Consider the following 59,284-nt stretch of genomic DNA (forward strand, 5'->3'; position numbering starts at 1 on the left):
TTCATCCTTTCAGCACTTTCCCCTTAAAGGTAAATTGCCCCTTTGTCTAGCATAGTGAATATAGGCATGAAGTTGCCATTCACGTACAAATAAAATCTGCATTTCATCTTCACTTGCAGTTCCGATCATTCTGACTGCCGAACTGAACGAATGGAACGATACAAAGGTGGCCATGCTACAGTGACGAGAATCATCTTGTACAGTATCAGTGCATTAGGCCCACGGGCTGTTAAAGGAACAGTTCAGTGTAAAAATAAAAACTGGGTAAATATAGGCTGTGCAAAATAAAAAATGTTTCTAATATAGTAAGTCAGCCAAAATGTAATGTAAAAAGGCTGGAGTGATTGGATGTCTAACAGAACAGAACCCAACTTCCTGCTTTTCAGCTCTCTAACTATAAGTCAGTGACTTGAAGGGGGGCCACATGGGACATAACTGTTCAGTGAGTTTGCAATTAATCCTCGGCATTCAGCTCAGATTCAAAAGCAAGGAGTTGTGGCCCCCTCAAGTCACTGATTGTTTTCTGTCTGGAAACCAATCAGTGGAAACCAAGAGAGCTGCAAAGCAGGAAGTAGTGTTTTGGCTTTTATATTAAACATCCAGTCAGTCCAGCCTTTATACATTACATTTTTGGCTAACTAGCTATACTAGACACATGTTTTATTTTGCACAGGCTATCTGTTTACCCAGTTTTTATTTTTACACTGAATAATTCCAATATTGTACATGATAGACTGGTATACATCAACCTTAGGTATCCACTGTGTCTTCCTTGTTTCCTTTCATAGCCCTTCTTTAATTTTATTGTCGTAGCTTGTATGGCCACCCCAAAACAGACAGTAATAGAATATACGCAGCTCAGCAAAAGGACAAATAACCCCACATGCCTGCTTGTAAAAAAAAGAGATGTAAAAAAAAAAAGCAGAAATGGTATTCCCAGATACCCAGTTCAGCTGTAAAGCCTAGACTACAGTACACTGGTCCTTTAAGCAAGTTTGTTAGTAAAATACCACAAGTCATTTTAGTCAAGTCTCCCAGTTTAGCCTAGTACAGTCTACCCAATTTGTCATGTCTATTTCAATGTATATTTCACTGGGAATGTTTTGAAGATAGCATGCAGCTTTCACTAGCCCTGCATTGGCATGTTAGTGTGCATGAGCTACCATGGTCTGGTGCACGTGCCCCAACTGTCACTGTGCAGCCATTCTGACTTGGAGAGTGAGAGAGGAGCAGTCAGTATGGAGAGAGCGAGATTCACTTTGGCAAGTTTTCGGCTTACGCCTTCAAAAACTGGAAGAAGAAGAAGACAGAGAAGCAATGAAGATGAAGAGAAGAAGAAAAGAAGATTGGACGTTGAGGTGAAGGAGATTGGAGGGAGATTTTTGGAGAAGAGGAGGAGGAGCGCAGCAGGTAAGATGCTAATTCAAAATATTTTCTTTCAAGCTTATTTTTTCATCTCTATCCATACTTGATATGAATATTGAGTTAAATTAACTTGGTTTTGATGATTTATGTCTTTTTGTGGAGGAAATTTGCTTCATTACTTGGACTGAATGTTAAGTTGGGATAAACCGTTGGTCCATGAATTGTAGACAGCTTTGCTAAATAAAAACGTCCTGATATGAGATATAATACATGTGAAGGCATGTGAAAATCTTAGACACCCTTACACTTTACAGACAGGCACATCCCTAGTAATATGGACACCTCAGTGGGTCCTTATGGGGACCTTGTGCTTATGTAACCCCTGTAGTTCACACAGTGTACACCAGATGGCACTGTGCTAGAGTATAAAAGGTTTAGGAACCATGAGTTCTGGGTCCATTGCTTTTGCCCAACCAAGCATGCTGGAAGGGAATGGGTAGTGTCGACCCTAGGCGCCTTGGCCCTAGTAATTAGACAGCTATACTCTTTTATAGATCACTCTAGGGGTGATAGAGAGGCTAGTTAATTGATCAGCTGGGGTATAACAGCTTTGCTAAATAAAAAAATGCTGCTATAAGATATAATACATAGATAGTTGGTTATTGGTTCAGTAATGTGGTGCTAATGGGCAATAAAAAGGGCAAATATTTTTGCAAATGAGGTAAGACTTGAATTCAGTTAATTTGGAGAAGTGGATGTATAGTTATAGGTGTCTGATGACTTCCCATCTTGTGATATAAAGTTACATTTTTTTCTGCTGTGAATTAATTTGTAACTTTCTATCTCAAATATTCATATTTGCTATCAGTTTATTTCTGTAGATTGCTGTATTCTGGTGCAAATCTTTTTGACATACCTATCTACATTTCTGATTTGATTCCCTTAGCTATAACATTTCAGAATTAAGAGAGCTCATTAATGAACATAGTACAACTGCAAAGTGCTAAAATGGATTCAAAGCTGTCATTGACGCTGTTCACAATGTATGGATATATGTTGCTTATTTTGGTGCACAGCTTGTGTCTGTAGCCATTTACTGACATGCACCAAGTGAATTTGATGCTAATGCTGTTACAATTAACACATGCTGTAGAATCTGTTTACACACAAATACAGTATGAAAATCATGCACAGTGGCAAAAGGGACACTAATTTGTATCCATTCTTTAGTGTACTATACAGGCACACAGCAATATGCTGTAAAAATGCTGCATTTAGGCATAAGAATATATATAAATAATTTCCATGTTTGAAATAAATAAATTCGTACTCAATACAGGCGTACCCACATTATCTACAATGTGTAGGGGGATATGTGCTATTTAGTGCCATTGAAATGTATACACATAGCAAAGCAGCTGCTGGGGTTCAGCAACTACTGACTTATAAACATTTTCAAGATATATCTTAAAAGCATATCACCTTCACAAATGCTTTGGGGTAGGAGATCCTAAAGATGTTCTTACCAGGCTGAGGGGCTCCTATACCACTGGAACTATTGGTTGGAAAAACAGGTGGCAAAAATTAAAATCAGGGAAAAAAACTAAAAAACTAAATTTAGTTTGATTCCGGTATAAATCAATATTGCCATGTAGTCCAATGTAAATTTGATTATGGCTTAAATATTCTAGTGTCACGATATATATAATGATCATTTACTTCATGAACTGTAAATAAAATCTCTTTCCCCCCCCCCCCGCTAGGAGCAAGTGGTCAGAAGAGACCCTGCTGTGAAGAAAGGCACCCCGACGAGTTTAACATCAGGGACTACAATTTCTATGGAGTGATTGGAGCAGGTAGCTATGGCAAGGTGAGCAATGAACTTACCAATATACTGTATATATACTGATTATACCTAGAAGTGGTATCACACTGGTAAATTTGGAGATCTGTATTTTTTCTGAGACAGTATTAGCAATTGAACTGTGAAAACATACAAAAGAACAGTGCAACCATAGTGCAAATCTCCATTCAGAAATAACAGCGCCTAAACAACAACCCTGAATTCTATATTTTTCCCTTTACCTGTATCTAACCATTATTTTTCAAAGTTATCAAATTTTGAGTTCCAATTTGATATCAATTTACCTTTCTTAGACCAATACAGTTCGTTTAGAGTAATGCTGCCATGGGGGGGGGGTGACAGAAGAAAATCACGTCGGGCACCATGTAGAAGTAGAAAACCTGGCCTAGTCTGATTCACAGATGATAAATGAGGGATTTGCCAAGGTATGGGCAGCATTTGGATGGCTTGTGGGCATTTTTAGTTGAAATAAAATGTGGCCTAGGTAGTTTTGGGGCATATTTAAACATGGTGTGTACATGAGCAGTTTTTAAACCGTGGCCTATTTTAATTTGTTGGCAGTAGCCACCATCCAGGGGGTCCAAGTTGCTCAGGTAGAAAGTGGGCTAGTAGTGCAGGACTCCTGGGGCCCCTGATTCATAATACTGATTCTTTAATCCACCAATCACATCCACTGTGATTCACTTGTAAGTGATATTACTTTTTGTTGTTGCCTCTTTCAGGTTTTGCTGGCTAGACTACAGGGCCAAAAGAAGTTTGTGGCTATGAAAGTCACAAAGATACCACCTGGGAAAAAGAAGATCGCCAACTTCACGACAGAGGCACGTGTACTGAGGGCAGCCAGAGAAAACCCATTTTCCATCTACACAACTGCAGCTTTTAAAACACAGGTACAAAGCAGGGTTAATATTGATGTTCAGTTTTTGACCTATTTTTTAAAAAACATTTATAATGGCACTTTTATGCGTTTCCCACTTAAGTGAACAGGAGGCAGTCAGAGGTGGTTTGGGACATACTAAACCAAGTCAAACACTTGGTACACAACACCTTAGCGTAGGGGCAACTTAGATATATAAAAAATCAGCCAGATGATAAACCCCAAATAGATGACAGATGCAAGATTAGAAATATTCCTTTGAATGTGTTTCCAGTGTGTTAGAAAACTACAGATTTTTAACCCTCTCCATATCACATCCGGGCACATTGTATTTGTTGGTTCTGCTCTAGCCCATTCCCTTCCCTCTGGCAGTCAACACAAAGAGGGGTTTAGCTGAAAGTCTCTGGCAGCGGGTTGGTGAAAACTTTTTCCTATATAGGTATCCAAGGGTCTGTACAAGCTAATTTACCAAAGTTGAGCTAGGGAAAATCAGCAAGAGTTATTAGTTGGAATAGTTGTAAATAATAATACACAATTTTTAATCTTATCATATTTCTTTTTTATCTTTGTATTTGGCATACCTAGAGCCATGTCTTCTTTTCCATGGAAGTAGCCCTCGGTGGAAGCCTTCAAGAAGAAATAGATCAAAGAGGAAAACTGGAGATGACAAGAGTAATGTAAGTACCACATGGGGGTATTTTAGGTATCCAGCATATTACAACAGTACATTGGTTCACAAAATTGCTAGAGCGTCCCTCCAAAAAGTCTACATAATTTATACTGATATTAGTAATATGTATAATTCTAGTTTAGTAAGTATATCTTTCCACTTGGGCTCACAGTGCTGTATATTGATATTGTAATAGGTGAATAGCAAATATATATATATATATATATATATATATATATATATATATATATATATATATATATATATATATATATATATATAAAATTGTAGAAAGGACCAGCACTCCGTTTTCCAAAAAAAATTCAATGGTTTATTCAAAACTCACAGTGTCTCCAACGTTTCGGCCCTCTTTGGGGCCTTTGTCAAGGATAAAGTGCTGTGTGTTACAAATCTTTAAATACCCACAAACCCTCCAAAAGAGACGCCTTAAGATGACATCATTACCAATCAAATTATTCAATTAAACAATTATATCATAGGTGTGAAAATTTTTTAAAATCGAGTGAAAGACATCCGTCATTGAGAAGCATATAAATACATAAATATATAGATATATAAATATATAAAAAATATATATATATATAAAAAAACCACCACTGGGTGTCACCTCGATGCCAAGACTGAAAAATCCATGTGTCCAATCCATATAAAATCACTTTAAAAGTTCCAATATTGCTCACTACATTTCCAGATACAGCAAATACATTGTAACATCATCTGCAAATAAAAAATCGTTGTCATGTATCTCTTACTCATGTTTCAATTTTCTGTATCAATAAACATTTGTACTTGCCATTTGCTGTGAATACATAATAACCATCTGGTTGGGAAAAGATTTCACCACAAGTTAGAAAACATTGAGACAAAAATTTACCTCAAGTTAAGAAACAGCTGAACACTTGTTGCCCATTTAACCCCTTGGGCGTTACACAGTCCAACTCGTGTATCCAAAAAGCCTCTCGTTTTAGAAGTATGTTATTATAATCACCCCCTCTCACTCTCTTAGGCACCTGTTCTATCGGCATACACCTAAATGCTGCCGGACTGTGCTTGGCCTCGGCCCAGTGTTTTGCCACTGGCTGTTGGGCAATGTCCTGTTTCTTGTTTTTAACCACCTCTTTTTTTTTTTTTACTCACCCTCATACAGGGAAGCGTTATGCGGTTAGACAGAGAATGACATGTAATACCACTATGGTGGTTTACATTATTAAATGTCCCTGCGGCCTCATTTATTGTGGCAAAACCACTAGACAACTGAAGGAAAGGATGGCGATGCACAGGTCTAGCATACGGGCTGCATTGGACCCAGATAAAAAAAAGGTGGTTAAAAACAAGAAACCGGACATTGCCCAACAGCCAGTGGCAAAACACTGGCTGTTGGGCAGCAAATGGCAAGTACAAATGTTTATTGATACAGAAAATTGAAACATGAGTAAGAGATACATGACAACGATTTTTTATTTGCAGATGATGTTACAATGTATTTGCTGTATCTGGAAATGTAGTGAGCAATATTGGAACTTTTAAAGTGATTTTATATGGATTGGACACATGGATTTTTCACTCTTGGCATCGAGGTGACACCCAGTGGTGTTTTTTTATATATATATATATATATATTTTTTATATATTTATATATCTATATATTTATGTATTTATATGCTTCTCAATGACGGATGTCTTTCACTCGATTTTAAAAAATTTTCACACCTATGATATAATTGTTTAATTGAATAATTTGATTGGTAATGATGTCATCTTAAGGCGTCTCTTTTGGAGGGTTTGTGGGTATTTAAAGATTTGTAACACACAGCACTTTATCCTTGACAAAGGCCCCAAAGAGGGCCGAAACGTTGGAGATACTGTGAGTTTTGAATAAACCATTGAATTTTTTTTGGAAAACGGAGTGCTGGTCCTTTCTACAATTTTATATACCTAATTTTGACCAAGCACCCGGCAAAAATGAGATGTGAAGGAGTGCGGGTATCATCTACGATTTTGTTATATATATATATATATATATATATATATATATATATATATATATATATATATATATATATATATATATATAAATATATATATATACACACACACACATGTTTGGGATCTATTATCCGGAAACCCGTTATCAAGAAAGTTTAGAATTACAGAATGGCCATCTCCCATAGACTCTAGTTTAACCAAATAATCCACATTTTTAAAAATGATTTCCTTTTTCTCTGTAATAATACAACAGTTATAATACAAACTAAGATATAATTAATCCTTATTGGAAGAAAAAACAGTCTTTTGGGTTTATTTAATGTTTATGTGATTTTCTAGTAGACTTAAGGAAAACTCCAGCATTCTGGATAACAGGTCGCATACCTGTATATGGGACCGACATATATAATAAAAAGGTTTTTATTTTAACAGGAAAAAAAACTAACGTTTCGGCTAGGTCCCTAGCCTTTCTCACTTTGATAAAGACTAGGGACCTAGCCGAAACGTTCGTTTTTTTTTTGTTAAAATAAAAACCTTATTTTCTCCATAAGTCCTGTGTGAGCTAGCTTCTTTTGAGCCAATATATTCAGATTTAGGGGAATAGCTAGTCAAGGATATTTCTTAGGTGGGTAGCCAATTGGTTGGAGTGCTCTTGGTATTTTGTTGCTAGAGGAGGCAGGAACAGGGGAGAGATTGCCACTATAGAGAGAGTTTTTGCCATCTGAGGTAAGTTCTCATATTACCACAGGGTTATAATATGTTTATGATTTAAATAAATGTAATAGATATAAGTTTAATCCATAACTGACAAATAGGGTTGAAAGAGAAGTTAATCATTAATATCTAAATGTTTAAAATTCAATAGAGGTATCTTATAAGACTGGATAATTTGATAAATAAAATGTTTTTTTCCCCTAAAAAGACAAATTGGAGACTGGTACTGGTGGGGTTTTTTCTACTTCTGGTTTAACTAGTAGCTAGGTGAATTTTTTGAGTAGTATAAAATAGATACATAACACAAGGTGAAAGGTAATGGGATAGAGAGTTTACGGGAATAGAGAGAGCTAGATGCTAAAGAGAAGGCAAATTAATGATGAGAGGGAAAAATAAAATATTAATATGGAGAGATGAGGCAACTACAGTTGCATTAAATAGGCAATCATAAATACATTGAATACTATTAAATTATAAATAAGGTGATTATTTAAGATATCTATTAATGTTTGAAATAATAAATTACATTTAAAACTATTCCAGTTATCTATTAATGTTTGAAAAATAATAAATTACATTTTAAACTATGCCAGATGTCTGTGTTTTTATTTATATTGTGCATTCATTCAATAATTATTGATATGGCTGCTTGCTAAATTGTGTGCTTCCAACACCACTCGTTTTTATAACTACAGTTAAGGAGGTGGAATAAATGGTGTATGTTTGTGTGACAGAAAGAGACACAGGGCCTGTGTGAGTTGACAGGCAGGACCCAGGTCTGTGTGGTGACACCCAATTCACCAAACTTCTTGTGACCGTGTCCCATTAACTAGCCAACCTTTTCCAATGTGTGGAAAGGGTAGTTTGTTCTTAATTCCAAAACATATTTCAGCAGCACTCCGATACAGTGAAAATATAATATATTTGTGCAACAGGTGAAGCAACGTTTTGGGCATAACCAGACCTTTATCAAGCTTGATAAAGGGCAGGTTATCACTAAAGAAGTAAGGCCATTGCTTTGAGGTGATGCCATAGCTATATCTGCCTTTAAGATAACTTCTTGAGTGCTTTGAAGCATACCTCCCAACTGTCCCTTTTTCGGAGGGACAGTCCCTCTTTTGACAGCTCAACCCGCAGTCCCTCATTTGTACTGGAAAGTCCCTCTTTTCTCTGCACTGAACAGCCAGAAAAAGAAACAAAGTTTCTCACTTAATTGGCTTTTAGCAGAGAGCCCAGAACAGCTAACAGGTGCAAAAAGATACTTTGTAACAATTTTGAGACACAAAAACAACACAGTTTAGATAAGGAGAAATATTTTCAAACTTTCATAACCTGCCAAATTTTGTAAAACAAACAATTAGGGGGTGTGGCCACAGAAAGGGGTGTGGCCAAAAACTGCTGCGCTACGTGCGGAAAAAAATTTTTGTCCCTCTTTTTACTTCCAAAATGTTGGGAGGTATGTTTGAAGTCATAAGTGGAACACAGAACAAAAGCTAGATAGTGAGGTATACAGAACGCAAACAGAATCCAGACAAAAGGGTCACAGAGTTAGGAGCATTAAAGTTAACATATTAATGTTCTAAAGGCCAATAAAAACATCTAGCAAAGCATACGTGTTAAGAGCCTTATACTGTGCTCAAGAATTAGTAATTATTTAAAGTTATAGTTGCCTGCCAGGGATCAGTGCAACCAGCTTATAGAGTAGGTATATCGTAAACAAGAAACCACATAACAAGAACTGACAACACAAATGATCAGAGAGTAGAATGTCTATGTTGTGACTATGAATGGTTGTAACAACCATAATATAATTTCGATTTTGTCATCTGTTATTTAAAAATGTCAAACATTTTATGATAGTGGAAAAAACGGATACAAAACACATAGGCAGGGAGATAGTGACATCTATTGCCCTAAATTGATATTGCAGAATACACTGAACAGTTAAAATCGATGGATCTGGGCCCACCGGGGCTGTCACAACAAGGGCCTGCACACATCCGCCCCAGGCCCTCAACCCCCCCACTCCCATCCTTCAACTCTATAGGCCCCTGCCCCTCCAGCGAGTACCTGCTTTTCTTCTGAGAGCTCAGGGAGCAATATTTTCAGGCTGGTGGGGGGAGCGGGTTTGGGCCAGCAGGGCCCACAAGTCCAACCCTGGAAACACCTTGCCTGTGGTGAAGCCTCAAAGCACAGACTATCAAACTGCCCCTGATGTGGTCCTTTCTCCAGGGAGAGATAATAGTATAGCTAGATAAATCAATAGACAGACAGACAATAGAGAGAGAGAGAGAGAGAGAGAGAGATGATAAGCAGACGGATGATAGATATGGATGATAGAGAGATGATAGATAGATAGATGATAGATAGAGAGACAGATAGAGACATAAATTCATTCCAATAAATATGACCATTTTCTCACTAGCGATGAGTGAATCTGACCAGTTTTTTTCTCACTCCAAATGCATTAAAGTCAATGGGCGTTTTTTTCTCTCAATCCAGTTGTATTAAAGTCAGTGGGAGTTTTTGTGCTTTATTTGTGCTGTGTTTGACTGCAGGGAAGAACACCAACCCCCCCCCCCCTTTTCTTTTAAACTTGAATTTCCCAAATAAAGAACTCGGAGCCTAACTTGTGGATGAAGGTCGGACACAGCTTTTATTAATCATGTTTTATATAAAGATCCTTGCACCTTTATAAACACATATTTCTTAAACCGACTTAACCCTTTATACAACTCAAAGAAACACCGATGCCGGCCAAGAGCAATGGGCATGTGAGAACAATTATTTTTTTTTCATAAAGTACAAAGGCAAGGATCAAAACTTTTTTCCGCCACAAGGAGTTCATGTACCCCTACACTGAACTCCGACCTCCACCCAACAAGAATAGCGCCCTTTCAACCCCATCTTGTATACCTGAGAGGAAAATATCCAGGCCAATGTCGGTCAAATGAACACCATCTGGACTCATCAAATCCGAATTATCGCCCTCAAGTTGCTGGTGGCGGATGGCCACCCAGCCCCGTGCGCATGCAAAACTTGAGACTCTCATGTTTACCAATATCCTGACGCGTTCAATTGCGGAAACGTCCCGTGCGCCACGCCACACAAGCCTGGGGACAATCTCTGACCAGACTATGATCACTTTTGGAAAAAATGCTGGTAAGCGATCAAAATCAAATTTTATAATGGATATTAACTCAGCTATCCTAACGTAACATAAATCGTTTCCACCAGCGTGTACTACAAGCACCAATGGGCCGGTGTAGTTCTTGCTGAAGCTAACAACCTCAGGGAGGACACGAAGCCACCGCAATCCGGGTATACCATTCCAGTGCACATGCACCCCTTTGAAGCCGAGATTGAGCCCTCCAGGGCGGGACTCTGCACGCCGCCTGGCCCGATGTATATAAGAATGACCCACCAAGAGGACAACAGGCGGAAAGGTACCATAACCTCTCCAAGTGGCCGGTGAAACAGATGTCCTTACCATGTTCATAAGCTGTTCTCCACCAGGTAGAATAAGAATATTGGGCAAGTTGACCCCTCCTTGTCCACTCCAGGAACTAGCTGCCAGAACTTTAGCCACATGAACTTGTGTAGCCGTAGAGGAACCTGGTAATGGTGCGGCAGCACTGGCGAAGAGGCCCCTAGTTGGGCATCTGTAGTCCTGCCCCGTGAAGTTCTTTTCTTGGAACGCCTGGAGTGACAATGGTGATGTGTAGAACTGCCAGAAGAGGAAGCAGTCTGTGACGAGTTAGAGCCTGAAACTGTCGACTCTGCCCATGAAGAATCAGAAATGCTGTGTCTGCGGCTGGTGGCACCTCTATGCCGTACAGCCTTGCGGGACTTTTTTCCGGCAGTCTGGTGGCAGCTGCGCCAACCAGAGCTCCGGGTATCAGAATCCCTGTGAAAAGAGTGGGATCTCCTCTTATGCGCCCGTCTGTGACCCCTGCTAGACAGAGAAGGTGGAGCAGGAACTGGACAAATCTGCCCCTGTAAGACAGGGAAATGCTGCCCTTGCACTCTCTGTAGGCACAGCAGTAGAGGGTTGAACAGAAATGTGAATCCCGGAATTGGCTGGAGGCGGATCAAAAAGGGGAAGTTCACCCTCTTCTGAGCTGGATGAAAAAACTGCAATATCCAACTCAGAATCCCGATAAACAGGACCAGATGAACGTCCTTTAAGTGGCACATGTCTAGTGGGGGTTTTATTTTGAGTGGGTGGAATGACATTAGGTGAATGAGTACCCCTTGCATCGGTACAAACCTGATGTTTGATATTGGAAACTGTGTGGCTCCCAGCTTGAGCTGCGGTATCACTGGTTACTGTGGAAAGGGGAGGGGGTGCAGCTTTGATTGCAGAGGTAGAAAGGGGCCCTCTCCTAGTCCGGGGTGGACTGGGACTTAATCTAGTAGGTGGGCGGGATCGGCGGGCTGGCCGAGTGTTAACCACTTTAAACCCCTTTCTCCCTGATCTTATAGGTGGCTGCTGCCCACCCCCTCAGCTGCCACTTTGGCCTGCAGTTGTTGTAAAAAGGTATCAGCCATTATGGTGTTTAATTGTCCACAAAAAGGAGTGACAGGGCCAGAGGGTGGGCAGAGTGAAAAAGGAAAAAATTTTAATGAAGGGGAAACAGCTTGATGCTGCTGACCCCCTAATCTTACCCAGAAAACGCTCATTGCATAGGGGAGGGAGCAGGCCAAAGAGAGTTGTGCACTTTTGGGCAGTACTATTTAATGTTTACGGCGCCGAGTGATGACGTCATCGCTGCGACGCACAGGGGGCAGGTAAGCGCTCCCCTCTCCCTAGCAGTCACGGCGAGCCTCGCTAGGCGCTACACCGCACTAGATTCTCAGCAAATTTTTGCTGCAAAGTTTTGCCACAGTTTATGAAGCATGGAATTTTACCGCAAATCCATGTCTGGCAAAAAAAAATGTGCTCATCATTAATTAACATAGTAAATAAGTAAAGTCATGCATAAAAGACACTGAACATGTAGGGGCAAATTTACTTAAGGTCGAATATCGAGGGTTAATTAACCCTTGATATTCCACTGTCGAAGTTAAATCCTTCGAATATCGAAGTCGAAGGATTTAACGCTATTCGTTCGGTCGAACAGAAAATCGTTCGATTCGAAGGATTTTAATCCAGGAGAGGGAACAAAGGAAACATACATACTGTACATCTTGCTATCAATTCAGTAACGATTCGAAGTCGTAGTTGAAATCAAAGTAGCCCATTCGATGGTCGAAGTAGCCAAAAAAAACATTTGAAATTTGACGTTTTTTTCCTCTATTTCTTCACTCGAGCTATGTAAATGGGCCCCGTAGTGTATCAGATACCCATTGAATGTATCACATGCCCATTCCTTAGCATCATGTTTCTGGGCCAATGGAGGCAATGTGTTAAGGAATCTCCTTCTGTCTAATTTATAAAGATACCAATGTTCCTTATCCCCCCTGACAGAATTAAAAAGAAAAAAGTCTATGAATGAATACCTTCTATTCTTGTTCCACACTTTCACTCCCCTCCCTGTTGTGAAGACATTTTGACACTCTTGGATTCAGTACAATTATTCCTTTGTACTTGCACAAGGCATTTTCTATGACTAATAAAGATTAGCCTCTGTTGTAAAATACCTTGGTTTAACTCAGCTTATCTGAGAAGTGTAATTCTATCTGACTCAGCCCTCTATCTAATGAAGCTGATAAGAGTGAAGAATAAAAATGAAAAGTCTTGTGAATTGTAAAACCCTAAATGATCATTTACACTGTATGAAGGGAGATACTGAATTCTTATCATTACTGTTTTTTTTGTTATAATAAAGCGATGTACGATTTTGCTGATGGTATTAATTGGCGGGGGGGTGCTTTGTGCCATGCTCCTTCTGTTTCTTGCAAAATCAAATTAGATCCTTGTTAACATAAATAGAGTAACTGAAACATTCTTTCCCTAGTGGCACATGCAAAAGCACTCTATCAGAGGGTGTGAATGGTGCATATTATGGAAGTCTTTAAGCCCTGCTCCCTCAAATTAACATTTCAGAAATGCTTACAAAAGCTGTTAGAAATGGCTTGATTGCTCCAGTGTAGCATAACTTTCACTAATGGCATATTCATTGTGCGGTGCTATGCTGAAATCTGTGCAGCCTCATGGTAGGTAGAATTCAGTAGTCACCCAAAGACTTTAGCACAGTTCTTACCAGAACATGATTAATAGAGAATGTTGCTACAGGCAGAATATGTTTATTGCATACAAAGAGCAAAGTACTCTCCACAACATTAGGATTTCATAGGATATCTTAATATTTTATTGTTCGTCTTCCCTACATAGAAATCCAGTACTTTGGGCAACATGGGAACCCAAATGCACAGTAAGGCATTGTAGTAACTGCTCATATTCATCCATAAGAACCAACTCAGTAACATGTGTAACACATTCAAGTTTGCCAGTTATTATAGTGCCTTATTGAGCAGTTGGGTTCCCAGGATGCCCAAGTACTGGACCAAAGATGCTAGTCGTCTTATCCCATGCCAATGCAATAAAGCTGAAACAGCTTCATTTTATACCAACTTGAAATCAAATACTTTGTACTGTTGAGCCCTTTATAAGCGAGCTGGATGAGAACTTGGTTCTTGTTACGCCTAGATAGGTTTGTTATATTAATTTTGTAGGGGCCTCCGTTGTTCTCTTCTCCAGTTTGAAAAGCCCTCTGGCTGTAATTGAAGTGGCTGTGCCCGAGGTATTTGTATAATATATATGTCTATATACTACATAAATACGCGTTATTATATACCAGACATTAAGCCCGTTAAATTAACGGGCGCTAGGAAGTTGCGCGAGAGACGGTCCGTGGGGCATATGCGCAGTAGCGCAATCCCACGGACACAGGGACTGGACGCAGAGACACTTCAACTTTATTATATAGGATAGTTATATGAAGTTAACGTAAAAACAGAGTAAGGAAAATATATAGCCTATAATTGCAGTCATATGAACCGAAAACATCAAAGAAAGCTCAGTTTCACTCCAGTTTCACAAATGTAACACTACTGTACCCCTTGGTTTGAAATTAGCATTCTGTGTGCCATTTTGGGAATTTAGGGAATTGTCTGTGGTCAGAATTATTGGTTGGGTGTTAGTAATGTCAGATTTACAAAGATTACATTAAAATGGTTGAAACCTTATTGTTGTTCCAACTTATTGATGTTAAAAATTAAAACTTGTGGGGCGTGGCTTAGCGCTGTGCAAGATGGACGCATAGCCTGAGAGCTCCGTATCGGTCTCCTTAATTAAACAGCCTAGCCCGGTCTGAACAGAGAACCAAAAAGAGGAAAGGCAAGAGACGGGCTCAAACACCATTAGAGAAATGGGCAGAGTAAAAAAAACGTTCTCCACTGAAATTAACAGCACTTAAATGCACCTCACAGGGAATGCATACAGAGCCTACACAAGATGGCGTCAAAACACCTGTTGCTTCAGCATTTACCTCACAGACTGGTGTGGCGTTCCCTAACATAACTGGAGATGCTAACCAGCCAGTCACAGAAGGTAAACTAAAAGAATTACTGAACACATTGTGTATTACTCTTCAAACTGATATCAAACAGACCCTGTCAGAACTAAAGAAGGAAATGAGGGGCCTAGGTGACAGAATTGATCAGTTAGAAAATAATAAAGCTGAGGAAACTGTTTCTGCACATAACAAAGTGGTAGATATATGTACCAACTTAGAGGAAGAAATATTCTTATTGCAGAAAAAGGTTGTCGACCTGGAGGACCGCTCACGCAGAAATAATGTGCATTTTAGAGGAATTTCTGAAGAGATTAAAGGTCAAGATTTAATAGGCTTTCTCAAAGCCATAACTATAGCTGTACTACCACAAGTTTCTGACCACTTGTCTACCTTTGACCGAGTACACAGGTTACCAAAATCTCGCAATGCTCCTACTTTGGCACCAAGAGATGTAATAGTGAGATACCATTTTTTTCATGTAAAGGATGCTTTCCTTAAAGAACTTAGAAATGTGAAAGATCTACCAGAGCAATTTAAAACAATTCGCATTTTTACAGACTTGTCAGCTACTACTTTGGCACAACGCAAAAACTTTACAGAAGTAACAAAACTTCTGAGAGCAAACAATATTATATATAAATGGGGTTTTTCAACTAAACTAATAGTTACCAGAAATAGCAACACCTTTGTCTTAAATTCACCAGAAGAAGCAAGTTCTATAATACGCGAATGGGATCTACACATTCCAGGTTCCAGCAGAGACCTTCCAGCTAAAAAGAAACCAAGGCTTAATGCAGATTGGGAAACTATCCCAATAAATTGAGTTTATCCTGTGGCAGCAAGAGAAAGCTGCTTCCATTCTCTCTATGTCAGACCTCTAAAAAGCTAAGAGACTGATGTGGACACCTTTTGGGCTAATTTTATTTAGTCTATCTCTTTATAACAAGTTATCTAACGTTTGAATAATTACACGTCTCAGTTTTACTGCTCCAATTTTTACTCTCATGATAAGGCAAAATGAGAATGTTTGTATAAATATGGATTCATTTCTTATGGAGCAAAGTTTTCTGACTTTGAATAGTCAGACATTTACTATTTTGGTTATGTTAATTCTTTATTTAAGGTTTTGTGTAACAGATTGTAATTTTTTCTTTCAGTGTAGCGTTACAAGCTTCTTATATACCTCAATGTGGGAAAGCGTACAACATACTAAAAAATATGGAATAAAATATCAAAAAGTGATAATATATATGAGATATATCTTTGTGCAACCTTCCATAGGGTCAGTAGCACCTAACAAATTTGATGAAAATGGCAATACCAATTAAAATAAAAAAAACAAAAAAAAACAACAAAAAAAAAGAAAAAATTAAAGCTTGCATAGACATTTTTGAGTGAAGATTTTGTGTTGTTAACAAACATTTTACTCATTTTGACTTTTTTCCCATGGATTCAAGCCCCAGAGTGGATTGCATCTACCAGTATGCTACACCTGTTTGTTGTCAGATGATTTTTTGATGTGTTATAGGTTGCATGCAATACCCCGAAGTTTTCGGGCAAAAAGCATACGAATTCTGAGTTTTCGGGTGAAAAATCTGAAAAAATCAGAGTTTTGATTGAAAAATACGAAAATAATCATGAAAATCTGATTTTTTTTCCCATTAAGCCAATTTTTGGGAAAATGGAATAAATAAGCGTAAAAAACCAGAGCTGATTTGATCAGAGTTTGTAGCAGAAAGTTTTGAGATAAAACAGGACTTTGATAAATAACCCCCTAAGTACAGCATTGTCATTTGACTGACCCAAAAGCTCCCTATATGTTGCACACAAGATGGAAATGGCTGAATATATCAGATTTTGTTGTACTAACAGCTGTAGTTAGTTACATAGTTACATAGTTAAATCGGGTTGAAAAAAGACAAAGTTCATCAAGTTTAACCCCTCCAAATAAAAGCCAGCATCTATACACACACCCCTCCATACTTTCACATAAATTATATATACCCATATCTATACTATCTATAGAATCACAATAGCCTTTGATATTATGTCTGTCCAAGAAATCATATAGACAAATACAAGAGTCCTCTGCACTCAACCCTTTATCAATATATTTAAGACGGAGACATTTTGTGCATACTGCTACTGAAAAATGCCTTACCCTTTAAACAAAACAGGGATTGTTTGTCCATATATTGCAATATATTTAATCTGGCCAACTATGTCAAAGTCATCCCATATCTGGCCAGTCCATCTGATTCATTAAGAATTCTATTGCTTCATTATACATTTTACAAAGGGACTAAGTTTTACCTGCAACTTACTAGCAGCTTTCAAAGTAAAACTCCCAAACTTGGCTGCCCTTTTATTAGACACCAGTGGGATCACCTGACTATAGCTGGGAAGGGTGGGAGCTACAACATGGAGCTGGTCACTGCTCCTGTATAACTATAACAAACAAGGGAAAGTTGTGCTCACCACTAATTTTTAAAACCATTAGGCGGGGGTGCAATGAGGCTGTGACAACAAAATACATATAGACAAATACAAGAGTCCTCTGCACTCTTAAATATATTTAAGACAGAGACATTTTGTCCATACTGCTACTGAAAAATGCCTGGTTTTAAAAATTTGTGGTGAGCACAACTTTTCCTTGTTTGTCCAAGAAATCATCCAAGCCACTCTTAAAGGCATTAACAGAATCAGCCATCACAACATCACCCGGCAGTGCATTCCACATCCTCACTGACCTCACTGTGAAGAATCACCAGGCCCGGATTTGTGGCGAGGTTACATAGGCCCGGGCAAAATTTTAGGGGCTGCATGCCGCCCTGCTGCTTCCAAAGGAGCGATTGGTGCTCTGATACTGAATAGTGCACTCGCATGCGCACAGGGTCCAGCGCTAGGACCACACAGCCACGAGAGGGCGTGCACTCAAAGCGTCCGGGCTCTGGCCTCAGGGCGCCGATTCCATAAATCCGGCCCTGAGAATCACCTACGTTGCTTTAAATGAAACTGAAGGGTGGTCTCTGGTACGGTGATCCACTTTATGGGTAAAAAGGTCCCCTGCTATTTGTCTATAATGTCCTCTAATGTACTTGTTCATTATTAAAGTAAATCATGGAAAAAACTGATCATTCATTAATTTGTTTTATGAAGTTGTTGAGTTGTGATGGGGGTGAATAAATGGTCAAAGGGCTCTTATCCTTCTAACAATACCTATATAGACTGCCTGTCATTGGGCCACTCCTTTGTGATGCTTAGTAGCATTAGAACAGACATTGAAGTTCCCCGTTGAGGTCACAAATTTGGTCATAGATAGTTCATAAAATTAGCTCATAACACACATTTAGAGGAGGAAATAGACTTTCTTCTCTAACTGCACTATCCTTGAGACCCGGCCCCATGTACCCTACCAGTGCAGATATGCGCAAACTTATCACTGCAAGTATATCACTAAAAGTGTGTGTGGAAATGCCACTATTTTTGCATTATTACATGTTTTAGCTGCATGCTCTGGGGGATTCAAATGAATTGCAATGAAAGAGCATTTTCTAGCATTTTGGTGCCCACAAGTTTACACGGGCAACAAAATACCCCTTGTATCTGCCCTTATACAGAGCTTCTATATAACTAATTTGTTCAAAAGAACATAGATACTTAGAAACTGCTGTTTTACAAGGTCAGTTCTGGCTCTCATGGGCATAGTTAGAGAGCCCTGTTGCAAAAAAGGTTTCAGTCCCCACTTCATATTTATTTTATATGGTTCCCCGAAATAGGTAAATTCTTGATGCCAAAGAAGAAAAATAAAGACTAGAATGCTGGTATGTGTTCTAAAAAATGTGACAACCCCATTTCCCCCCAATGCCAATATTGATTTGAATCTATTTAAAAACACTAGTTTACCCTTTCTTCTCACTTAAATTCTTCATACTATGCAGGTGGGATTCAGACTTTATTTTCTTCTATCCTATTTAGCCCCTAAAACAATTTAGTTCAAGGGCCCACAAGCACACCAATTTGCTAAACTGATCACAAGGGACAGAGACTTAGAAAAACAGGGTTTTGGATGGGAGTTTGGTCAAGTTTGTGTTATGGAAATTATGAGAAAAATTTGTTTAAGTAAATAACCCCCTTAAAGTCCAGAGAATTATCACAGCAGGAGCAGAGATAGGGTTATCATCTGTTTTTGACCCAAACAATTCAGCTTTTCTTATGCCTGTTCGGGTCCCAACTGTCTGTTCACTTTTTTTCCGCCTTCTGAAACAATAATTTGGCTAATAAATTAAAAACATCTAAATATTATGATACTCACTGTGATTTTCTTTCTATCATTATGGCTTAGTTATCATCAAGCACAAAGAAAGAAAAAGCAAATCAGTCAAAAAGAAGAAATGGCATTGCTGAATTTCAGACCTTTTAGATAACTGGTTTCTGTATAACAGATCCCATACTTTTAATTACAGCATTGTGCTAATTCATCAGGCAGAATATAGACAGCCGTAGGGTTCCACCTGCTTTTCAAAGGACTGTCCAGTTCAAAACTGAACAGAATTCCAGCCAATAAGCCTGGCATCATAAACCCATACAACATCTTTGTGCCCACCCTTGATATAATCATGCGACCCCCAGCATCACTGCCCCACCGCCAATGCCATGAGCCCCACCCCCTTTGTTTTGGTTTAGCCACCGGAAAAGTTGCCAACCCTAAGGAGAGATGAAGGGGGCAAAAAAAATACAAAACCCAGAAGTGCTCAAAATACTGCTGCAAAAATGTCTCTTTTTTTTTAATTTTTAAATTTTTATTGATTTTTGAAAACAAAATCCAAGTCGTATGCGTAATACAGTACAGTAATGCATTAATGCACAGTAACAGATAGATTACAGAAACAGTCCAAGTAACACAATATATGCATCTAAGAGATCGAACCAACCTTATCTGCAATAATAAAATGTATGTACTCTCACAGTGAAAATAGACTGCCTCATCCGCTGTCATTGATACAATTAAAAAATAAGTTCTGCAGATCAACTTGGATTGATAAAGGGAGAAAGGGAAAAGATAGAGCAAAAAAAATAAATAAATAAATAAATAAATAGAGAAAGGGGAAGTGGAATTCCAAATTTAGCAAGGCCATGTCCAATCCAATCAAACACGAGAACTAGCAATTCAGTCTGTCATAGATTCTTAGATTTTTTCACATCTTTCCATCAAGACACACAATCCACACCATGGGCAATGTCTCACTAATGTCTCACTAATGTAGAAAAGTATATTAAACAGATATCAGGTCTTCATAACCATGTCATGGTCTGGCAGAGTTCCCCAATGTAGTATTTTAGATTAAGTACCCCTCTGTGTAACCTCCATATACTGAATCCACAATCGCCAAGTTGCCCAGTGGTTCCGTTTAGCTTTATAAGAGTCAGCATGTAGGTCTTCATATTTGCGTATATCCTCCATCTCTATAATCCATTCTGTTAACGTAGGTATCTGTGGAGATTTCCATTTACGAGGAATCATAAGTTTCGCTGCATTTAGAGCATATTGGGTCAGTGATCTCTTATAGGAGGCTACTGAGTGCTCATTATGATGTAGAAGGATCACTGCATGGTCTCTGATGATCTGAAGTTGTAGCTCCTTGCGACAAATATCTAGTATTATTGTCCAGAACTTTTGTATTTCTATACATTCCCAATATATATGAAGTAGTGACCCCTGTGACAGGCCACAGCGCCAACATTTATCTGAAGTGCCAGGAAACATTCTGCTCAGTTTAAGAGGAGTATTATACCATCTTGAAATGATTTTGTAATTATTCTCCTGAACTCTACAACTTCTTTGGCCTGAAAATGACTTCAGGGTGATTCTTTCTATGTCTTGTTCTGTAAAATTTGTATTTAGGACTCTCCCCCATTTTATAAAATGAGGTAGATTTTGCATGGGGATAGATGCTGGTGATGAGAGAGTCAAAAATGTCTCTTTTATATTTTTTCCTTCACAGTAAACTCTTGTTTCTAATTCTCTATTTCAAAAATAATTTGGGAACATAACTGTTGTTCCCAGTTGGAGGAATGGTACTGCAGAATGCACTGTACCTTTAAGAGCTGTGTGGAACCCTCCCCCTGGCTCCCTGATTGTGGAACTGCTTTGAGGCTGGGGAAAGCAGCATGTAAGAAGTGCACTGGGAGTGTGTGTGTGCCAGTCTGTGCTGTGTGCAGCAAAAGGAGCAGAGTAACCATCCCAAGTACCTGGGGAACAACAAGGGGCCACATTCCAGAAGAGCTGGGGAACATCACACAAGTGAAAAGCACAACAGGCTGGCTGGCAACTGAGCAGAGCAGAATCTTTCAGGGACCTGGAGACATGGCAGGAGAAAATCAGCTACAGAACTCATGCAAGAACAGTCAGGGACAGGATCCAACAGTCCCCACACAGCACATTCCCAATGCCACCACTACAAGCCCAGAAAGCCCCACCAAGGAAAAAGTGACTCTTAAAAAAGAAATTGGACTCGTCAGTGCGTGTGCCATCATTATAGGTAAGGAAAGCCAACATGAAATCATTCATTCTCATTCATTCCCACTGCAATTGAGATGTAATGATTAAGTACATTACCAATTGACTGCGTATGAACTGAACATTCCTTCTATTTCGATTCTTAAGCATTGTTATTGGATTTAAGTTGTAAGATTTCAATATAACCGGTGAATCAGGTGATTCATTTATATATATGTGTTTAAAAGGGTATTTAAGGCAGGGACATCGAAACTGACCATCATTTCAACCCTACTGGAGTGAATAAAACCATAGTCATTTCTGATGGCATTAACTTAAATAAATTCGTCACCTTTTTAAACAGCCTTGAGCTCTGCAAAAGTTTTTTTTCTATCTGTTTCTAAGCAACCAGGCATTTATTCATTTGGCAATATATATATATATATATATACATATATATATATAAAAGATAGATAGATAAACACACACATATCTAGCATTTTTCTTACATTTTTTTCTTACCATTTTAGGTATAAGGGAAATTTCAGCATTTATGTTTAAATAATCATTTTTTTTTTTTAAATAAAACCTTTATTATGAGTGGTGAAGTGGCAAGCTTTTTTTTTAATAAACATAACAAACACTTTAATTATGAGGGATTCCACAGTGATTTTTTATGGATATTCTTGTTAGTATAATTAGAAATATTGGCACATATTTATTAAAAAAGTGAACATTTGCCAAAAACACATGCCAGGTTGGAATTAGGGCTAGGCAGCTGCGTAGGGTCCAAGAGGTAAGGGGTTCCATTCCATAGGTAATTGTGTGAGTACGCAAGTGTTGGGGGAAGATGAGTTTCAAAGGGAGTGAGAGAGAGCGGGGGTTGAGGAAGAGGACATAGTCAGTGGAGGGTGCCAGGCCAATAAGTAATGCCTTGGGCACAAGAACTACTTGGCCCAGATCTGACACATGCATAATTACTGAAAGAAAATAGAATGTCCTTCAACTTTATGTAAAATTGGCACATATTACACTATTACTGGGATTTTGTAATACTTTACTATTAATATTTACTTTACAAATGAATCACCACCTCCAAGATATCCCCCTTTTTTACTATATCACTTTGTTTTACACTGTTTGAGATGACAATTTTGAGGTCATATTCCAGGAATAATAAATTCTCTCTGAAGTTTTCAAACAGGTCAATTGTCACATGGCGTGGTTTATTCATTCACACCAAATATTAGTGTATTTATACCCACATACAAAACTATCAGCACTGCTAGCTGGGTGCATGATCGAGTTGTTAATTATGGTTTTACAAAGAAAATATTAACTGTATAGGGCAGAGAATGGCATTTGCATTTAAAGGTGTAGTTCATTTTAAAGTTATCTTTTAGCATGTTATAGAATTTTCTATATTTATTTCCCCTTCTTTCTCCTCTTTCCATGATTCCGTTGGGGGTCACTGACCCCTGCATCCAAAAAACTACCACTCTTTAAGGCTACAAATGTATTTTAATTTTATTGTTTTCTTTCTATTCAGGCCCGCTCTTATTCATATTCCAGTTACTCATTGTTAGGGGTAAATAAGATTTTCTGCCGCTGAAATTCCAAACTGTACATCTGTTGAACAAAAACAAATCTAAATATCAATCAATAAAAATAATGTAAACATCAAGACCAGTTGAGAGCTGTCTCAATATCCCTGTCTACATCATACCAAAATTCAATGTAAATGTGAAACCTTGCTAATATTTCTTGCCTTCATATGACAAATCGTCTATGTGATCTGCTTCTTACAAGTCTATATGTCTGAACCTGAGTTGTTTCTGCAGGTACAATTTCTTTTTCCTTACTTGCAAGATTTTCCTTCATTTGCAGTAAAAAGAAATAAGTACATTGCTGGCAATTTTTGCATATTTTGTTGTTCTCAAAACTTAAATAATTATTAATTTATCCAAGTTTAAAATTGTATCCAACATTTACCCAGCCCTGGGGATATCTCTCGTATCCAAGGGGGTTAATAACTCTCTCAGAGGCAAAAGGAAGTACTGAAAGGGATAGGAAATGTACCTCTGTATAAAAGAGATGACTTTTGCTCTTCTAGGTCAGTTTAATTACCTGTAAATGAATTAAAATGACTAAATGCTGAATGGGTTCTCACTGTGAGTTCTGGCCATAAATTGTTCTCATTAACAAGTCATTGCTCCTTTTGCTGGTAGAGTTCATGTACCTGCCCCCTCTGTTCACACTCGAATAAAGATGTGTGGGAAATAATTGGCGGATGTGGACTAGGACTCGGACATCACGTCCTGAAAGTGTATTCTTCCGGCGGCATCACATAAATCTGAGGCTGGTTGCCTGGCTGATTGTTCGGTGGTTCCTTTGGATTGCAATATGCCGAGGAGACTTGAGTTGTGAAAGCATTCTGTATTGAGGCTGGTGCTAGATCTAAACCATGGCTTTAATTGTGCCTGTTCCCAGCTTGTTAAGGCTGTTGCTTAGCCAAGTATCCTATATGAATGTCCATGTGCTTGTTTTATAACTTTTTTTTAGCAATGTTAACTCAACAAATTTAAACTATAATCAACGAATTGGTACTTAAAAACTAAAAGGCTCTGGCATAGGTAGGAACTTTTACATTTTAATTTAATTTTAAAACAGGGCCCCTGCCTATAATGGAGATGGCTTTTAAGTGCTTTGTAACTAGATTAGTCATGGCATACTATTCAGATGCATACCTCCCAACATTTTGGAAGTAAAAAGAGGGACAAAAATGTTTTCTGCATGTAGTGCGGCAATTTTTTTGACCACACCCATTTTTTGTGGCCACACCCCGTAATTACCATGTTCATTATAAAAATTTCAAAATATTTCTCCTTATCTAAACTGTTAAAATTACTTATTTTCTTATCTCAAAATTGTTACAAAGTATCTTAATTGCACCTGTTAGCTGTACTGGCCTCTCTGCCAAAAGCCAATTAAGTTAGAAACTTTGTTTCTTTTTCTGGCTGTTCAGTGCAGAGAAAAGAGGGAGTTTCCAGTACAAATGAGGGACCTCAGGTTGAGCTGTCAAAAGAGGGACTGTCCCTCTGAAAAAGGGACAGTTGGGAGGTATGCAGATGCTACTTCCAATACAGTATACAATCAAAGTATAGTTACCAGTAGCAACCAATAAGATATTTGCTTTGAAACAGGTGACCATTAAATGCAAGCGTTTGATTGGTAGCTACACATGATAACCTATTGCAAAGTTATTAAGGTTCTGTCAAGGTCAAGCCATTAGGTTAAAAGCAAAGTTGCGTAAGTACTAGGAGAGACTAGTGTGACTGGAGTCACCACGTGCTGCACCACACATGCTGCAAGTGGGCTCCAGGTAAGAGAGACCACATAGCACATCTTTCAGGGGGGCAGACTGGGGGGGGGGGGAGCCCAGGTAGAGCTTTTCACCAGGGCTCATGGTTTCCTAGTTACACCACTGTAAAAACACCACGTGTTTCTAAAGATGCTCTCTGTGTAAGATGTATGTGTAAATCTATATTTTAGAACACATTCTGGGGGCTTTGATCTTCATCACTATCAAATTGCATAAAGACAGCTGCTGAGTAGGCTCCCTTTAATAAAAACAGGGATTGTTTGTCTATATATTGCAATATATCCAAGGTGTCAGTCACTGGTCAGTCATTCAGTAACTATTTTCTGATTCATTAAGAATTATAGTATTTAAATAGTATGCATATTTATATGGACTAGGTTTTTCACAGTTAAAACTTAAATGGCTGCCATTTTATTGGACGGACATAACAGGATCAAGTATTTAACAGAAAGAAGTTGGGAATGATGTGAGCTTCAACATATAAAATAGCTAAAGGGAAATGTTGCTCACCACTAAAATGTTATTATTATTATGAGGGTGCAGGGGCGTAACTATAGAGGAAGCAGACCCTGCGGCTGCAGGGGGCCCAGGAGGTATAGGGGCCCCATGAGGCCCTAATTCATATACAATTTCAATAAATATTGGAGAAACAAGTCAACCTCTAAACATTTTGGGGGCCTGAAAAATAATTTGCTGTGGGGCCCAGTAATATCTAGTTACGCCACTGTGAGGGTGTGACAGAATACTACCCTGACTCATAATTTAAAAATGTTTAGTGGTTAGCATGACTTTCCCTTTTTCTATTAGCTTCATGCATAAGTCATACACTTTCCCTGAGGTTAACAACAAATAATTCAGGATCATTGCAATTTACCTTTGTGTTAGTTGCAGGCAGTGTGGAATGTTGTATCAAGGGTAACAAGGCTAAATTGCATTTGTATAATTTGCAACTAAAACTGTTATAGAAAGTTGATGCCCATTGTACTTAATATCATAGAGAATGTGTTGTTATGTATTCCCTTTAGGTACAGTAGCTGGTGCTGCTACCTGGATGCTAAAAATATCCTTGTTGCCAATGTTATGAACATAAATAAATAAATAAATAGGCCAGTATTTAAAAAAGTATCTAAAAAGGTGGCAACCCTAAAAATCTAACATAAAAGTTATCACCCCCTGAAAATTTGCCTCTACTTTTGTGTTCCTCTATGTTTAACCAACCCCTCCACTGCAATGAACTGCACCTCTGTACTAGCGCTGATCTAATAAAGATAATAACCAATGCATAGGGCAAATATGAGATATTTATATTTAACATATTCTTAACTTGCAATGAGGCTGCCAGCCAAGTCTGTAGGAAGCACTTTGTCTAACAGTTGACATTTCAGAATACAATAAACTCAATACACAACCCATCAAATATCATCTGATGATTGGATGAAAACCTACACTCGGGGGTATTTATCACAGGTCCAATTTTTCAACTGGATTTTACTAATTTATCAAAAAATTAGCTTGAAAAAGTCGGTGCAGGAAAGTCCCATGAAAATTGTGTGATAATTTGAATCGTTCCAAAACAAGAGTAGATCATGATGTCAAGAAACATCTGCAAATTTTAAAAGGGACATCTGCCATTGACTTCTACATGATCTCGACAGGTTTTAGCTGGAGTATTTTCGGATTCGAATTTTTAGCAGCTCCATCACCAAGGATTCATTGTGCATAGTCTCATTTAGGGCTGGCATACAGATCTACATGTACAACACATTTCAGTTACTGAGGAATGCTGGGAGATGTAGTTTGCAACAGCTTGGGCCACCAACAGCACTGGATTATAGGGTCCTTATATTTTTATCCACATTTAAATGCCACAGGGTGCTTGTTTTTTCACCCTTAGGTTCGTAGTAACATTCTGTTCCTTGCAGAAAGTTGCATGATGTAATACTTCCAGAGAACATTACAGCATCTCTCAGCAGTTGAGTCAAGGTAATAATAAAGGCAATGATCAAACATAAATGAAACCAGTTATTGGGGATGTCAGAAAAAAAATTTTTTTATTTACTACAAAAATGAATTATCCGGATAGACAGTAATCGGGAACAGGTTAAGAACGTGATTTTTAAATTTTTTTCTTAAATGTTAATATGGATATTAGGATTTGGAATTAGCCCTGTATACGGCCAAATCTTTTTCCAAATTCGGTATTAAACTAATTCCAAAAATGAGGAATTAGGTACATAACTAAATATAATTTATTTAATTTTGCATTTTAGCAAAAAGGCAAAACATATTAAATATAAAAATCATTATTTTGATGTACTATCTAATATAATATGTATTCGGAATGTGAACTGCTACCTTAACCCTCTGGTGGGAAACTTCAGTCCAGAGCTTTCAGTCCACTGGGATACATTTTCTATTTCTCTGGAAATACATAGGTATTTTTTAGTACCATGTAATATGTAAAGTTGCCCTTTTTTGTTTTTTGGGGTTCACTGAGAGCTTTGGATCATTATATTGGGAGGGGCACCTCTTAAAGGGTTGCTTTTAGTATGACGCAGAGAGTGATATTCTGGGACAATATGCAATTTGTTTTCATTTTTTATTATTTGTGATTTTTAAGTAATTTAGCATTATATTCAGCAGCTCTCCAGTTTGCAAGTTCAGCAATCTGGTTGCTAGGGTCCAAATTACCCGAGCAACCAATTAGAATAAGAGACTGGAATATGAATAGGAGAGGGCCTGAATGGAAAGATGAGTAATAAAAAGTAACAATGCATTGGGAGACTTACAGAGCATATGTTTTTTGGGGTCAGTGAGTTCAGAAGAAGAAGGCAAAACATTCAAAAACTATAAAAAAGAAAAAAATTTAAGCCAATTAACACATTGCTTAGAATTAGCCATTCTATAACATAATAAATGATTACTTAAATGTGAACAATTCCTTTAATACAGTTTTAAGGCCAACCTATAGCCCATAAACCTCAGGCTCCTATTTCTGACCCCTGAACATTATTTTCCTTACATTTAGTAGGAAAATAGGAATCCTTCAAAGCTTTAAAAACCAAGAGAAACATAAAAGGAGTGTTCATTTGACTTTTTCATTTATTATAGAAGATATTCTTGAAAATTTCTTGAAAATTTGCATTGAATCTAATGTATTTGTAGTGCTTGCATTATTTCACTTGTTCAGCAAATATCTCCAGTCTCCAAATAAAAATGAAATCTGGTTGTCATATACAGAATATTTTTGTTTCTATGATAGTAAAAGAAAAAAAATGGGGTCAATAAAGCAGTATACTGTCAGTATGCCAAGCTTATTTCATTCTTATTTTTAAACTGCAGAGCATTCATAGTAGCATTCATTTGGAAATCTGTTCAGTTCTGCATTAATCCGGTTATAGCTTAGTCCGCAAAAAGCCCCTTGGAATGCAGGATTTAAAACACACAATGATTTTTCATGTTGTTACTTGTTAAGAATTTTAATGTACAATTTTTAAAAAAAAAATTAGGCATGATTCGGGCCCTGCTAAATCTGCATTCTATAAATGGATAATTTGCAGTGAAAACCAAGTTAATTCATGATGGAGCTTATAGCCCCCTATGTGATTAATGCTTCAAAAAAATGCTTGAACCTTAGAATATAAAGTGGAGCAGTCAAAAGGCATAAATGCAGTGACTTGATGTAACCTTTCACCTAGAGAACATACAACCAATTCTAGCAGTGCTTAATATGCAGTTCATTGCATGTTGCATAATACAAACTAAACGTGGGAAGATATTGATGGAGTAAAGTGAGTTTTGTGCCCTACTATGGTTTGATATTTTTGACAGCCATGATAAAGGAGTGGTTCACCTTTAAAGGAGAACTAAACCCTAAAAATTATTATGGCTAAAATTGCCATATTTTATATAATGAACTTACTGCACCAGCCTAAAGTTTCAGCTTGTCAATAGCAGCAATGATCCAGGACTTCAAACTTGTCACAAGGGGTCACCATCTTGGAAAGTGTCTGTGACACTCACATGCTCAGTGGGCTCTGAGCAGCTGTTGAGAAGCTAAGCTTAGGGGACTTAACAAATTATCAAGCAGAAAATGAGGTTGGCCTGTAATAAAAGCTGATGCTACAAGACTGATGATTAGATTCTCATTCTTGTTGCACTGGTTTCTATGCTACTGTATTAATTACTAATCAGCCTTTCTGTATATTGTGACATTTATATTCTATGCGTACTGTATATTTTGAGTCGGTCCCTCTCAGTAACTGACAGCATACCTCCCAACTGTCCCTTTTTTGGCGGGACAGTACCGATTTTGACAGCTCAACCTGCAGTCCCGGATTGTTACTGAAATGTCCCGACTTGGGGGTAAATTTATCAAAGAGTGAAGTTCCGCCACTAGAGTGAAATTCCACAGCTCTCAATTCATTTCTATGGGATTTTGAAAGGCGTATTTATCAATGGGTGAAAGTGAAAGTTCACCCTTTGATACATACGCCGCGGAACTTCACTATTAACTTCACTCTTTTATAAATATACCCCTTTCTCTTTGATCTCCCGCACTGAACAGCCAGAAAAAGATTTTAAAACTTAATTGGCTTTTGGCAGAGAGCCCAGAATATGTGGCAGGTGTACTTAAATACATTTGTTACAATTTAAGATAAGCAAAGAAACAATTGTAATAATTTAAGATAAGCAGGTCTATTGGGGAAACTGTGACTTGCAGCTTAAAGACAATTCTCCTTCATTAGCAAAACTGTAATAACACATAAAAACCACAGAAATGTGTTCAAACTTTCATAACCTGCCAAATTTTGTAAAATGAACATAGTAATCTTTTTGTCCCTCTATCTTTTGCCAAAATGTTGGGAGGTATGTGACATCAGCACAGAGCATTTGCAGTGAATCAGCAGAAAAGAAGATGGGGAGCTACTGGGGCATCTTTGGAGACACAGATCTTTACTGCTAAAGGGATGTGGTTGCCTTGGGCTGGTACAGAAGCCAAAACATAATGTACAACATTTCTAGCCTACTTCTTTAGTTAAGCTTTAGTTCTACTTTAAGTTAACTTTTAGGGGCAGATTTACTAAGGGTCGAATATCGAGGGTTAATTAACCCTCGATATTCGACTAGGAACTAAAATCGTTCGACTTCGAATATCGAAGTCGAACGATTTAGCACTAATCCTACGATCGAACGATCGAAGGATTATTCGTTCGATCGAACGATTAAATCCTTCGAATCGAACGATTCGAAGGATTTTAATACAACGATCGAAGGAATATCCTTCGATCAAAAAAATTCAGGCAAGCCTATGGGGACCTTCCCCATAGGCTAACATTGACTTCGGTAGCTTTTAGCTGCCGAAGTTGGGGGTCGAAGTTTTTCTTAAAGAGACAGTACTTCGATTATCGAATGGTCGAATAGTTGAACGATTTTTAGTTCGAATCCTTCGATTCGTAGTCGTAGTCGAAGGTCGAAGTAGCCCATTCGATGGTCGAAGTAGCCCAAAAAACACTTCGAAATTCGAAGTTTTTTTAATTCGAATCCTTCACTCGAGCTTTGTAAATGTGCCCCTAAGTGTGTCAAAATAAGTTTAGTACGTTATAGATTGGCCAATTCAATTGAATTGACCTTCATTTTTTTTAAGTTTTTTGACTCTTTCCACCTTTCAATTGGATTCACTGATCCCAGCTAAAAAAAACAAATGCTATGTTAGGCTACAACTTGTTAATTGGCTTACAATTTTTCTTTTTTATAGTTTTTGAATAATTTGCCTTCTTCTTCTTCTGAACTCACTGACCCCATCTAAAAAAACATATGCTCTGTAAGTCTACCAATGCATTGCTATTGTTTTTTTTTTATTACCCATCTTTCCATTCAGGCCCTCTTCCTTTCATATTCCAGTCTCTTGTTTAAATTGGTTTGGTGCATGGTTGCTAGGGTAAATTTGGACCCTAGCAACCAGATTGCCAAACTTGCAAACTGGAGAGCTGCTGAATATAAAGCTAAATTACTTAAAAATCGCATATAATAAAAAATGAAAACCAATTGCAAATTGTCTAAGGATATCACTCTCTACGTCATATTTTTAAAGTAACTGAACAGAAATAAGTATATCCAGCTTTTGTACATGGCACTAGTGGTGTACTCATTGAGCCAGACCTGGGTTGGCATCCCTTTTTGACATGAGTTTACTCAGCCGGGCATATGTAGAAACGATGCATAAACACTATCACTAACTTCCGTAATTAAATATAATTTGTTTTTTTTAATCAGACATACCTGATTCGTCACTTTAATTGAAATGTGTGTGCCGAATGCATATAAATATGCGGTATAAAAAGTGAAATACATATAAATTAAATACATTGCAGGAGTAGCAAGAACATATGTACTTATAAATACTTCAAAATCAAATACAATAATATCCCTATGGATGCCAATAGGCTAAACCAGATGCAATATGAAAGTATAAAGATGTATATAAGTGAACTGCCAGTTACATATGCGTTACAAAATACGTGTGTTATTTCCCAAATTGCTACATGTGAAATACTTTTTGTGACAAATGGGATCCAATTAGCTTTTTGGGTTATTACATGCATCTTGTATACTTACGTATGGCATCAGGTTTAGCCTAATGGTGACCAACAGAGGGTTTTATTGCATTTAATTTTTATGGCACTTACCTTTCAGTGTCAAACACTGTAACTAACCTGCAGCATTTAGTATCCTCCTATTTGTGTCTGTACATTACACACCCACATAGATTTCGATTATAACCTCTACAGGGCATGGACCACTTTCCCTTGTCTCTTTGACACTTAGCTTATTATTTAATGTAACTGTACTTTGTATTTATTATTGCAATGGGCCCCTGTTTTTTCTATTGATATATTGTTCTGCTGTATAGTGCTGCTTACATAAGTAGCATTATATAAATAAAAATATACATACATGTTTTTAAAGCAACTCTTTCCATTTATATTACTAGTATACCTGATTCCTAAGACTGAAAGGAAGCCAAGAACCATTCCCTCTCCTTTTAGACTGGTAGTGTACTGCAACCCCTCCCACACCTTTTTACATTGTGAAGTGATGGATACTGGACCTTGAGGTTCCTTTGCTTTCCAGAGAGTATGTGATCCACTAACTATGGTAAGCAAAGGGACTCTATCTCTTTACAATTAAAAAAGTGTGAGGGAGGGGTGACATGATATTGTGAGCCAAAAATGGTGCTTGGAAATGGTTCTTTTAATCTGTGAAATCAGTTATGCCTGTGTAAAAATAAAGTACATTTATATTTATTTTTGGAAGTAAAGATAGTGTTTATGCCCCTTTTCTACATAATAAATAAGGTTATGTTAAAAATGGGGCTATAAGTTCCCTTTAACTTTCGTTTTTTGGCTGGTCATTGGGGGTGCTCCAGTCAGGGCCCTGTGATAGAGGGGTGGCAAAGAGACACAAGAGTGAGTGATAAATGGGGATAATCTTTTGGATGATGGGCAGGGGTTGAGTGGATAATGGGCAGGGTTTGAGTGGATAATGGGTAGGGTTGTGGCATAATGGGAATGGCTGAAGCAGATCAGGGGCATAACTATGTGAGCACGGGGCATGCTTTTAATTACCATCCCATACTTGTTGGCAGAGCCCGCAACCCTCCTTGAGGACAGGGCCCTGTTAAATTAGTAGTATTGGGCACTGTTATTATTGATGGCAGCCCTGTGCTTGTTGGCTTTTGTTGCCGCAAAAGATACCTCACCCCAACCCACTGCAGATTTTAGTTGCAAGTAATCAGTGGTGGGATGGGGAGGTTTGTTTGCACACATTTTATTTACCATTTAGACACCCAAAGGACGCCACTCTAAATCTGCCACCCAAGGTACAGGCTCTTTTTAGCCTATATGGTAAATATGGCCATGGGTGTTGGAAAACAACAGACAGATTGTTCCAGTGCGTGTTACTTCATGCAGGGTCTATTGTTGCTTTGCAATGTGATGTCATGTTTGACCTGTAACCTTGTGTGATTTTCTTCTTCCTCTTCCTCTGTATGCTCTCTATGAAAAGTTCCTGTTACACACATGTTATGCTGTAAGTGTTTATGCTGAGTTCTATAAAGCAACCAAGTTACTGTTCACACAGAAGTTGGCGTGTCTGTCCTCACTTACAGAGAAGCTGCACATGCAGTAAAGATCAGCTCTCTGCTAACAATGGGGAGTGCATATCTCAATTTATATGTTAGCAGAAACTGTACCAGCAGTTAGAATTGGAGCACATGGCTCACAAAGTGACAGAGATAAATGAGTGACTTGCTGCCACAAGGATTACACTGACACTTTTAATGCCAGCGACAGAATAATAAGTGTTCCTCAAAGTTTCTTTGTTTTTACAGGTAACTATACAGATTTTTGGGTGGTCCCTCACTCCAAAACGTCTCAGGGTTCTTGGCACCGTCCAAGCCACAATACATCCAAGATCAAAATAAAAATTAACTCTGGAGAACCACATCAGATTCTGTGTGTTCATTCAATCACAGGTGCTAGCACCTGATGAAGAATATGTTTATCCGAAACATGTTGTGATTGAATAAACACACAGAATCTGATGTGGTTCTCCAGAGTTCATTTTTATTTTGTTTACTTTTGCTTGGTAAGTTAACCTTATTCATCTCCCACTGTGCTACATAATATTATTACCAACTCAGCGGTGTTGCAAAGAACCTGCTATCGAATCAGAGATACAGGCAGGAAGCTAAATAAAGCTTCATAATTACCAAGGAGTATTCTCCATCCATAATGAAAAGGGAGCTAGGTTTTTTTTACCTGAGCTCTAAACCAATCATTTGCTCTATCTATGAACTCACCTTCCATGTCTTCTGTAGTTTGCATACTTGTAGGTGCTGATTTACCAGAAATTTTGCAGTTTCTTTCTCTATTGTAGTAGTGCCCATACACTGCAGAACAGAACCTTAGGTGCAAATGAGCCACGAAAAAATAGTTAATAGAGTACATGCCAATCTTTTGGCAGCGGGTTAAGGGCCCCATAGTCAAATGTGCAATGGGACAACATAAACAATGATCACACAATACCGCCATCCAGAATCCAGACACTGATCAAAGGCTATAGGTGGCTGTTACATTTGCAAAAGGAGGCTCAACTAAGTATTGATGCAATATCTCTGTTGGCGTGCCTAAATGTATGCACCTGTCTAATTTTGTTATGATGCATATTGCATATTTTCTGTTAATCCAATAAACTTTATGTCACTGCTGAAATACTACTGTTTCCATAAGACTTGTTATATATTAAAAGGAAGTTGCTACTTTGAAAGCTCAGCCAATGATAAACAAAACTCCAAAGGATTAAAAGGGGTTCCCAAACTTTTTCATATGACTGTATGTTGATAATGGGTTAAGTGCAGAGTATATGAGGATGAGGATAATTAGAGGCCCATTTATCAAAGGTCGAATTTCAAATTCATGTGAATTCAAATATACTCACAATTCGACTGGTAGGTTATTTAAGAATAAATTCAAATGGCTAATATTCGATCGAATGGTTCCGACCCAAAAATTTTAATCGTATTCGTTTCGTATTTGATTAGTAAGAAACAAGTTTTTCTCCCGCAGAAAAAACCTTGACAGTCAGGAAGGCTAGTAACATCTCAATAGCTTAATGGACCTCTGCCATTGACTTGTAAATTAACTCGACAGGTTTTAGGTGGTGAATATCTGAATTAGGACTGTTTCCATGGTCAAGATGTGATAAATCTCACATTCAAATTTACATTCAAATAGGGGGATTAAAATTTGGATGTGTGAATTTTAACACTCGAAAATTTTAATTCTAATTTACTATTCGTCCCTTGATAAATCTGCCTATTAAAGTCACCTCCGAGTCCCATGACATGTATAAAAGCTTTTATATGGTCATAAATCTCCTCAATGACGTTTAGGGGGGAATTTACTAAATCTCGATTTTATCCCATTTTTTTATTAAAACAAAGTCAACCTAACTCCCATCCACAAATTTAAATCATTTATCAAAAAATCAGCTCAAAAAAGTCACTGCAGTAAAAGTCTTGACCAAACTGTGTGACAATTCGATTTGTATGACTTTTTCGAAATTGCGCCTCGAATCGTGCGATTTTTTCAAGTTGTCATCCAAAAACCCAGATTATCAAACAAAAAAAGCACAGATGATGACATCAAGAAATTTCTTCAAATTGTAAAAGGGACATCTGCCATTGACTTCTGCATGACCTCGACAGGTTAGAGATGGTGGATTTTCGAATTTAGTAGCTTTGGGGTAAATCTCGACAAAGTTTAGGTTATTTTCCACTCGAGGCTTCATAAATAGGCCCCTTAACATTAAGAACTGGACAAATCATACTGTAGTCTGACTGTCTGACAAATTAGCATCTTTAAGTTATATTTCTTTAATCATGTGCAAGTTTTTGAAAGAGATAGTTCTGATTTTCATCAAACTCTCCCATGAAAGTAGTCCATTGCAAAATGCTTCTTCCTTCCCAGCTCACATATATTTCGTACATGAAAGGGTTAAGTGGCCGCACTTGCTTTGGCTGCCTTTTTGCACGACAATGTGTGAAAGTCTGCTTGCAGATCTGCATGCCAAGCAGGGAGCACTTAGAAAAAGGGACATCATTTCTCAGGGTGGTTGCCTGGGTAAAAATGGAGGGACTCTGAATGTGGCTGGGGTGGTAGTTTGACCTTGTGCCACTAAGCTAAAGGCTTTTGCTAGCTAATAAAGAGGTTCTGCTAAGTACAAATTAGATTTCCTTCTAGCATGAAAACTTGGAGTCGATTACACAACCGTCTTGCAAAGAAGATACCCTCTCTTTGTTCCGTGCACGGTTGTAACTGCTTGACAAATGCACGTTCAGCCTGTGTTTAAAGCTGGCCTTTCCGTGTAAGTTATTTGCATGGGTATGTTCAAGCAAGGAAATGCAACCTTTCTATGATCTCTTTTTCCAACTGTTTTTAATTTATGTTAGATCACTGGCACTTAACCAATGAAACTACTGGATAATACAAAGCATTTCCTGTATATCCAAATATCTAGAGGACAAGGAATATGGGTAGAGATGATGCGCAAGGTTATAATTCTTTATCATTACCATGTGGTTAGGTTGAAATGCCCATTCCCTCTGATTTATCACATGGAGGTAAAATGCTTAAAGCTGCGAGAAAAACTAAGCATTTTGTACTGCTTCCACAATTCATATGTGATAAATATAATTTGCCTGAAACCTTTAATCCCATTCCCAAGGGACATCTCTCATCTATTGTTCAAGCATGGGGACATAGCCATTATATGTATGTTTCTTTTAGGGGCCCATTTATTAAACCTTGATTTTTTCAGGTCAAGATTTTTAGGGGGGAAAACTAAATTTGTGCAGAGATTTATCATACCCCAAAGGTGCAAAAAATTCAAATCCAAAACTACGTCATCTCAAACCTGTCTAGGTCATGTAGAAGTCAATGGCAGATGTCCAAAGTTTTCATATGATATGGTACCTATGGATTGGAGGGAATCTCGAATATTTAAAAAGGATTACAATCTCAGTCTGGCATTATAGACCCATTTGTAATGGGCAATTTATCTGATAATTTGGTGGAAAAAAATGAATCCTTTCCTTTGAAGAGACAAATTAAATGTCATCAGGTTGCTGAACTTCTGGGCTGGTTCAATATACAGTATAATATACAGCATTTTTCGATAAATTATTTATTCAGCTTTAAATTACTTTTAAGCAAGGATAAAATATAGTGCTTTCAAGTGCTGTTCAATGGTTAAGAAGAGAATGTATTGTAAATTCTAAAAGCTGTTTTACTGAAAGGGTTTGTAAAGGAGTTCTGTTGCAGGACCTGTTGATGTTAACTTTCTGGTTTTAGACTTAGGCAGCATTTGGGCACTTTTCTTTGTCTTCTAGTTCAAGGATGGATATATTGTAGCCCTTTTGTCTTTTTGGGACCACATTTACCTTTTGCTGGAATTTGAAAGTTAGCAACAGCTGGAAAATTGTAGCTTTGACTTCCCACACCAGCTGTAAGCATGCAAGACCTAATTACACCTAAATTATTTTGCCTACAGCTCTACAGAAAGAGATTCTCTCCTTTCAGTGCTAATGTGTAAATATCAAAGAGAACTGCACACCAACTTTTTAAGATTAATTAGCTATTAAAACCGTAAAACTTGTCATTTCAGGTGGTTAATTGCACCTAGGTCATTATCCATAAGATTTGGGCCTTGTGCCATAGATTTTTTAGCTAAGCAAAGAAAAAAACATTATTGAAGATAAATGTATCTTTGTTCTTTTTTTTAATTAAAATCTCCCTGAACCTGTTCTTTTTTCCAGGCAATATTATAGGCTCAGGGATCTTCATTTCCCCTAAAGGAGTCCTTGAACACACTGGTTCTGTAGGACTGGCGTTGATTATCTGGGTTCTTGGTGGTGGAGTGGCAGCCCTTGGATCATTGTGTTATGCTGAACTTGGAGTAACTATCCCAAAATCAGGAGGTGATTATTCATATGTCACTGAGATTTTTGGTGGGCTAGCAGGGTAAGTATTAGATCACATTAACATTTGTTTACTTCATCCCTGAGAAATCCACATCCTCTATACACTAAACCGGAACTGTTTGTAATAATGAATGAAAATTCTCTCTCTCTCTCTAGGATTCTTTACCTGCACAGCAGAATAAGATAAATCTCATTGTACTCAGTCTGCATGTTACAGCCTTTCAAAAGAAGTCATTTTGAATGTGTCTGTATTGCTAATGGGTTTTAAAATGTTTTGAATTGATACAGAAATAATGTTTAGTTACTTGGAAGATTTAGATGCTCAGATCAAAAACCTACCCTCTCTCTTTAAATAAATGGCCCTTTAGCAAGTTCTCACTCAAAATAACATTACAGTCGATTCAAACAAGATGCTCCAACCGAGCTTTCAAGCTCACCAAATCATTACGGTTCAGTGTGATCCCCAAGAAATTATCATGAATATACAGCGGTATAAGTGGGTATATAATGAGTGCAGGAAAAATATATTAAAGGGACATTATACCAGCCATTGGTGGCCAGTTCCAACTTTTGTTTTTTTTAAACTGTCCATTCACCTTTCTTGGATGAATCTCTTGATCCTGGCACTAAGTTACTGTATTGTTTGTGTTGGGCACCATACTGACACTGTAAATATATATGTATACAATTACTGATGTAGAATGGGATGCATCCAGCAGTTGGACAGCCTTGTCCTAACAAATTGTGCTGTTACAAAAATGCAAAAAACAACGGATGCGGATTAAACATCCATGCACATTTTAAATTTTGGCTGACTTGAGCATTGCATCTGTGTATTCAAAGACTGCATGTTTTACAAATTTTTAAAACATTTGTTCACTTTATGCAAGTTGTCAGGACCTGTATAAAAATTGTCATCTAGAAGCTGGCTAGTTCATGTAGAAGTTGTATATTTGTATATTTCATGCTATTTTTCAGTTTAAGTTTTTGAGATTGATTAAAATATTGGCACACTCATTGAAAATGAAGGGTAGAATGTGATTCACTGCATTCCAGCTGTTATGTCAATTTTTTTTCTGTTATAGGTTTTATATTGGTCAGCACTCACCAAACATTCATGGAAGAAAATCAATAGGGTGCACACTAAATCCAATATATATCCAACATGTCCAGCATGTTGCTAGACTAGACTACAGCTAACAGCAAATTAAAAACAACATGTTTATGGTTTTTGAAGCTTCTCCTTTATCCAGGTAATGGCATATCTGTAGAAATATGTCAGATCAACTGGACTTGCTGTGTTTTTTTTACTTTTTAAGGAAAAAAACACAGCATGTCCAGTTGATTTGACTTTTTTCTACAGATATATCATGTTTATGGCACGCTGCAGTTTAACCAAATTATGCCTGATTGGTGCAAACGTCAGCACAACGTTGAACGAATGATTTTGCATTGATTTTGACAAGACTCTAACTGCATCTGAACCATGGGCAAGGCCCAGACGAGTTTCCTTTTTTCCTCACTTTAATGGTGTTAAAGAGATCACTTGGTGGCTTTTAAATACTGGGTCCATGGCATGTACAGTTAATGACAAAATAGTTGCATACAGCAATGTTTAGCTAAGAATCATCATATATATATGTGTAGGCATAATACTTATGTGTTATATAAACTGGCTGGGCATTCCTCTGCAGATCCACTATTATGTCTTGAAATGTATCATATTTTATACAACAAAATAATGATTTACAACAAGCATGCAGGAATGTTATGTTTCAATAGCGCAAAAAAACCTGTGCAAAGACACTTGCGAACATTAGCGACCGTGTTCGCATCCTTTTTGACCCATTACAGACCTCAGCGGCTTCATCACAAAGTTTGCGACCAAATGGCTTTTGTGAACAGTCGCAGTGTATGTTATAATGTTTTTTGTGGCAAAATATTTAACAAAACTCCAGAGCAGGTGTTAGTGCTAAACCTTTGCTTATAGATAATGCGTACGTAATGTGATAGTCACCAGCGAATGATTTTACATTGCAAGCAGGGCAAAATATATACACTATTTTAAATAACGCTTGTGATTTTTATTACATTCCCCCTTAATTATTTGACTAAGAATCATCACATACTATATTGGTGGCGTTATTGCATATACTCATCTTTACACTACTAAACGTGTCCTGCTGTAGCATATAGGGCCTTTTGTGGGCCTAAAACCATGTACGTATTTGCAAATGTTTCATGCTCATGTGATGGCTCATCATAAGCACACAGCACTGTCTGTGCCTCAGCATTATTTTTGTCCATGAAGTGACATCTTGGATATTCAGGTGAAACTCATTACTGCAGCCCCATGTTTCTTGCAGCTTTGCTCACAGGAGAAATTTCTAATTTATTTGAGAAAATTGCTAATAAATATTGTTTATTTTTCTATTTTAACCCTGGGCACACAGCTTTCTCCTACTCTGGAGTACAGTGCTCATCATGTATCCAACAAGTCTGGCAGTTATTACGCTGACTTTCTCCAACTACGTCCTTCAGCCAGTGTTCCCTGAATGTATCCCTCCCTACGATGCCTCCAGGGTTCTCTCTATAGTCTGCTTGTGTAAGTAATATTGGCTATCATTTGTTTCTGCAATGCATTTCCACATCACTTAAACCATAAAACCTGAGCACAGGTTCTTGTATTTTTCATATAGCCGGTGGGAATTCTGCACATTTCCAGTATAAGTAATTATATTCTCTCTAAGAACCGCAAGGTGTCTGCCAGACAAAGGAAATGCTTTTTAATTGCTTTTGTTAATGTAACCAAAGAAAAATGACATCCACTTTTATTTTTATAATGTTTTTTGGAACTATTCTATGGCAGACATGAATTTGAATTGTGAATTTGTGAGAGATTTTTCTGTTTTCTTTTCACTGCAGTGCTGTTGACTTGGGTGAATAGCTCAAGTGTTCGATGGGCCACCCGTATCCAGGATATATTCACTGCTGGAAAACTCTTAGCTTTGGGCCTCATTATTGTAGTCGGATTCATGCAGATATTTAAAGGTACTATCTTTGATGCATATTAGGATGTGATACCAAGCCTGTTTACTGGAAGCTGCTAGAGCTAACACTTGCAACCAACTACTCGGGCTAAGAGATTTAGCTGTACACTGGCTGTCCTCAAAGCCTTTAGCATTGGGTCACCAACATCCAGCCTAATATTACACAAAGGGGAAGCTAGTTGACTGTATACATGCAATTTCTGTCCAACTTTGATGTGCGTATGATGTTAACCTGCAGGAAATTATGAAGAGCTAAAACCGAGCAATGCGTTTAATTTCTGGATGATTCCAACAGTGGGGCAGCTGGCACTTGCTTTTTTACAAGCATCTTTTGCATTCAGCGGTTGGAACTTTCTTAACTATGTCACAGAAGAGATGGTTGAACCTAGAAGGCAAGTAGTCTTTGTCTGTTGTTTTATTTGTGGAAACCAGTTGAAATAAGTTTATCCTCACACTTCCTATGCTTGTAAATATGCTGTATATGAAGAAACAGGTGTAAAGGTGAACATACATAGCCATATCTGCCAGTTTGGTAAGGTTTGCCAACCAAGTGGGTCCGGATTTGGCCACCCACATTCTAGTGAAACTGACTTTTACTCCTCTTTCATCTTTTTATTCTATCCTTTCTTTTCTCAATTTTTCTTCATAATGTGCTCTTCCAACCTTCACTGTTTTGACTTTCTGCCCATTTCTATTTCCTGTTCCCTTTCCCTTCTTCATCAAATCTTGCATTCCCTCTCCATCTTCTTCTTTTGTTCTCCCTTTCTCCCCTGCTTTGTTGATTTCAGATTCCCAGAACATTTTCTTACTCTTCATCTCCTTGTTACCCTCATTAATTTCTCCCTGATCTTTTTCTCTTGTCCCATTCTGCTCTCATTCTCCCTTTATTAACCGTTTAAACTTTTTTCTTCCAGTTGTGCTGATTCATCCCATCAGCTTTTTAAAGCACTACACTTTGCCCCTTTCACTCTCCTCTACCCTTTTACTCCTTCATTTTCTATTTTGCCCATCATTTTTTAAATTGTCTCTTCTGTGCACTTTCCCTGTACCCCTAGTATTGCACAGTTTACCTTCTGTTATTTTCATCTTGCTCATTTTTCTCTTTTTCTTTCTCTTTACTTCTCCCCTCCAGTGGTGTAAATAGATATTACTGGGCCACACAGCAAATTATTTTTCAGGCCCCCAAAATCTAGAGGTTGACCTGTTTTGCCTGTATTTATTGAAATTGTATATTATCTGGGGCCCCAATACCTCCTGGAACCCCCTGCAACCACAGGGTCTGCTTCCTCTATAGTTATGTCCCTGCTCCCCTCCCATTTCTGATGGAAACTGCTGATCACCAAGTGTTATTATTTGACAGCACACCAGAGTTAAACAACTGCTAGAATTTGCTACATATGCTGTCACATAATAGTGCCTTGGCATGTCACTGTATTAGAGGCCCCCCCATGATATCACTGAGGGAGAAAGCTAGAGTCACAGGCTGGATGGGGACCACAGGCTGCCAGGTGGACCACCCTGGAATACATCCATTTTATTAGGATTTAATCCCAATAAATATATCATAGTTAGACCCTTTGTTAGAATAAAGAATTAAGTAGGGTTTAAATAAATTGCACATTAAAACAAAGTCATGCAATAGAAATATACATAAATGTATATACTATGATGGTAGAATTTGTGTTATAGCTATAAGGCATTCGTGTACATTATTGATTTTCTTCTTTTTTTTATTAGGAACCTACCTCTTGCCATATTTATATCCATCCCCTTGGTGACATTTGTGTACACATTCACCAATATCGCATACTTTACTGCTATGTCGCCTCAAGAACTCATGTCTTCAAATGCTGTTGCAGTTGTAAGTAGAAAAGCAGTGTCCGTATCTCACTCAAACTGTGCTGTGCATCCTGTGCCTCCTGCCTCTATATTTCAGCATCTCTACCTTCTATTGGTTTAGACATTTGGTGAAAAGCTACTGGGTTATTTTTCCTGGATCATGCCAGTCTCAGTGGCGCTGTCCACTTTCGGAGGGATAAATGGATACCTCTTTACCTCATCAAGGTTTGAGGAAGTATGATCTAACATTGTAGTTTTAGCAGCTAACACCTTAAATCTGATTTCAATTTTTTTCAAATCTTTGATCAAGCTTTGCGGTAGTTTTAAAAATAGAGAGTATCCAAAATATTTAGCAGTTAACATATTTGAGTACTGATTCATTTCACTCGTTAAATTTGCCTTAAGATTGACTATCTTTGATAAAGTAAATAGTACCCCTAATCTGTTAATCGTTTACATTTCTTCTATGCTACCTGGGTTTATGACACCATCTAATGTGTAGAGTATGTTTTCTTTTTCTGAGAAGCTTCCCAGAATGGATCCACAAAGACAAAACAAATAGAATATTTTTAGCATTGAAGTATTAAATGACTTGTCCCCTAAAGTAGAAGCATATTTATTTCATTTCATTTTCTATGTGCAGGGCAGGATGCTAAGTGCAAAAACAGGGTGCAATTTGCCATTTTTTTTGCAGTAGCACTTTGTATCTTACCCATAAAAGAATTGCAGCAGGTGTCTGTGCTCCAATGCAGAGTGCCACATTTGGAATGGGCTGGGGGGGGCACTGAATAAAAACCCAGTTGTCCCCAGTCCTTGTGGGTCCCACCAACCCAGACCCACACCTTTCTGAGACCCCGTGCTGCCCCCTGATCTCCCGTCAGCCCCGATAGCAGAGAACAGGTATGTGTAGGGAGGTGTTGGGTTGTGGCTGGGGACTGAAGGGGTGGAGGCCCCTCCGACAGAAGCCCTGGTGGACCTGGGACCCTAAAGTATGACGCTGCAGAGTGCAGAAACCTGTTTTTTGCCTTATGAATAAACCATTGCCTGTGTTCACATAGTCACTCCCCTTCTGTTCCCCTAACAAACACAGAGGCCAGAGGCTGCAAGGGGCCCCTTTACTTACTGCCTACCCTTGCACTTCAATTTGGTGTCTATTTAAATGACCACATATATCTACTTTCAAAAAAATAAAATAGATCTAATTTCTTTCAAATCTCTAATTCAGCATTCCTGCTTGATTTTGTTTTAAAAAATAACTCTTTAAATTCCTTTTGATAAAGATATTTATTAAATGTGTGTTCAAGTTACATCCTGGCTAAAACCCCTTTGTCCTATGGAAAGATTAGGAATTTCCTTAGTGGAAATGGTTATTAGAATTATACTGAAATAATGAGCTTCTAGAAACATCTTACTAGCTAGTCATTACTAGCTAGATGGACATTTTAACAGTACAGCTTTAACAGTACTAATTCCTACCAAAGTAACAAAATGAAGAATATTCTAAATTAGAAGCTTTATAAATCCAACCCTATATATTTATGACTGCAAACATTTTTACAATACATTTTGGGACTTTTTACCTGCTGTCTCCAAATCACCTGCTCTAACCCTCCTCATGTGAAAATCCTGACATGTCTTCAGGCAAAAATAATCAGAAAAATACTGTACAGTAGCTGTGTTGGTATTTTCAGGCCATTAAAATTGTTAATGGTAGGAGATTGGGGGCATTTTAACACAATTAGTGTTAAAATTACCATTTGTTTAGCACTATTATGAGTAATAATATGAGAAATAATAACTCCCAATTCAATGAATTTTTGCTGTTAATTTCACCTCCGAAAGTGATATTGTTTTATTAAAAACAGATCAAACTGTCACAGCACACACTCATACGTGTAAAGCTTTATGTGCCTTTGTACAGTGGTAAGTGGCTATTAATGGCTGTTTTCGAATCTACCTACAATGCATTGTTTCTCCATGGATTCCATTGGGATATGTTGTTATTTCCCATTGCCAAAAAATGTTAAAATGAAGAAATAGCTACCTTTATTGAATTGAGCAGGGTATAACAAGAGCACACCGGGTCCCCCTGCCAAAATTGTTTTTGAAGGGCCCGGCGCACATAGGCACTCCTGCTCACCCCTACCTGCAATCCCCCCTTCCACGGGGGGAGGGGGATTTGAATGATATAGAGGAAACAGATCCTGTGGTCTGGGCCCCCCTTTACCCTACCGTGCAGATTCTGTCCAGCGGAGTTCAGGGGCGCCATCTTCTTCTCTTCAGTAATCTTTCGAATGAGATAGACGTGGCGTCGCAGTTGGAGCAATTTTTATGTCTCGCGACAATTGCGCATGCTCCAAAACTTCCGAAGCGCTGGTCTTATTCAGAAGATTACCAAAGCGGCTGAAGATTTCCCCCGTGAACTCCGATGACTGAATCTGCACCGAGGGGTAAGTAAAAAGTTATGGGCATTTGCCCGGGGTAACACTGGGGGGGGGGTCTATGTAGGGTAGGGAAGTAGGGTTTTTTTAACTTTTGGGTTTGCTTCTCCTTTAATAGGAAGTGAGCGAATAGTTTAGGGAACATGTGACCTAGTAGAAGTCATTGTCTTTTGTCCACAAAAGAATTACATATTGAGAATCACATGATCTTCTAATCTTAATACCATCTATGTGACATCTAATCCTAGATACTGAATTAGCATTTATCCTAAATGCATAGATCACGTTATAACGATTACAAAGTTTGCCCTCAACTTTTAGATAGACCTTTATCACATGATATACTAATATCAGAGTACTGATGCTGGCTCATGTATTAAGACATTTCTGCCATCTTTAGTTGCAGCTTTTTGTAGGTGACAAAAAACGTTTACATTATGGGGCAGATTCACTAAGCTCGAGTGAAGGATTCGAATGAAAAATACTTCGAATTTCGAAGTATTTTTTTGGTACTTCGACCATCGAATTGGTTAAATTCGTTCGAATTCGAACGAAATCGAACGAATCGAACGAAAAATCGTTCGACTATTCGACCATTCGATAGTCGAAGTACTTGCCCTTTAAAAAAAACTTCGACCCCCTACTTCGGCAGGTAAAACCTACCGAAGTCAATGTTAGCCTATGGGGAAGGTCCCCATAGGTTTGCTAACCTTTTTTTGATCGAAGGATTTTCGTTCGATCGTTGGATTAAAATCCTTCGAATCGTTCGATTCGAAGGATTTAATCGTTCGATCGAACGAAAAATCCTTCGATCGATCGATCGAAGGATTAGCGCTAAATCCTTCGACTTCGATATTCGAAGTCGAAGGATTTCAATTCGAGGGTCGAATTTCGAAGTATTTTTAACTTCGAAATTCGACCCTTAGGGGCCGATTCACTAAGCTCGAGTGAAGGATTCGAATGAAAAAAATTCTAATTTCGAAGTATTTTTTGGGTACTTCGACCATCGAATTGGTTAAATTCGTTCGAATTCGAACGAAATCGAACGAATCGAACGAAAAATCGTTCGACTATTCGACCATTCGATAGTCGAAGTACTTTCCCTTTAAAAAAAACTTCGACCCCCTACTTCGGCAGCTAAAAGCTACCGAAGTCAATGTTAGCCTATGGGGAAGGTCCCCATAGGCTTGCCTGTGATTTTTTGATCGAAGGATTTTCCTTCGATCGTTGGATTAAAATCCTTCGAATCGTTCGATTCGAAGGATTTAATCGTTCGATCGAATGAAAAATCCTTCGATCGATCGATCGCAGGATTTGCGCAAAATCGTTCGACTTCGATATTCGAAGTCGAACGATTTTAGTTCACAGTCGAATATCGAGGGTTAATTAACCCTCGATATTCGACTCTTGATGAATCGGCCCCTTAGTGAATCTGCCCCTTAATGTCTAATCTAATATTTTGATGGTGGTGTAGTAAACTGCACGGCTGCTTAGGTAAAACCCATGCATAATTGTTTGAAGGCATGTAAAACATAGATATTAGTACGAGGAAATAGTCTGCTTTTTTATTATATGAGCTAAATCTTAAAAATAAGGAACTGTAAATGTGTTTCAAAGTCTTCAAAATGAGGATATGATGTTAACACGAATAGCTGTGTTTAATGAAAGATGTGCCAAAGCTAAATATAATAATATAATACAGGTATGGTACCTGTTATCCAGAATGCTCGGGACCTGGGGTTTTTCAGATAATGGATATTTATTTCCTTATAACTTGTCTACTAGAAAATCATGTAAAAATGTAACAAACCCATAGGCTGGTTCTGCTTCTACTAATAATTAATTATATCTTAATTTGGATCAAGTACAAGGTACTGTTTTATTATTAAAGTGAAAAAGGAAATCATTTTGGAAAATTGAGATTATTTGTATAAAATTGAGTCTATGGGAGATGGCCTTTCTTTAATTCTGAGCTTTCTGGATACTGGGTTTCCGGATAATGGATCCTATACCTGTACAATGGCATAGGCAGAAGTTTCAGGTATATCTGAAAGCTGTATTTAGGGTATACTTAAATAGTTGATCAGTTCAACAACTTTTCTCAAGTATTAGACTACAAAAAGTCAAAAATGGCATTAAAGCAATGGCGGCCATCTGTGAATAAAGACCAGAGCACTGCCCTCAATTTTCTTGTGCTGGGCATCATGGTTTCCCAGCATGCTAAACTTGTTGTAAATAGGGAACTAGATTGATAGATAGTCCCTGGAGTGTAAAAACAGCCTCCTGTATTATGCCGTCTTTCAGGTGCAAAGTCAGAGCCGTAGACTTTTCTTTGAAGGTGTGCTATTAAACTATGTTCTCCAAACCTACCACCTGATATTGATATTCACATTGCATTCAATCTTTTCTCTTCCGGGTTTCTGCAGTTTATTAATCTCTGAAAGTGTTATATCATTCATAAATTTTTCCACCTAACATTGTTCTGCAATCTTCCTTAGTACTACAGTAATTACAAAACAATGCAGCATTCGCAAGCGTGATAGAAAATTTTCAATCAACATTGCATTTGGACATAAGGACATTTATTTTTTCTACTGATTTGGATTCTTTCCCCACCAGGTTATGTTTCTCTGGAGCCAGAGAAGGCCATTTACCCAGCCTGCTTGCTATGATCCATTTTAAATATTGCACCCCAGTCCCAGCTCTTCTTGTTTGTGTAAGTACAAGAGAGTATTTAAGCTGTTATACGTATATCTATGGTCTGCACTTTAGCACTGTCTATTCAGCAAATGTAATTAAAGGAAAATGTTATATACTTCATTATAAGTATGTGTAAAACAATGTGAATAGTATGGTTTTGGAAGCAGTTTGGAAAGTCTGTAGTAAGTGTATGTGGAAGTGCAGCCTCTGATATTTATGTGACTTTTTTGTTCTAATTCTGGTAGACAACAATAATCCTGCCAAGTTTATGTATAGATACAAGTACATTTTTCCATATTGGATTATTCATTGGCACATGCTATTAGAGAAATACTTTTTCAGAAAAAAGGGCTTTATTTCTATGAGACCTTGTTTTACATAGGGGGTTGATTTATGTGATATATATTTATAGAGACCTTCAATATTTAGAGTGGGGGGTTACTAAACATTTTGTAGCTCCATTGGAGGGGACTAAACCTTTGAAAATCCCCCTTTCATTTTTGATGGGAGTCACATGAAAGTGCCTGGTGCTTAGAGTAGTATCCTCTGCTCAGAGAATGGAAAGTTCCACCACTAAGCCTATTATAATAAGTAGCAGATGTGACTGAAAGATTAATAAACTACTACATTTGTGATGTGGCACATACTTCTAGAAAAGTATATTATTATGAAAATGGTTTATTTACATGAAGCAAGGTTTTGTATATGAGCTTTTTCATGCAATATATTTTTATACAGACCTACATTATTCAGGGGTATAGTTTTCCTTTAAGAAAAGAGGTTTGGAAAGCAGGGCGCTAAGCTCTTTAAAGGGGAACTCTGGCTTCCAACCAAAATTTGATAAAAAGGCCCATATAACACAGTTACCTGTTTTCTTTAAAAAGTATGAATAAATGCCATTGTCTATGCTGAAATCCAGCTGTTTAACAGTTCTTCTCTTTCTGCATCATTTGAAATCCTGGCAGGGAAGGAAGGACTAAACAGTGATGTTACAAATTGTAACAACTTCTCCAGCTTACAGACAGCATGCAGGAACTACATTACCCACAATGCATTGTACTCTTTGTGTTGTGTTCCTTATTGAAATCACGTGTGCAGGGAATTGTGGAGTTTGGAGGTTGCAGGCTGAGGACAGCTGGCTGTTGATACAAAGTAACAGTAGTCAGTCAGCTCAGCAAAGTAGTCAGACAGATCAGCAGGAGAACAGGGGGCTAGGCTTAGGGAACTGTCAGAAACCCATTAAAAATCATGAAAAGTATATTTTTTAATTGATGTAAATTTCAAATATGCTTAAAATTATATTTACTTTTCAAAAAGCTTAAGATATGTTTTGTGGAGTTCCCCTTAAGTTCCCAGGGGTTGCTTTTCACATGTTCTAGTCTCTTCTACCTAGGGTTGCCATCCGGTAAATGTTTACCTGCCTGGCCTGTAAAAATTAGTCTTCGTGCCAGTATTATTAATAGGAAAGAAAGGTAGAAATATATGAAGGCTGGCCATTTTTTTCCAGAAAATGTGGCAACCCTACTTCCTCCTGAGTCAACCAGCCACCGGTTCTTAAATTATTACTACGTTTAGAGGAAGTCTAACCATTTTGAATGCACAGTGACCAATACAATGTGTGCTCTCAAACAACAGAAAAATGTATGAGAAAATTGTAAAATCAGTTGAAAAATGTGCACAAACAGGTCAAGTAATCAATATAAATCAATCAGGTTAACTGTTTGAATGCAAACATCTGACAGGATGGGGTTACTAAAACTGGAGTAAATTTTCCATTTGTTATTACATTCAACAAAACATAAGACAATGAAGGATACAAAATCAAAGCATTTAAATTGTAAAAAAAATTTTGATTTTATTTTGCTATTGCGATAGAATAATTACTACCACATCCCAATAAATACAGACACTTAACTGCCAGAGAATAACCAGCCTTTAGGAACTGTGAATAATACAATATTTATATATTTACAATAAATAAATATGTAGATATAACCTCTGTGCCCATGGGCTGAAAACTCACAGGCCAAATCCATAGCTCAAATGAATAAGATCTAATAAAATATCCATGCCGTCCTATTGCTAAAATATTTCTATATTCTGCTTTCCTTGCAGGGTTTTTATATTTCAATAATTTCCTGGTATTTGCATGTTAGCATTGTACAGCAATAGTTTTGTGGTACATATATATTAATTTATGTCCATTGTTTAAAGTTTCAAAAGGGGAATTTTATGTTATCAAGAAGTAGGAGCTGTCTTAACATTGTCCTGTGAACCTGTTATCTTTATGTAGCTAGATCCCATTTTTAAGCCATCCATCACCTCATAATAATGCTGTTTCTGTTATAGTGCGGAGCAACCATAATTATCATGCTTGTTGGAGATACGTACACCTTAATCAATTATGTGTCCTTTATTAACTACCTCTGCTACGGAGTGACAATTATGGGTCTAATTGTGCTGCGTCTGAAGAAGCCCAAAATGTTCCGACCAATTAAGGTAAAATTATCACATTATAAAAATATATAAGTAGGATATTTAATCCACATGTTATTACAATTAATTATAACTTATGAGAAAGATATGGAGTAGAACAGTGATGATAAATACTTTTATAGCCCTTGTCAGGTTCTCCAGCTCAAGGATATACTCTTAATCAAGATTGTCCTATTTAGGTTTCTACCACAAGAGTGTTTTTATCCATCATTGAGGGGGTTATTTACTAAACCTTGATTTGTTTTTGGTCTGGCTTTTTGTGGCAAAATCTTGAATTTTTAGTGGAAAAAAAACTTGAATTTTTCAAGATTTATTCTATCCCAATGCAGCAAAAATTCTGAATCCAAAAACCCGGCATCTCAAACCTGTTGAGGTCATGTATAAGTCAATGGCAGATGTCCCCAACCCAATTTGAAGATATGTGATCTGCGCTGGGTTAAACCCAATAATCCCAAAAACTGGGGTTATTCGGGTGATAACCAAAAAATAGAGCGATTCAGGAGTAAAGTCCGAAAAAATGTGTACGATTCAAGCCCTCGCTTTTTCGCAACCTGACTTTTTTGAGTTATTAAATAAGGTAAAATCGTGTATGGGAGTTTGGTCAAGCTTGGTTTAATGAAAAAATTTAGACAAATTAGGAATTTAGTAAATAACCCCCTTTTTTATATATACACACACACAATAAATATATATATATATATATATATATATATATATATATATATATATATATATATATATATATATATATATATATATATATATATATATATAGACCCAGCCATCTCCCATAGACTCCATTTTAACTAAATATATTTTTTTAAACTGATTTGCTTTTTTCTCTGTAATAATAAAACAGTAGCTTGTACTTGATCTAAACTAAGATATAATTACCGTATATACATGAGTATAAGCCGAGTTTTTCAGCACCCAAAATGTGCTGAAAAAGTCTACCTCGGCTTATACTCGAGTCAGTTAAAAAAGTTGCTGCTTACTCACTGATTGAAGCGTTCAGTGACTCCTCCGTGCTGCCCATACTTCTCCCCCCTCGTGGCTTGATTCTGCTTCCTTAGCCCCTCCCCTCTCAGCTCTCGTCACTCAATACTCCCCCTCCCCCTTTTTTTCCGCATAGTGCGCAGGAGATGTGGGGAAAATGTGTGCACATTATTTTTAATAGGAGCACACAAGAGTTTGGATGAGTAGCACTCCAGATGACAGTTGGATGAGGTACGCGCTCACTCTGTGGTACGAGCGCGCACCTGTACAGGGAGCGGGACGCACGTCTTCTCCCTTTGTGATGTGCCCTGCTTCCTTCGTGATGCATAGTTGCGGGAGGGGCTGCAGCTCTGAAGTTATACTTTTTAAATATGGTGCCTGTCAGAAAGAAGAGAGGCGAAGCATAGTTCAATCTGTGAAGAAAAGGTAGCGCCAGAAGAGGGAGGACTGAGTGACAAGAGCTGAGAGGGGAGGGGCTGAGGGCTAAGGAAGCAGAATCAAGCGAGGAGGGGGGAGAAGTATGGGCAGCACAGAGGAGTCACTGCATGCTTCAGATCAGTGAGTTTTATTCTACTTTTATTTTGCACAAAGATTATTCTTGCTGCACACACATACCCACATTGCACAAAAGAGATTCATTAATACAGCTGCTCTGGGGCTTGGGGCTCTCTGTTGCTCTGTTAACACCAGGCAGCAAGTAGACTGATATGAAGTAAGTGATAAAATATCTGCATATGAAATACTTATAACCCTTTTATTCTGCTGTTTCCTAGGTCAATCTGCTTATTCCAATTACCTATATGATATTTTGGGCATTCCTCCTGATTTTCAGTTTTTATTCTGAGCCAGTAGTCTGTGGGGTTGGGCTCATTATTATTTTAACAGGGGTGCCAGTTTTTTTCCTGGGAGTCTACTGGAAGAACAAACCAAAGTGTATAGATAGATTTATCGGTAAGTATTGTCATTTGGGGATATATTCTGAGGTATCAGAATGACTTTCATTTGACATCATTTGTCCATCTACTGCCATCATCATTGAGCATTAAGGTGTTGTTCACCTTTAAAGTAACTTTTAATATGACAAAGAGGGCCAGATTCAATTCAATGAGAAAAAGTTATGTTGTGGTTTATGATGTGAAAAGTCATGGATGAGAGGAGAAAAAACTTTTCACCTAATTCACTTTCATTTTTTCCCCTAGACTTCAATAGAGTTTTCACGTGATAAACCACAAGATATGTTTTTCTGAATTGAATTGTATCTCAAATTGAATCTCGTCCATGAGTTTTCACTTGATAAACCTTTTTCTCTCTGAATTGAATCTGGCCCAGAGAGTAATATCCTGAAACAATTTGCAATTGATTTCCAGTTTTTATTATTTGTGGGTTTTGAATTATTTCGCTTTTTATTCAGCAGCTCTCCAGATTGCAATTTTAGCAATCTGGCTGTTAGGGTCCAAATTCCCCTAGCAACCATGCACTGATTGGAATAAGAGACTGGAATATGAATAGGAAAGGGGCTGAATAAATGAGTAATAAAAAGTAGCAATCACAATAAATAGGTGGCCATACAGAGTATTTGTTTTTTTGAATGGGGTCAGTGACCCCCATTTGAAAGCTGCAAAGAGTCAGAAGAAAAAAGCAAATAGTTGAAAAAAAACCTATGAAAAATAAATAATGAAGACCAATTGAAAAGTTGCTTAGAATCGGCCATTCTATAACATTCTAAAAGTTCAATTAAAGGTGAACCGTCCCTTTAAATCTGCCATATTTAGACACCATTTGGCCTCAGGTGCATCTGCCAATTAAACATATGTGAAACCTTGGGTAGACTTAGAATATCTATAGATATAATAATAATTTATTATGCATCTGAATATCTAGGTAGTCGAAAGAACAGGCAGGGCTAAATAAATGGGCAAAAGAGGCATCAAACCTTGTAAAACGTGTAAACGTCTTCCAGAATTGATAGAACCCTTATACTGTTATATTGTTGATTAAAACAAACACACAACTAACCTTTACACAGATTCAATTAGTGTTAAGTGTGTGAGAGCGTGTGAGCATTTAGCAAGACTTCAATAACAAATAATAATCTTTTTCTTAGTAAATATACTAAAGACGCCATTTTCTTTTTAGAATCCATGACGTATTGTGGACAAAAGGTGTGTTATGTTGTGTACCCTCAGCCTGAAGTTCCTGAAGAAGAAATCATCCCTACGAATGAAAACCAGGTCACCGACAATGAGAAATCCATCAAAACGCAATGATGTGCGCAAATGTCAGAAGTAACATTTTGTTTACATGCTGATTTTCAGAGAAGACAAAAAATAAAGTGTACTTGAAACCCTCGAGATCTAGTCAAGCACCGAGCGCATCTGTTGGGGGAATGTTCAAAGCTGTGTTAACATAAAAGGCAGCAATCAATATCTGTATTGCAACTAAGTATCAATTTGCATCTATGGGACCATTGCATTGAACTTTCCCCCAGCGAAGGTGACATTTTTCTTCAAATCCATCAGGATTACCTTGCTTTGATAGGAGAATGCAGCAAAGAACGACTGCCCTGTTACTCTACTGTTTTGATTAACCTCTTCCCTATCAGGGTAAGCACAACGTGATCTTGGCAAGGGTCCCCCTGGCAGTGAAATGATTGTACAGCTATATATATATTCTCAGAAAATATTGCTGGGGTGTCTTGTATACATTTCAATGTCCTTATTTGATGATTAAAGCCTCATTTTCCACCAGCCAATGGGAATCCTTGAATAATTCAGAACACAAAGGGGTGACTTGTATTTTCTGTTTTTACAATGAGCTGACAGCCAGTGCTGTAATTGAGGAGGGATTTGAAATAGGGGGGAGGCAAGAGTTTTGAATTCCAGAACTTTTTTATTGTAACATCTGAGCTTTTTTTTGCTCCTCTCCACTTCTGCATGCAAATAATATGGAGAGGTTAAAAAGCACAAGAGCATATACAAGATAAATAAAGATTACTGAGAGAGACGTAGGGGCAAATTTACTTATGGTCGAATATCGAGGGTTAATTAACCCTCGATATTCAACTGCCGAATTGAAATCCTTCGGCTTTGAATATCGAAGTCGAAGGATTTAGCGCTATTCCTACGATTGAACGATTCAAAGGATTTTACTTCGATCAGAAAATTGTTAGGAAGCCTATGGGGACCTTCCCCATAGGCTAACATTGGCCTCGGTAGGTTTTAGGTGGCGAACTAGGGGGTCAAAGTATTTTTTAAAGAGACAGTACTTCGACTATCGAATGGTCGAATAGTCGAATGATTTTTAGTTCAAATCGAAGTCGAAGGTCGTAGTTGAAGGTCGAAGTAGCCAAAAAAAAACATTCGAAATTCAAAGTTTTTTTCCTCTATTCCTTCACTCGAGCTAAGTAAATGGGCCCCGTAGAGAAGAGATGTAGAAGTGCTATATAGATAAAGAAGGTGGAGGCATCAGAGAGGGTTGTAGAGAATAGGAGAAAAGATGAAAATAGGGGAAACAAAAAGAGAAAATGAAGGTAGAGAACAATAGCAAAATGAGGAATGGTGAGAGAACGCTATATACGAAACAAGGTTGGGTAATACAGAATATGATGGGGTTGTGCTGTGTTATGACACATAATACAGACAGGGAGCTGGGTTTGCAGAAGCTGAACTGGCAACCAATAAAGTCATTTGCACAATTTACATGTCGGGGTCTCTACAGGCCAAATACTTTGAAAACTCTATGCACGCTGGGCATCAAAGTATTCATTTTAGAAGGAAACACCAAAATGAAAATAGCAAAATGGTTTAGAGTGGGTGAAACCAGAAAATGTTGGTGGGTGAGGATTATTTTGACATTACTTGTGGCATGGGCTTGTTTCAGCATGCTGCACACATAGCTTCCCTTCGCTTTTTACACTCCAATGCAAGCGATGCGCAGCACAAACATATTGGGGCAGATTCACTAAAGGACGAAGTGGCTAATGCTAGCGACAATTCACCAGCGTTTCGGCAATTCACGAACAGGGCGCAAGCAGCAATTTGCTAGCTTTTTTTTTTTTTTTTTTTCTCAACTATGTTTTATTCTAAGTTGCTTAGAATAAGTCATTCCATAACACACTTAAAAGTTAACTGAAAAGTGAACCACCTCTATTATCTGCCAGCAAAAGTATCGTAAAACTTAAATTGCTGCATAACACTTGAAAGATCAGTAAGATCACTGTAAAATGGTGTATTGAATAAATACAATACATGGATTGAATTAATAATGATTCATGGACAATACAGCAGGAGCAGAACTGGAGTGTGACAGGGGACGAGGAGTCAGTCACTGTCTGTGACCCTCCCTCAGGGAGACTTACTACTTGACTGTGATGTGGTCTTGAGGCCTAGGAAGTGCAGTAGGTGCCAACTGGACAAAAGAGCCTAATTTCCAAAAAGGCTGGTGGTGGCGTGGTGCAAGTAACCAAGCTAGTAGTGTGTGTGTGAGGCATACAGTTTGACCGCAGCTGGGCTGGGCCTGGTGGTGGGTCCGACTCCGTCCAGATTGAGTGGTGCCCGGGGCTGATTGGAGGGGCTGCTACTATTATGGTACTTGTAACGCGTCTGTCCTGCATTGCGTCATGCCTCCAATCCAAATGAAATCCAATCTTATGCGGGTGTGCGCAGGCACGTCTTGAAAAAAATAATGGGGGTGGGCTGCAGCGCTGAATTTTGCAAGGAAAGGTTCCAGGGCGTGGGGCCCCAATTGGCGCGGGACCCAATTGCTCCCAATCGGCCTAAAACCGGCCCTGATCACACATTATCCAAACTGGGGTCAACATTTTGTCTGGTGTAACATTTTACCAAACCATATTTTGTGTGATACATCTTCTAGGCAAAAGCAGCCCCCCTATAAGATATATTGGATCATTCATCTGACACCCAACTGCTGCATGAAGAGACAATGAAGAGAAACAGATGCTGAGAGAGGAATAGTGAAGATGAACTTGATTAGTTCAGAAACGGTCCAGAATATTTAATTGATTGTATTTAGAAAGTTCCTTATTTCAGTATGCTGAAGCCAATATTACATTTTCATTTTTGCGATAGTTCCCCTTTAAGTTTTTACATGCATTTAACTGCAAAGCCACTGCTACTATTACCCTGTTTGAAAATGATTATATTTTGTAAAGTTGAATGTCCCTTTACCTTCTTGTATTCTCTCTAAGTACCACAAGATGGCACATAGACAAAGCAAGTGCTGTTTCAATCTCCAGCAAATTGCTAAAATGTAGGGAAAGTCAAATAGATCTTTTGTCTTTCAAAAAATGCCAATGTTTTGAAAATGTTCAGATTTCATTTCTGCCTTCTTTTCTCTGCAGTGCTGTTGGCTTGGGTGAATAGCTCAGGTGTATGATGGGTCACTTGTATCTAGGATATATTCAGCTGCAGAATTCTTAGGGACTAATTTATCAAAAAATTTATTCTTTTCTGAAAACTCAAATAGTGAATTGCAAAAAGTCACTAGAAAAAACTTGGCAAGTACAAGCTGGTGAGGTTGTATAGAAATCAATGGGACTATTCTCTAACAAGTTAATTCATTTATTGATTTTCATTTATCGTTCAAAATGAATGGAACAATGAGCAAGGTTTTTTTACAACGAAAATACACCCCCGAGAATATTCCGACGCATTTTGTCAGCGTTTATTTCCCCACGCTCACGCTTTGTCTGCCTTTTTTCACTTCCTGAAGACGGCCCGAGTTGTTGTGCCGAAACGTTGAAATAAAATCTTCCACTTTTTTCACCGTTTCCAGACCTTGGAGTGCGGTTTTAATTTTTGATTAGATAGCTATGTTATAACCAGCACCCAGGCAGTTGCCTGTATTGCGAGTGCACCACTATAGACTTTATATATATAAATACAGTATATATATATTATATGTAATAGTTTAATGATTTCATTCACTCAATCAAATCAAAGGTTGCCCTCTAGTAAGCAAACTGTTGCATGCCTAAATACAGTCATCTTTTTTTGAGCCATGTGATTTTTTTTTGTCCATGTGTATTTTATTATTTCCAAATTTGTATATTGTATTATATTGATGTATGCAGCACCACAAATGCACCCAGTGCTTTATAAGGCATGAACAGAAACAGGGGTTCAGCTATAATAAATGAAAGTGCAAGGTGCTTAAGTCCACACTTACATGTCCCATACAGCTTACAATCTGTAAATAAATAGGCCTTCAGTTTACTATTTGGTTACATCTTTTGTAGAGTATTCAGTATTTTGCCTAAACCAAATATTATGGAACTATTGTATTCCAAAATATTGCATTTTGAGAAGCTTTTCTGAAATCTTTTTTGAGGTGTATCAAAAATATCACATAACTATCCACTGTCTCTGTAGATGCCCACGTGCCAGTCCTCCATCTATTGTTTAACTAAGCCTCTCCTATGGCCACATTATTTGATGAGCTGATTGTACTTCAACACTTGTAGCTGCATAATTTTTATATAAATACATTTATATCGCTGGTTTTATACTATGGCACTATACTACTCTTTTCTTTTGTTTAAGTCTCCCATTGACTGCCAGTTAGGAGCCATGGTTAAATGATCGTGATAGTGACGCTCCCATGTTTTATATATGGCAACAAAAGGTGTAAAAAACTAATATTACTAGGTTTCAGCCTTTTATTACAAAATCATTTACAGGTCAACAGAAACGTCAAGTTAATACCAATAACAGTCATTAAAAAAAAAATAAGACACATATAAACAGATGTGCTATGCAGAATCAAATTAGTAGTCAAAATCGAAATGATAGAGTTGATATTAAGTCAGCAGGATGTATATAGCGGATATCATTCAAAAAAACATTATTTTCCTCTGACCATTTGTGGCAGAATATACGAATTAAAGCATTCAGTATAGGCCATGGCTGCCATTGTCACACAACACAGAGGAGATTCTTCAGATCAATCCCTGTAAAGGACTTTGGGAATGCTTCTCTTTGTCCCTCTTGTGTCATTATTATTATTTCTGTCTTCCAAAATAAAGATCATTTGGTATCACAGCAAGTCAATATTTGTCAAGAATGGAAATTAAAATCAATACGAATCCACAACATCTCGCAGTTTGTGCATTCAGTGTCAAAAGCAGCTCTTATAAATCAAATGGGACATCCTGCTGACTGGGACAGAATGATGGCTACAGAAGTCACTGACAAACAAGATAACTAGACAATGAAGGATTATCAAAAGACGAGGAATCATTGCACCTGCTTTATGGCTGACGTCCAAAAGTAACTTTCATAAAGTGCCTTGTACGCGAGTGAAGCAGCATCGTTAGGTTTCCTGTAAGATATGCCCTTTCTTCTTTGCGAAACATCCAACCATTGCGCTTTAATCAGCTTAATGTTGATTCTACTTCACTTAATATAAATATATTGATTTGCATTTGTCTTCTATTGAAGTGAATAGAACATTGAAGATTTCATGTAGAGTTAATGATATGCTTTCATTGATGGACCCAAGCGTTAAAGTCATCTGAGGTAAAGCTTAACAAAAACAAAAAGGAACGTTAAAGAAAAAAAAAAGCAATGAAAAAATAATATACAATCTTTTATAAAAGATCATTTTGTAGCATTCACAGATATACGTTTGTTTCCAAATTCTGGAAGAACATAACATTTTATATGTAAATATTTCATATTCATTTTGCATCAAGCTTTGAAGGTACATTATCCACATAGTATAAAGACTTCCTAGTTAGACTTTAGCTAAAAGAGGAAACCTTATGTCTGGGAAAGGAGGATTGGGGTAAAAAACTGCTCTCTTAGCCGAGAAATGACACTTCCATTATTTCAGGTTTTTTTTTTCATTTGAAAATGTGTTGTTTTTTATTTAGTAATGTTTTACTGCTTTGCACCAAGCCTTCTGCTATTCATTTCTAATCTGAAATGCTTGTCCACCCCTAGCAAATAAATTGGATATTGCTATTTTGGGCACAATTGCTCACATTCTTCTTTCTGTAAGGGAAATGGCACAAGGGAGTGGAACAAATCTGAATATGATTGTGTTGATCAAAGCTCAGCAGGGGCTATGCTCCAAATGAAACTCGGAGTGTAATAAAGAACTATTCAATAGTGATTTGACTTTAAGGGGCCGATTCACTAACTTCGAGTGAAGGATTCGAATTTTGAAGTTTTTTTTGGGCTACTTCGATCTTCGACTACGACTTTGAATAGAGGGATTCGAAGTAAAAAATCGTTCGACTATTCGACCATTCGATAGTCGAAAAAAAACTTCGACCCCCTAGTTCGCCATCTAAAAGCTA

General features: G+C 37.8%; 1 protein-coding gene across 1 annotated transcript; it reads left to right on the forward strand.

The window, feature by feature from the left end:
* Window positions 1–21,182: 21,182 nt before the first annotated feature.
* Window positions 21,183–53,711, forward strand: slc7a10.L (solute carrier family 7 (neutral amino acid transporter light chain, asc system), member 10 L homeolog). Its single transcript, XM_018258018.2, has 11 exons — window positions 21,183–21,559; window positions 37,278–37,482; window positions 39,896–40,047; window positions 40,368–40,493; window positions 40,731–40,884; window positions 42,230–42,353; window positions 42,453–42,556; window positions 47,392–47,488; window positions 49,822–49,971; window positions 51,738–51,915; window positions 53,101–53,711. The coding sequence occupies exons 1-11, from the start codon at window positions 21,385–21,387 to the stop codon at window positions 53,229–53,231; spliced, it is 1,596 nt and encodes a 531-aa protein (XP_018113507.1). The 5' UTR covers window positions 21,183–21,384; the 3' UTR covers window positions 53,232–53,711.
* The last annotated feature ends 5,573 nt before the right edge of the window (window positions 53,712–59,284 follow it).

This window comes from Xenopus laevis, chromosome 4L (genome assembly GCF_017654675.1).
Source record: "Xenopus laevis strain J_2021 chromosome 4L, Xenopus_laevis_v10.1, whole genome shotgun sequence".
In the NCBI taxonomy this organism is placed as follows: Eukaryota; Metazoa; Chordata; class Amphibia; order Anura; family Pipidae; genus Xenopus; species Xenopus laevis.

Excerpts from the sequence above, each read along its gene's own strand:
- slc7a10.L (XM_018258018.2), top strand. The coding sequence starts at position 21,385 with ATGGCAGGAGAAAATCAGCTACAGAACTCATGCAAGAACAGTCAGGGA. Across the intron at positions 40,494-40,730 it reads ATTCATGCAGATATTTAAAG|GAAATTATGAAGAGCTAAAA; the intron begins GTACTATCTTTG and ends GTTAACCTGCAG. Across the intron at positions 49,972-51,737 it reads AAATGTTCCGACCAATTAAG|GTCAATCTGCTTATTCCAAT; the intron begins GTAAAATTATCA and ends GCTGTTTCCTAG.